General features: G+C 35.3%; 2 protein-coding genes and 2 pseudogenes across 2 annotated transcripts; 2 read left to right on the top strand and 2 right to left on the bottom strand.

Moving 5' to 3' along the window:
- Positions 1–7,950: 7,950 nt before the first annotated feature.
- On the bottom strand, positions 7,951–8,895 carry LOC119538001 (olfactory receptor 51V1-like). Its single transcript, XM_037840676.1, has one exon. The coding sequence runs from the start codon at positions 8,893–8,895 to the stop codon at positions 7,951–7,953; it is 945 nt and encodes a 314-aa protein (XP_037696604.1).
- Positions 8,896–37,827: 28,932 nt separating this feature from the next.
- LOC119537096 (olfactory receptor 51V1-like) lies at positions 37,828–38,772 on the top strand. The gene has a single exon (XM_037839697.1). The coding sequence runs from the start codon at positions 37,828–37,830 to the stop codon at positions 38,770–38,772; it is 945 nt and encodes a 314-aa protein (XP_037695625.1).
- A 14,058-nt stretch (positions 38,773–52,830) lies between these two features.
- LOC119537095 lies at positions 52,831–53,787 on the bottom strand (annotated as a pseudogene).
- A 9,622-nt stretch (positions 53,788–63,409) lies between these two features.
- Positions 63,410–64,018, top strand: LOC119538114 (annotated as a pseudogene).
- The last annotated feature ends 8,071 nt before the right edge of the window (positions 64,019–72,089 follow it).

The raw sequence follows: 72,089 nt of genomic DNA, 5'->3' as shown, positions 1-72,089 counted from the left end.
TAGCATCTTAAATACATCATTTCATTGTCTTGCTTTCATTGTTTCTGATGAACAGTAAGCAAAATATTCTTATCATTACCCCCATACATATAATTTATCTTTTCACTCCAGCTGCTTTTAAGGTTTTCTCATTATCTTTGGTTCTTGGCAATGCTGAGATAAGGCTTTCTGTAGATTCATTTTTCCTATAGGTCAACATTTTTAATCAAATTTAAGAATTTTTTTGAAATTACTTTTCAAATATTTGTTCTGTTCTATTTGTCTCTCTGCTCCTACTAAGAGTCAAATAATATTTTAAAATGGTTGATATTATTCAAGAGGTCACTTAATATCAAGATTTTGCTCAGATTGAGTTTTCAGTCTTTCTTCTTGTTTCTGTTTGCTAAGGCTGCCAGAATGCAATATACAAGAAATGGATTGGCTTTCACAATTGGGGTTTATTAGTTCACAAATTTACATTTTAAGACCATGAAAATATTCCAGTGAAGGCATCATAAGACAATACCTTCTCTGAAGAAAGGCCAGTGGCTTCTGGGGTTCCTCTGTCACATGAGAAGGCACATGGCTGGGGTCTACATGTCCTCTCCCAGGTTGAGCTTCTGGTTTCAGTGGCTTTCTCCAGAATATCTCTGGGCTTCTGTCTCTCTTAGCTTCTCTGAGCTCTCTCCAAAATGTCTCTGCCTTTCATCCTCTCATAGAGGACTCCAGCAAGGGGATTAAGACCCACCTTGAATGGGTGGGTCACATCTCCATGGAAACAACCTAAGCAAAAGTTCCCACCCACAATAGGTCTGCCCCAACAAGATTGGATTAAAAGAACATAGTCTTTTCTGGAGTACATAACACATCCAAACAAGCACACAGAGAAATTCTATTGTCTTGTTTCCACATTCATTGAATGCTTCTTGTTTAGTATCCACTATGATGTTAAATCTAGTATATGGGTTTTTCATTTTATATTTAAATTTTTCATTTCTGGTATTTTTGTTTAATACTTTAAAAATTTAGTTGTCATGACTCTGCTGAGATTCTCCATTTGTTCGCTGATTAAACTTTCTTTTTCTTTAAACCTTTGAGCATTTTATAATATATGTCTGCTAATTCCCACATTTCTGTTTGTTGCTTCCAACGTCTCAATTATTTTGGGAACTGTTTCTACTGACTCACTGTTTTTTGTTATTGATGTTGTTGGTTGTTGTGGTTAAGAGTCTCACTTCCCTACTTCTTTTCATATTTAGTATTTTGTACTTGTATGCCAGGAAGTATAGATGCTATAATTTTGAAAGTCTGGACTCTGTTCTCTTCTTTTAAACAGCACTGCCTTTTGTTCTGTAAGGTCATTACATTTACTTGACAGTTAGCTTGGATTTGAGGCTTACTTAATAGGGCTTTAGGGTTTCTTTACTGTAATACTCATAGATTTATTTCTAAGGAAAAGCCAGTGAACTGAATGCCCAGTTTTCAGTGAGATGTCTAAACTCAGGATTGTTGGAACTTTAGCAACTCTCAGCACTATATGACTTACAGAATCTCTGATCAGCTCAAATTCCCAGGTGCTGTACTCTCCAGGGCCTTGCAGTCTTGCCTCTCATTCCCAGCTTAGTATTTGGTTAAAGGATTAAGGATGCTCTGATTCATATATTTAGAGGGCTGTGGGTTGTCTGCAGCTAAAGCTAATATGGAAGACAATGTTTAAATGGTTTTTCTGATTTCTAGTAATACACCCAATTATTTGGCTTACCCACAGATGACACATAAGAGAGGTATGTCCAGTGGTACATCAGTGACTTCTGGAGCAGCTGGTTTATAATAATCACCCCACCACCAGACATTGGGGATGAACAGGGTGTTTGGACCCAGATCAAGCTCGTGCAGAGCATGGAACGGTGCAACTGCTAGACCAAAAAACATACCAGGCACAGAAACAGACATGGGTATATTGGGGCTTACAAACAGAAGTTTTCCAGTGATGGCTGGCCAAACATTAGTGCTCTGCAAAGGGAACAGAAATGCACAAGGCAATATATGGTTTCAGAAGAAAGACATTCCATACAATATGAGGACCTCGTGTCTCTAGTATAATCATTAAAGGGGCCTGAGACCCAATGTTTAAGACGAAGATATAATCAATGCCATTTTTTACATCCGTACTTATATTCTTCCCCCTCTGGAGAGATTTTTTACTCTCTTGACCTTTGTCCTTGGCTAAAGCAGGTCTGTTATGGGCTTTTAGGAGGGGCCTGGGCACTGGGCCACCACACAGGGCTCTATGTTTCTCTTTGGGAAGATGGTCTCTGATGGGAGTTCCACAGTGCTCACTGAAACTGAGATGCCAAGCAATTGTGCAGAGAGAAGATGAATTATCTTGCAAGGAATCCAAGAAGGACAGATGAGCCCTGAGTATGTTTACAGAATTACATACTCTAATTCTATGATTATCTGAGTGTGTAAGGTACAAGGAATGAGGGCATAGATTGCAAAATGTAAAGGTATATTTCAGTCACTCTATTCTCTTCTTCCTTCTCCATGCCCTTCATTTACTCTATTTTAATCCATTATTTTGTGTAGGCTCCCTTCACATGAACTTCTCCTCTCTTGGGCCTGTCTGTGTCTCTTCTCTTCTTATAAGAACACCAGTCATATAGGATTAAACACCCATCTGCCTCCAATCGGATCACATTTTATCTTAACTAATTCCATCTGCAATGACCTTATTTCCAAATAAGGTCACACCCTGAGGTACTAAGGCTTTCAACTTCAACATTTCTTATTGGGGGACAGAATTCAACCCACAACAGGACTATGTCTAAAACAATGATATCACACTCATCTTCAAGAATTAATAACACTACATGTAAATAAATAAATAATGCAGATATAGTGTTTACTATATGCCAGAAGCCATTCTAAGAATCTTACATGTACTCATTCATTTAATCCTTACAATAGCCTCATGAATTAGGCCTGATTGGTATCCAAACTTTAGAGAAATGAAAATTGATGCATTAGAGGTTAAGAACATGCCATGTGACATACAGGTAGCAAGTGGTTGTGCCAGATTTTAAACCCCAACAGTCTGTAGACAGGAGCTGCACTGTTAACCACTGTGCTATGCTGCTTTTATTGAGGTAAAATTGTCCCTCCTGGGAATAATGCACATGTTCTCTGTAATGAAAAATAAAGGTCTCTAGGCCCTGTTAGTGATTTCATTGCAAAATAAATGTAATAGTCTAACTTTATGCCCACAGCACTAACATCATTAAATAAATGATATAGTTGTGTTAGGTATCAAAAAGATTCAAATGTTTTACATCAATTATTGCTTTGACTGAAAGAAATTGCTCTTTGATTATCATTAAATCTGAGTTTGGCTTCAGGTAAATCACCATGTAATTCTACTGGATTATGTCATGAGCCACCTAGAAATATTATTTCTCTTGTCAGAAATCTTAACTATAGCCACCTTGTTCCACTTAGTTCATGTAGTTATAATTCAGGAAGAGAAAATTTGGATTAAAGTTTTCATCAAAAGGCATAGTAGCCAATCAGATCTAATTACTCTGTGACATTTACAGTGACAGAATTTATGATAATTTTGAAAGTTGGTTATTTCCCCAGGATTAATTCTGTCACCATTAGAAATTTCAATATCTTAAGGCTGAGAGAGAAAATTATGACAATCTCCACACAAATTGTTTGATGAACCACAAGCTTATTCCTTGAGACAAAGTTGAAAATGACCAGTTGAGAAGTGGAGCTTTAAAATTAATTCAGCCAAGATTTAGTAATTTTTATGTGTTTCTGCAACTCACTAACATCAAATACTGATTTCTTATTATTGTTATATTTTGCTGTCAAAGAAAAATAGAATGAATTCAGGAAAAAAGTGAATTTTAAACTTCAATTCAAAAATCTTGTTAACATTTTGAGAATTCCTGTAAGCAAGCTATAGTTAAATGTCCCTATGAGATACAGGTATTAAAATAAAGAGTTCGTCTCAAAATTCTGAGTTCTTGAGTTCTAGTCTTCATTCCTACCTTCACTGCTTTAATTTCTATTATAATCTGTAACTCCATATGCATCAGCATAATTAAAGATTAAAGTTTAAAACAGCAGAAGTAAAGCACATACAAAATTTATTCCAGAGCATTAATTAACTAATTTCTAATTTTAAAAATATTTCTGGATTTCTACCATATTTCAAAACTTGTGCTAGAAACAGTGAACAAATGGACAAACAGAAAATATTGAATATAATAATGAATATAAAAACATAAACACGAAAGTCTCATTAATCTGTACAACAATAGAATTATAGTTACCAAGAGCAGAATGTAGATGAGGAATCTAACATCAAGTTGAAGTGTGGATGGGTTAGGAGAAGTTTCCTGGAGATACTGATACTTAAGATGAGAACTAAAGCATTCTTCAATTATAGGATGTTCCCAGTATTCCTAGGCTATGTTGTGAAATTCATAAATATTAGCTAACAAACCCCAAAGGGGTATAATAGTATACATTTTAACATTTCCTATCTACTACTTCTTACTATTGGATACCATAGTTAAGTATTTGCTATTTTTCATTAAAATACCTAAAGACCATTCCTTTAGTTTAGTAAATATACATCAATTTTTATTGACTAGAGAAATTACAGTTATTTGGAGTTAATGTATTTTCAACCACTTCCCTATTGATTCAGAAATTATTTGCTCCTAGTTTTCATGTAACTGTTTCAAAGAATATATTTTGGCATACACATTGCATAGTTATTTGGGCAAACAAATAAGGGAAAATCTAAAGAAAGAATTTCATTATTAAAGTGTGTGATGATTTAACATTTGGAAAACATTGACATATTTACCTCCAAAAAGCCCTTGCTAATTAACGTCCAAAATAAAAGCAAACACACTCAGCAACACTGGATGGTGAAAACCTTATTTTATTTCTCCAGTTGGATAGAAAATATGAAATTCTATTTGACCCATTATTATTTAAGCTTGTAATTATTTCATTTTAAATGAGTTTGAATATCTTCTAATATGTATACATTGATAATTTGAATTTCTTTTCTAAGTACAGCCAATTTAAATAATTTCTTTTGTCTATTGGCTTATTTTGTTTCTTTCCATATTGATTTGTAAAAATGCTTGCCTAAGTAAATTAATTCTTGTCATGTCCTAAATTGCAAAGATTTTAATATTTTAATTCTTTTTTATCTTATGATAATGTGTGCATATGCTGTGTGTGTATGTGTGCGTGTGTGCGTGCGTGTGTGTAGTTAAACTATTGATCCTCGCTTTATGAACTCCAGTTTCCTGACCTTATTTGGAAAGTTTTCTTATCCAAATACCTTATTAAATAGCAGCTTTTCCTTAATTTTGCAGTTTCATTTTTCTTCACATACTATTGTTCTGGCTGGAATTTATTTTGGAATATCTGTATTTGTATTAAGAAATTAGGTATAGAACCAGCTTTATATTTCCCCATATGGCTATTGAATAATCCCTATTTTCCCAAGTGATATGAAATGCCACTAGATTTTCATTAAATTTGTTCACTAATTATTTCTATGTATCTAGTATTTTTTATGTACTCAATATTCTTGTATGTTGAGTTTTCTGTGTGTTTTTTGTTCATATACCTTATTTATAAAATAAATTTGCTTCATAAAATATTTAATCAATATTAGAGCTAGTCCAAAGTCTTGCTTTAATTTTTTAAATACTTGTTTCTCAGACTTTTTGTCTTCCATAAGAAGCTATCAATATTTAAGATTAAAATGTTATTTTTTTAAATCACAGCCAACCTATAGCCTTGTTTGAGGAGGAAGATATAGTTAAATAGGGGCAGAAATATGTTTATATTTCTTTAACTGTGTGTTGTCATACCATCCTAGCAGAGTGTTGATATATTAAATATATATTTATATGCATTTACAGTTATAATTTTAATAAATAATTCATAAAATATCTCAGGGTTTACATTTATAGTAACTTAAAAGTAAATATGACATCACCTTCTTCTACCACATATGAACATCTTGATTATTTTCTTATCTCATTTCCACTAATATTTAAAGAACAATATTAAATCATCCTGCTATAATGGATAGTCATGACTTTTTAACCTCCTTTAATAGAATTATGACAACCATCTATTGAAAAGTCAATTTTTTAAGCAACACAATCATTGTTGCTTTAAACTCCATCACTCTGATTATGAGTTGGAATGGAAAAAACGTTTCTCTGAGTAAAGTCTGGTTGGTGATTCTAACCCAGATTACAGAGTAAAGAGGCATATGTTATTAATTACATATTTTCACCCAGCTTCATTTACAATGCAGACTGTGGAAAAGACTTTCAGATTTGCAATCTGCTGGCTATTTTCCAGGTATTCAAAGTTGTAAACTCTCACATTTTTTTATATGCTTTTAAGTACATTTTAATGGTAAGTTGAAAAAGGACCAATGTGATGTATCACCTGGATGCCATATTACTCTTGAAGCCTGGAAGTTATTTTTATTGATCAGTCTACCACACAACTTATGATTTCTTCAATCCTTAAATTTCCAAAACCTAAGAAAGACATCAAAGAAATCTTATACCAAACCAACATTTGCCTGTGTACAGCTCTTTGCCACGTCTTCATCTAACTCTATTTTATACCAATTATGATTAAGATTGTAATTCAATGGCTATTCAGTTATGTATATTTATATTTTCTACTGGTCATCTTGTGTCCTATATACCCATGTATCCTAATCCATAATCACCTAGTTCAAACCAGCACTGCTTCTTGAGGAACAATTGGTATAAAAATTTAGTCACAAGCTTGATAATTCAGAAGCTCCAGTCTAGAACAGGAGAAATAACGGCGAATTAGAATATTTGGGGAAATCCTGTAAGAAGATGAAATGTGTGCCAAGCCTGTTCTCAGCAATTCATGGAAAGAGTTCCAAGAAGTCCTTCATATTAGCTGCATCTTAAAGCATAAAACATTTTTCCTCTAATTCATGATGAGGATGTTGAAGACCTTATGTGTGTGTAGAAATAAAAAAGGACAGCAATTTATTCTCCCTTTGAAAGTCTTCATGAATTTCAATTCCACATTTCTTGCAGCATTGACTACAATTTATTATTTGTTATTTTCCCTAATTGCTAGCCAGCTGACCTCACATTATTTAAGTAATACATTATTTAAATAATATGAAAGTTCCCTATAAAAAGTCTTGCCTAGTTGCTATTCACCAAATCCAGAAAGGAAAACAGAAGATCACATAAAACATAAATGGAGCACTTATTCTGGATAGCAAAAGGACATCAATTTCTCTAAGCTGGAATTTAGTGAGGTTGGTGGTCATTTGTATACATGTAAAAGCTGCTTATTTATAAATGTCATCTGACAGAGTTGTCTGTTGAGGGATTGATGAGTAGAGAAGAGTGGTGGTATTTTGGGATGGCCCATAAGTGGACTATTAACCACTCTGATAATACCCATTTGAGGTTAGAGAACAATTGTATCTTCTAGGTAGATCAAAGCAACATCACCAAGAGATGATTATTTTGTAACTTTACTGATAGACACAAAGTGTTTTTTTGGATGACTTCCATGTAGATATTTGTCATAAGACATATGTTTTTGAATAATTATAAATATTTTTCTATGCAGAGATGACAGAGGCATGTGGTGAATGACTCTACTATCAGAATTTTCAATATTATACTTGAATTAAAAAGCTTGTGTTTTAATAAGTATTAAGTATTAGTACTTAATTTTTAATTACATAATAAGTCTTAAATATAAATATTTTAACTAATAGAATGTCATATAACCTCTTAATGTTCAGTTGCCTTATTTTCAACTTCCTTAACAATGCATCCCTTCCCTTTTCCTGCCCACAGTTTTCTGCATCTAAACCACTTATTCCACATACTGTCCAAAATATTTTCAGTACCTCTTCATGGAGAACCACCTCTGAATCCTGCTACGGATCTGTTGGGTCTTCACACTGTAGATGATGGGGTTCATCAGGGGTGGGAAGATGATGTAGATGTTGCCCATGAGGACAAGAACCACAGGAGAGAGGTGCTTCCCAAAGCGGTGCACCATTGTGAGACCAATGATTGGGATATAGAAAACCAAGACTGCACAGATGTGGGAGACACAGGTCTGCAATGACTTGAGCTGCTCCTCTTGGGATGCAATAGCCAAGACTGAGTGGAGGATCAAGATATAGGAGCCAAGGATGAGTACTGAATCCAAAAACAGGGTGCAGATTACCAGGGCTAACGCATAGAAGCTGTTGAATCGAATGTCAGAGCAGGCCAGCCGGAGTAGGTCCTGATGCAGGCAGAAGGAGTGGGAGAGGATGTGGGGACGGCAATAATGGAAAAATTTTAGGCGAGTTATGGGAGCAATAATGAACATGAAACTCCTTCCTAAAATTCCCAGCCCAATTTTGATGATCCTGGCATTGGTTAGTATAGATGTATACCTCAGAGGATTGCAAATTGCTATAAACCGATCAAAAGCCATGGCAAGAAGGACCCCAGACTCTGTGAGGGACAGACCATGGATAAAGTAAGTCTGTGCAATACAGGCATCAAGACTGACTTCCCGGCTGAGCCCCCACAGGATCCCCAACACCGTGTGCACTGTGGACAGCCCCATGCACAGGTCACTGAGGGCCAGCATGGCTAGGAAGTAGAACATGGGCTCATGCAGGCTTGGCTCAGTCCGGATCACATGGAGGACCAGGCAGTTCCCTGACAGTACCATAGCATAGATGCAGGAGAAAGGGATGGAGAGCCAGGGATACTGCTGTTCCAGGCCAGGGAATCCTGTTAGGAAAAAGATTGAGGAATTTGTGTCATCAACAGGAAAAGCCAGCATGGATAACTTGAGGGGTTTTTACTAGGAGTTAGAAATTATGTCCATTCAGTAGACAATTTTCCTACAACCTGTTTCCTCTCACACAGTACTGATTTTAGCAAAGGTGGATTATCATGTAACACAGAGTCCTTTAGGATTGCAATGCCCCAATTCTTCCTATTCACATCCAGTATCCAAGAGCATCTGCACACCGAGAAACTTGTTCTATTTCTGCCTGGTAAAGTCCTGAGACTGCAGAAAGGAAAAATAGCTCTAAATAGATCTTGTCTTTTCTCAAGAAACTAGATATTATGATAGAATTTAATTCCCAGAATGTATATTAATCTTTTAGTGCCTTTGTGAAAAACAGTTACTCTAAATCTTCAGAGAATCTTTTCATACATCCCGTGATTCAATCCATCTCTTCTCCCAGCAATTCCTGATCAAGTCTCAACTCAGTGGTAGAAACCCAAAGATAAATTTTCTTCTTTGCTCCCAAGGAAGTTTTGTATCTTTTCAAGTCCCTGCATCAAGAAAGAGCAATGGAGTTGTGTTTTATTTCATCATTAAGGAGACTAATAACTACAAGTTGATTCCATATCCCCCAGGACATGCTGTTCATGTTTTTAAAATAATGATGAATATCATCACCTGACTGTAATCTGGAATCATCCAGGGACAGTGCATTTGTTTTATTTAACAACACTTATATAGTCATTTGATGTGCCAAGCACTGCTCTAGGCATTGAACAATATTAATTTAATCTCCACACCAACACTAAGCAATAGATGTTTTGTTTTATAGATGAGAACATTGAGTGTGAGAGGTTAAAGTCTTGCAGCTAGTACATGGTGGGGATTTGAACCCAGGTAATATGACTCCATTATCCTTGCTTTTATCAACTTGGCTCAGTCTTATGTTTTCATCTTTACTGGGACTCTCTCAGCTTACAGTGCTCCTCTCATATCAAGCTGAGGTAAATCTTAATTTGGTTTGTTGGCATTGATTGAGAAATGATATTTCCTTTTCCTGAGCCTCAAACACATTCTATCTCTCTACAATGACATAACATTGGTGGATATGGGGATGTGCTTAAAGAATCACTACAGACTAAAGAATATTATAAACAGGTGAAGCATTCACTTTCAACAGGGAGTTATCCCCAGTTTTGCTTTGTATATGCCTTATTCCACTTAATCAGAAATGGAATCTTTCTGACAATGATGGGGACAAGTAGAATTGTAATTTCTTCTTGATTTTTGTCTGAACTTATATCAACCCCCAAAGATGTCCATACCCAAAGGTGCTGAATATATCTTTGTTTGGAAAAAATTGCCATTGCACATACGCACACTTCAAATATAATTATAATCTACCACTTATCTTACACTAATAACAGCCCTAAATAAATATTGACAATTAAATTTACTTATGTTACCACTCCCATCTGCAGTGAAGGGTTATTAAATTTTTTCAAAATATCTGACTTCATATTCTGCTCTCTATAAATTGTAGTATTCATACTGGACAGTGTTCTAGTTGTAATATAGCAACATGGATAAGAATAGTAATCTGAATAAAATAACATTTATATTTTACTAAATTATAAATTTGATACCCTGCTAATTTTGGTTTATACAAAAATGAATGGCATGTCACCCCAATATTTGATGACTTCAGGATACAGATTAGTAAACAGCATAAATCAACCCAAATATGAATTTATATTAAATATGAATAAGTAACACTGACAATTTATTTGACCAATTAGTAGTATTCCTAGTAATAACACAGTAGATATATAATGGATAAACAAAGTGGAGTCCATGCACAAAATGGGATGTTACATGACAATGGGAGTTAAATAACTGCAACTATATGGTAGAATAAATTTTGATTTCACAAAAATAATGTTTAGCAACAGAAGTCAGACAAAAAGTAATATATTGTGTGCTCATATTAAATAAGTTAAAGAAAAGAAAAAAATATAGTGTGTTAAAGTTCTAGATAGTATTTTTCTTTGGAAGGGTAGTAGTATCTGGAGGAGGCCCCAGAGGGTCTTCTGGATTTTGGTAATCTGAGGTTTCCTAATCTGGGTGTTATTTCATGGGTGTGTTCACCTTGAAAATTCATTGAGTTGTATGCCTATTACCTCTGCACTTTTTTCTTTGTAAGTTAAATGTTAATTTAAAAAATTAATAAAGTTACTTGGCATGCATTTACAGAAGTACCTTGTAAAGTTAGCAAAACTTCTACTTTTCCAATAGCAGCCCCAAATACTGCAGTAACTCAGTTCAATTCAATTCTAACTCAGACTACCCAGAGATAGGCCAGACACCATAGGTTAAGGGCAATCTTATAGATTGTCCTTCAGACACCCATCATAAATTGGGACCCAGGCCACCCATAGTTCTGGCAAACTGTCTACAATTTGGGGGTTTCCACCACACACTTGGTTTGATAATTCATTAGAATGACTCACAAAACTCACTGAAAGCCCTATACTTACAATTATAATTTTATCATAGTAAATGGATACAAATAAGAAACAAGCAAAAGAAAAGACTCATAGGCGAGGTCCAGGAAGATCTCAAATGCAAGCCTCCACATCCTCTCCATGTGAAGTCAGAACGCATCACCCTCCCTTCAGAGAGATATATCTTTTTGATCATAGAAGCTCTCTTGGGTTTAGAGTATACTGAATTTATATAGGGTTCCATTATGTAGGTGTGATTGATAGAATCAACGTCCATGTGGTTGACTCAGTCTGCAGCTCCCTCCCTTCCCAGTGATGGGGAGGTGTGCAGAGATGATGGTTTCAAAATCCCAACCCCTTAATCACATGGTTGGTCTTTGTGGTGTGGCCACTCCCAGTTTATTGCTCAGTTTTGAACACACCTGCAATCTTAAATATGTTTTTTGCAGACTTCTAGAGGAATATTTTATAAAAAGTGTGATTTCAGCCCAGAGAAACACTGTAGAAGTCAATGAAAGTGGTATTTCACTCAGTTTACAAAATTGAGCAACATAAAAAAAAAAAAAAGACTGCAGGTGTGACTGGCCCTACCCCATCCCCATTAGCTTATGAACATTAACCCAAGACTGCAGGTGTGGTCCTGTGCTCACCATGAATAACAAAAAACAATCCTATCTGGGGAAAGGCCAAAGATTTAGAGATTGCTTCCCCAGGAACAAAGACCAGCCAAGTTTTTCAGTATACTACAACCTTGAATTAAGTAGATTGTGACAAACTATCCTTCTGAAATGAATAAAGAAAATGTACTGTTAAGAAATTCTCAAATATTTTGATAACATATAGCAAGGCAGAGATAATCAGACCAAAAACTAAGTGGTGGAAGGGACCAGAAAGATAAAGGAAATTTAAAGCTAGTTTTTATTTTGAGGGCATTTGGGGAAACAGGTAAATTCACATTTTAAGGTCTGGCAATGATATAAAACAGAAGACAATATACAGGACCATTCTAAAGAAGGAGCCATCCACAACACAAACGTTCTCTCTCAACATGCTGTTCTCACACTCTGTGTGAAGGTGAACAAGAAACAAAACCTGTTTCTCTCTTTCAGAGGAATAAAAGTAACATTTCCTGTATTGTCCATAAGAAATTAACAAATCTCTTTGAGATACTCCCTTTATTTTACTTCAAACACTTCCATACATTAATTTGTAAGGAATTTGAGAATTGCAAAGATAAAATTCATAAAACAAACAGGAAAAGTTGCAGCAACTCTTGATAACCAGTAGAAACTGCAGTCAACAGAAGTAGATTTTTCATATGCCCAACAATATTTACATACATATAAACAATGTTTACATATTAAGCATGAAATACATATTTTAAAATATATCTTAATGTTAAATACCAGAAAACATGTGACAGACACAGTTCTGCATATGCTCAATTATTCCTTTCCATAACCCTATCAGTAAGAGCTGTTATTACCTCATTTTATATAGAGGAAAAATGTCATACATGAAGATTAACTTACAAATATTGCTCCTATAATAAATGGAAAAGCTGGTATCTGAACTTCAGCATTGTGGCTCCAGAGCCCTAGCTCTTAACAGGGATGAAATATGAACAGGAAACAAAAAATAAATAAATGATAAACACCTAAGTTTTGTTTGAAAATCCATACAGAACTTCTATGAATAAAAAAATACATAAATTGAAATGAAAATAAAATTAATAACTTCAACATTTAGACAAGGCTAATGTAAAAAAGTTAGGAAGCAAGCAGAGTGATCTAAATTAATCTGTAGTCAATACAGAAAAACAAAAGGGAAAAAAGTTGCAGATGCATTGAAGATAACAGTGAAAAGTTCTAACACAGTTAACTAAAGTTCCTTAAGAAGAGGATACATTTGATTTTCATCCATTTTTTTCATGATGGGCCCAAGTTTGTTTTACATTGTGTTTATCCTTACTGGATTTCCAGGATTTCCTAGATGTGTGACTTGATTGCCTTCAATTTTAGAAAGAAATTGGACAGTATCTTCTCAAATAGAGTTTCAGCTCACTCTTCTTCTGTTCCTCTTCCAGAAATTAAATTGCATGCATTTTAAGCTTGTTCCCTTTGTCCTACATATTTCTTATGCTCTTGTATGGATTTCTCACTCTTCAATTTGGATATTTTCTGTTGTCTTTTATCCAGTTCTGTTGCCCTATCTTTATTTTAGATATTGTACATGTCAGTTCTTGAATTTTCATTTTAATATGTTCATATATTCAAATTCTAGGGCAAATTTCCCATCTTTTCATTCTATTTTATCATTCTGGATTAATTTAGAAAAACAGAACCATAACATGTGTTTGGCCATGAACCTATACAATAGGTTCTGCTGAATTTCAATGGGCACTTAAGACCAAAAATAGTCAGGACACTCCATATAACAAAATAGTAACAGTATATTGGGGAGCTTACAGATGAGGAAATTGGTCCTGGGCAGCTACAGGACATTCAGAGTAGCTCTGTGCTGCCCAGCAGGTTGTAGGGGGTTATATAGGGAGAGACCAAGGAAGGCATTGAGTCAACACAGGATGTGCAAGATTATAAACATGTCTCTTTGAAGCTACTGATATATAGCAGGAGTGATTCTAGTAAAGACCATTCCTGTTCTCAAGAATTTGCACATAGGCTTTAAGATACACTAATGGAGGTGGGTGTTGCCTTATCTAGGAATTCATGGCTTCTCTTGCTTATAGCCTCACACTCAACTACTCAACCACCCACTCTTACATTCTACATGCCCCTGTTTTGCAAATATCCCTGAATGCCAATTGAGGGGCACATCTGCAGACAGAATCCATAAGCACAATATAAGACACATGTACAAATGCCTATGCCTGCTAATGTCTAGAGGAAAAATAGTAAAACAGATCCCTAAAATCCCACTCTGTTAATGTAAAAGGCAGTATTGTCCAAGGCATTCCATTTCTGGTGAAAGTTGGCAACTGTCCACACACACAGCAGCCAGTCTGGTTACAGGTTGCAGCCACTTCAGGTGCCCATTTCAGGAATTCATTTCCTTCTGCTGTAAAGATTAGAAACATTAAATTAGGGAGAAAACACAAGATATTTAGTAGGAACTAACCTGGGGCATTCATGACCATTCAGTAACATGCAAATTACAGGCCCATCTCCTGACAAGGCAGCTCCCAACATTGGTTCTTTTCAAGGAGGCATACCAAACCTTAGCTCCCAAGGGTTCTATGGCATTCAGTAGCATGTTCTATAAAAGAGCCTGTGTATTAAGCCATAATAGAAGTGTGACTTCTGTTGTGAATTCTATAGAGGAGGCTGTCTGTAAACAGAGCAACAGGAACCTTCCACAAATATAATAGGAGTCAGAGTTATTGCTAATTCCTTTCCCTGTCCCCAAGGAATGAGAATAACCATCCACTTTGGGTGGTATGTTCCAGCATAAGCCCCACAAAATTTAGTGGGTGTCTTTGGAAATGGCATGTGGCAATATTAGTACAAGCTCGTATTATAATTGGAGGGACACCTTGTTTGATGTAACTTCTATTCTTATTGCTGATGAAGTGGAATCAGGGTCCTGAAACCTTTGCATGCTGTGGTTTGTCCAGTTGTTGGTGCAGTATTTATTAGCCTAATTGCTTCCTGTAAACAAGGTTCCAACCCATGTAGTGAGTGGTTTGGAGATAACTGTTGTAGCCATTGTTTGTAAAATACCATTATTTCTTTGTATCAGGCCAGCAGTCTGGGCATTGTATGGCAGATGAAAATGCCAGGCAATTTCTCTTTCTTGCACTCCTGGACTTGGTGACCTGTAAAATGGGTGCCTTGGTCACTGTAAATGTGTTCTGGGGACCCCTACATACAGGAATGTTTCTCAAGCCTCTATTGCTGATGCTTCATTCATTCATCAACACCCCAAATCCAGCAGAAAGCCTGAAGTAGTATCTAAATAGATTAGTGCATCCTTCTGTCCATCTGACAGAGGGAGGGGTCCTATATACCCTATTTGCCAGCATTGCCTGGCCTGCATTCCCCACAATATCTGCCCCATATTTTGGGGTCGGGGGTGCCTCTGTACAATGCATGGTGGACAGTACTTGCTGACTGTAAGCATATCACTAAATTTCAAAGGGAGATGTAAACTTTTACATACTTCCTTTAAGTCTTAGGACCTGTATGTCCCAATTTATGATGTAGTTTTTCAGCTTGGTCATGATTTTCATCAATCCATCTAATTTTAGTTAAGGTGGTTATTAGGGAATTTACAGACTGGGAAGCTGGTCCTGGGTGGCTACAGGATGTTCAGAGTAGTGTTCCAGGTCACACAGCAGGTTACAGAGGATTATATAGGGCAAGAACAAGGAAGGCACAGAGCCAAGTCAGGATTTGCAATATCATAAATATGTCTTTTTGAAGTTACTGATGTGTGGCAGGAGTGGTTCTAGTTCAGATAGTTATCCTGGTAAGGAATGTGCAAATGGGCTTTAAGATGTATTTACGAGAGGTGGGTGTCGTGTTATCTAGAAATTTATGGCTTCCCTACTTTATGGCCTCATAATATGTTGCAAAAATAAAGAGATTTTATATAGGAATCTCAGCTTAAATCAATGTTGAGGAGCTGAAGGAATTGAAGTCTGAAAAGCTACAGATAGAGAGCATCAGAGAAATAGTCAAGCATTGGAATATGTGAATAATCCAGAGTTCAGAAAGTATTCTGAGAAGCTAATCTGTCTGGCCACCATGACCACAAAATAAAATGTCACATAAAAATATGAAAATCTGCCACATCTAGACTCAGTGGTACAAATTGTGAGTTCATAGAGATATCTGAGAGGATGGAGCTCTTAAAGAAATCTGTGAATTTGCCACACCTGATCTCCATGATTTCCTGTCTGAATTTTGTTCAAATTACTCTAATTGGAAAACCTTAAAATGGAACCAAATAGTTCAGGGAAATTTGAGAAATGTGGCTTCTGTTACCATTGATAAGAAGAGCATTTTTCCTCTAAATATATAACCTCAGGTGTAAATAGGAAAAAAAAATCAGAAAAACCCAAATTAAGGACATTCTACAAAACAGTCAAGCAGTAGAGTTCAAAAGTGTGAAGGTAAATAAAGATGAAGAAAGACAAATAATATGCCACAGATTAGAGAAGATGAAGGAAACAAATGTGGCATTTGGATGGATCTTCACTCAGAAAAAGGGAATTAGTGGAAAAATTAGGTAGATCCAAGTCAAGTCTGGAGTTTTGTTAAAATAACTGTACTGATATTAATTTTGACAAATGTACCATGACAACGTAATGCTTTAAGATTAGATGTAGCTGAGCAAAAACCTTTAACAAACACAGTACCATCTTCAAAACATTTCTGTCAATCTAAAATTCATTTAAAATAAAATGCTTAAAAAATGTTTTAAAAATGCCTAAATTGTAAGGAAGGGGGAAAAACACAACAATTCAACTCAGACCACTCACACATTTAGCTGTATTAATTTCTGAGTGAAATTACCAACTACATTATACACATTTCATGGAAATATTCACTGTAAAACTGAAAAATATCAATCCTCTCATTAAATGTGTTACAAAATGTCTCATGTGTCCTTTACTCATCCCTCTTCCAGAATACTACATCTCCTCCTTGGTATTCTTAAATACTGATATATCAAGTTAACCACTATTAACATATTATCTGCAAAATAGTAGATGGAAGAAAAGACAGAAAAAATGGTTGGTGAACATATTCAAATATACAAATATGTATGAATCAACAATTAGCAACAAGTTCCAGGTTCAGCTACAACATGCAGAGGCATGAAAGTCATCACTCCTACTATTACATCAAGAAAGAGCTGATCAAACTGAAAATCAATGACTTTTCTTGGACCAGGGAAATGAAGTTGCAGTGAAAAATCACAAATCCAAAATCTTGAGAGACAGGCACATTCAGAGAGAAATAGCAGCTATATGTTTTCATGGAGCAGAAACTTCTAGAGCCATAAACAGGGAGGAACATTTTTTAAATGGTAATTTTGCTATATTCACCCTTTTTGTCTCAACTAAGGGTAAAGCAACAACAGCATTAAAACAATCAACAAACTTCAAGGCTTCAAGAACATAGATTGGGAATAATGCAAAGAGAATAAGAGACTACAGGGAAATAGTGACCTGACTTCAAAACATGTGAAAATATAACAGCCCTGAGACAAATGCTACTAAAATAAAGAAACATAGTTGGAATTATAGATAGCTTCCCATCCCTCACATCTTACCACCCCAACAACATTCTAACATTTTAACAGTATATCATATCTGTAATTGCTATAAACTACAAATTCTCATTAGGAGGAGCACTTAAGGAAGACCAAACACAGAATGTAAGCCTCTGATACCTACAGGTATGTTAAACATTAAATGCAGCCCAACTCTACCATATTAACATAAATCTTCACACTACAACTGTATTTACTTTGGTTCCTATTAGCTGACACAAGGTTCATTTTTAACTAAAAAAAAAAAATTACAGGGCATGCCAATAGGCAATTAAAACTCAGTTTGACAATTAATTATCAGCACCAGATTAAGATATGATACAAATGTTGGAATTACCAGACAGGGAATTTAATATAACTATGATTAATATGGTAAGGGGGTATAAACAAAAAGTATACCACATGCAAGAAGAGATGGATGTTATAAGCAAAGAGATGTAAACTATAAGAAAGAATTAAAATGAAATGATACAAACTCAAGGCACTGTTACAGAAATGAAAAATGCCTTTTATGGGTCATAGTAGTCTTGACAAAGCCAAGGAAAGGATTAGTGACCTTAAGGTTAAGTCAGCAAAAACTCCTCAACCTGAAATTCAGAGACAAAGAAGAATCAAAATAAAAGGATAAAACATGATTGAACTATGCTACAATATCAAAAACACCAGAAGGGAAGTGAGAAAGGAGTAGAATAAATATTTGAAATAATAATGGATGAAACTTTCCAAAATTAATGACAGACATGAAACTACACATCCAGGAATGCCAGAGATACCAAGAAAAAATAAATAAATAAAGATTTATTTAATATCCAACCTTCAGAAAACCAAATAAAAAGAGATAATCTTAAAAAATGCAAGAAAAAAAATTCCTATGGAAGAACAAGGTTAAGAATTATAGCCTATATCTCAACAGAAAGAACAAAACTAGAAGAGAGTGAAGTACAATATTTAGTGTTGAAAGAAAAAGCTCTCATATGTTCAGAAGACAGAGCAATAGATGATGGATGATAGATAGGGAGGGAGGGAGGGAGGGAAAGAAATAGCAATGTGACAGCGTGTTAAAGTTGGTGGATTGAGCTATCGGGGGAGGGGGGTCATGGTATGATGGAATTCTTTGTATGGGGTTAGCATTGTTTTTGCAACTGTTCCTATAACTTTGAATTTATTTCAAAATAAAAAAACAAACAAAACAAAACAAAAAAAAACATATGTTGTACCTTCTTGACCAAAATGAGATGCAAGATGAAATGAAGTGAACCTTCAGTGGCTGATAGATTCCAAATGGAGTCAACAGATCACTCTTGTAGACATTCTTATGCACCATATAGCTAACCCTCTTTGGGCTTTAATGTATTGAATAGCTAGAAGTAAATACCTGAAACTGTCAAACTACAACCCAGTAGCCTTGGCTCTTGAAGATGAATGTGTAACAATGTTGTTTACAAGGGGTGATAGTGATTGGGAAAACCTTGTGGATCACACTCGCTTTTAGGACAAAACCTAAATGAAAAATAGGGTGGAATAGGGGAGATGACTTGGGTGTTCTTTTTTACTTTTATTATTTATTCTTATTCTGATTCTTTCTGGTATAAGGAAAATGTTCAAAGATAGATTAGGGTGGAGGATCTAATATGGCAGCACAGAGAGGAGTGGAAGCTATCTAGTACCCCTGGAACAACTAATAAACAACCAGGAACAACCAGTAAATAATCCAGGACAATTGCAGGGGGACAAACATGACTGTCCACTCATCATACAACAACCTGAATTGGGAGGTATGCCCAAGTTTGCAGCATAAAATCTGTAAGTAAGAATTGCAGATCTAAGCAGGGAACCCCCTCCCCCCACAGCCTGAGCTGCAAAGCCTCATGTTGCCAGAGAAAAGCTCTGTCCCAGCAAGCAAATATAGCTCAGCTGGGCTCCAAATGGGGTTTTAATTAACAAGCATGGCTGTGTGCTGTGATCTATGAATCCTCAACAAGCAGACAGAGGCTTTGGGTGCTGACTGAACTTGAAGAGCCAGAGGGTGACTTTCCATCCCTGTTTTGGCTCAGTGGAGGATGCCTCAGCCATTTTCAGTTCCCAGTGCTCTGACTCAGACAAGAGTGGAGATAACACAGGCAGAGTCTATTCAAATGCTAATGACCTCTCCCTAGGGGGGTTATCTTCCCTAAGAGGAAAGGGGTGGGGCCCAGCTCTACTACGCACCTTCCATTCAGAACCAGACCCCAGAGCCAGGAGGAAAACAGCCATGGGCTATACCTCCTTACACCAGTCTGGAGTTACAGGCTGACAGGCCCCACCTGCTGGGCAGAAAACACAGTGACAAGAAGCATCACAGGGTGTACCAATTTTCTAAGACATACCCTCAGGGAAACTGGATACTGAATATTTCTTCCTTCTGGGACCTGAGCCTGTTCTGGTCTGGGAAAAGCTGATTGGGATAACCAAGGAAACCATGTCTAGACAACAGAAAATTATAACCTACAGTAAGAAAAATGAAGTTATGGCCAGTCAAAGGAACAAACTTATACTTCAGCTGAGATACAGGAATTGAAACAACTAATAATAAGTCAATTCAAAAAGTTTAGGAAAGATATGGTGAACGAGATGAACTGTATAATGAAAACAGTGGGTATACGTAAGATAGAAATTGATAGTTTGAAAAACCGACTGGCAGAAACTATGGAAGTGAAAGGCACAACACAAGAGATGAAAGACACAATGGAAACATACAACAGCAGATCCCAAGAGGCAGAAGGAAACACTCGGGAACTGGAGAACAAGGCCCCTGAAAGCCTACACACAAAAGAACAGATAGAGGAAAGAATGAAAAAATATGAGCAACATCTCTGGGAACTTAGGGACAAAATGAAAAGCAAGAATGTATGTGTCATTAGTGTCCCAGAAGGAGAAGAGGAAAGGAAAAGGGGCAGAAGCAATAGTAGAGGAAATAATTAATGAAAATATCCCATCTCTTATGAAAGACATAAAATTACAGATCCAAGAACCACGGCATACCACAAACAGAATAGATCTGAATAGGCCTATGCCAAGACACTTAATAATCAGATTAGCAAACATCAAAGATAAAGAGGTAATCCTGAAAGCAGCAAAAGAAAAGTGATCCATCACATACAAAGGAAGTTTGATAAGACTGTGTGAGGATTTCTCAATAGAAACCATGGAGGCAAGAAGGAAGTAGGATGATATATTTAAGATACTGAAAGAGAAAAACCACCAGCCAAGAATCCTGTAACAGGCAAAACTTTCCTTCAAATATGAGGGAGAGCTTAAAATATTCTCTGACTAACAGACAATGACAGAGTTTGTGAACAAGCTACCTGCTGTACAGGAAACACTAAAGGAAGCACTACAGACAGAAAGGAAAAGACAGGAGTGAGAGATTTGGAAAACAATTTTGGAAGATGATGCAGCAATGTAAGTACTCTGAACAAAAATGGCTGTGAGTATGGTTGAAAAAGGAAGGTTTGGACCATGGGGGACACCAGAACAAAAGATGAACAATAAAGATTGGGACTGTGTAACTCAGGGAAACCTAGGGTGCTCAATGATTGTAATAAAAGATACAAATATGTTTTTACATGAGGTAGATCAAATGAACATCAACATTGCAAGGTGTTAAAAATAGGGTGGGATTGGGGGGAAAATACAATCAATGCAAACTAGAGATTATAATTAACAGAAACATTGTATTATGCTTCCTTCAATTTAATAAAGGCAATATATCAAAGCTAAATGCAGATGTGGGGGATGGGGAATAGGGGAAGGGTATGGGACTCCTGGCATTGGTGATATTGTCTGACTCTTTACTCTACTTTAGGTTAATGCTATTTTTCCTTTATTTGCTTTGTAGCTGTTAAGTTTTGTGGTTTTTGTTTTTGTTTTTCTTTTTGTTTTTTTCTCACTCTCTCTTCTTTTTCTTTTGTCTCTCTCTTCTTTGACTCTTCCAACTTCTTTGTGGAAGAAATGTAAATGTCCTTATATAGATAGTAGTGATGGTGCTGAATACATAAATACATGACTATATAGGGAACCAATGATGTTTACTTAGGACAGAATATATGCTGTGTGAATAAAACCATCTTAAAAGAAATGGGTTGATGAAGAAAACTTGAGGGCATTATATTGAGTGAAATAAGACAGACACATAAAGGCAAATATTGCAGGGTCTCACTGATATGAACTAATTATAATATGTAAACTCATAGACATGAAATATAAGTTATCAGGATATAGAATGAGGCTAAAGAATGGGGAGCGGTTGCTTATTATCAGCAAAATGTTCAACTACGGTGAACTTAAATGTTTGGAAATGGACAGGGGTGATGGTAGCATGTTGTGAGAATAACTAGCAGTGCTTAAAGTTGTGTGAAGGTGGTGGAAAGGGTAAGCTCAGAGTCACACATGTCACCAGAAGGAAAGTTTGAGGTTAAAAGATGGGAATGTATACAACAGTGAATCTTGAGGTAGACAATGTCCATGATTAACTATACAAATATTAGAAATCTCTCTCACAAACTAGAACAAATGTATGACACTATAACTAGAAGTTAATAATAGAGAGGCACATAGGAAAAAATATATACCTATTGCAAACTATATACTACAGTTAGTAGTATTTTAATATTCTTTCATCAACAGTAACAAATGTCCTATACCAAAACTATGAATCAATAATGGAGGGGGGCATGGTTAGGGGTATGGGAGGATTTGAGCTTCCTTTTTTTGTCTTTCTTTTCTGGAGTAATGAAAATGTTCTAAAAATTGAAAAAAGTTAATTATGGTTTTAGATGTACAGTTGTATGATGGTACAATGGGCAATTGATTGTACACTTTGGATTTTGGATAGTTGTATAGTATGTGAACAATCACAATAAAAATATATATAAAAAATAGATTGGGGTGATGGCTGCATAACTATATGATGGTGCTGTGAACAGCTGATTGTACACCATGGATGATTGTGTGGTATGTGAATATATCTCAATAAAACTGAATTTAATTTTTAAAAAAGTGAAAGCATTATTTTACATTAAAATAAATTGGTGTAAAAAAAATGTATGTTGGAAACTCTAAGACAACCACTCTTTTCAAGCATATTTGATAGGCTAAGAGAGAAGAAAAAATGGAAACATATAAAATTTTGAAAATTAGAGACGGCAGAAAAAGAGAGGGTAGGAAAAAAACAACTACTAATAGAGTGAATAAAAATCATTTACAATGATGGTAGTTATTAATCTGAATATTTAAACAATCATTTAAATTTGAATTGTCTAAATACATACTTCAAATAAAAAACAGAGTGTCAGATTGGTCAAAATAAAAATAAGATCCAACAGTGTCAAATTACATGAGGCAAAACGTGATAGAACTGAAAAGAGAAATAGATAAACCTACTATTATATTTGGATTATTCAATATCTGTTAGTAACTGATCATCAAAAAAGCAGAATTTCAATAAAGATATAGTTTACCTGAAGAGCCCTATCATTCAACTTGATCCAACTATTTATAAAATACTCATGGAAAACATCAGATAACATTTTTCTCAGGCACACATGGATCACTCACTGAGGTACAATATATTCTGGGTGATAAAACACATCTAAGCACAAAGAACAGAAAACACATAAAGTGTGCTCTCAGACAACAGTGATACAGCATAACAAAACTTGTGGGATATGGCGAAAAGAGTGCTTAAAAGGATAAATATCAGTAACAAACAATTGGAGCTTCAAATTTAATAAAACAATACTATTTTCACAGGCACAAAAAATGAAGTTGTTATGTGTAAAATCCAACAAAATATGTACAAATGTGTATGTGGAAAACTACACTAGACTAACAAAAGAAATTAAAGAAGATCTAAATAAGTGGAGAGGTAGTCTGTGTCCTGGAAGACTCAATACTGTGTATATATTAATTTTTCACAACTTGATCTGTAGATTTGCTGAAATCCCGATCAAAATCCAAACATGCTAGTGTGTAGTTATTTAAAAACTAACTCTACAATTTATATGAAAATCCAAGAGATATACAAGTGTCAAAATACTGAAGGAGGAGAAGAGATACAATGAACTATTAAAACTCAACAATAAGAAAAGCCTATAAAAAAATGGGTAAAACTATCTGAACTGACTCTCCACCAAATGCAATGTACAGAAGGTAAATAAACATGAAAAGATGGTTAACATCATTTGTCATTAGGAACATGCAATTTATAAAAACGAGATGGCTTTTTACACACTATTTTAGAATGGCTAAAATCCAAAAAAAAAACTGACAATAGCAAATGGTGTTGAGGTATCTGGGTGAAAGGAACTCTCATTCATTGCTGGTGGAAATGAAAAATAGTACAACCATTTTGAAAAACAGTTTGGCATTTCTTCCAAAGATAAACATTGTTTTGCCATACAATACAGCAATCACAGTCTTAACATGCAATCTACAACCTTACTTCTTTGTATTTACCCAGCTGATTTGAAAACTTACATCCACACAAAAAACCACAAGTGAATAATATAACAGCTTTATTCACAATTGTCAAAAACTGGGGGCATGGGTGGGTGATAACATAACCTTCAATAGGGGAACAGATGATAAACACTCTGTGGTAAATCCATACAGTGGAATACTAGTCAGAAAAAAAAAAAAAAGGAATAAGCTCCCATGCCATGCAGAGAGAGACATAGATGAATCTCAAATGCATCTTGCCAAGTGAAAAACAATCTGAAAAGGCTACATACAGTATGATTTTATTTATATGACATTTCTATAGATACAGGATACAGTGAATGGATCAGTGGTTGACAGTGTCTTGGAGTGGGGGAGGGTTGAACCTAAGAGAAGCATAGAGATTTTACTTAGGGCAGTGAAGCAATTCTGTGTGATATGTAATGATGGGTATGTGATTCTATGCATTTGTTAAAAACCCAGAAGATTTATAGCTGAAAGATTAAACCTTAATATAGGCAAATTAAAAAAAATCATTTAGGAAGAGGAGGGATCCTAGAATGGAATACAAACTGGGGCAAAAGAATAAAAGTTTAATACAAATATATAAAACCATCCCATTGAAGGGGTGGGGGAAAAAAGTGTTGAATTTGATAATTTTGGAAATGAGTGAACCTCCACAGTCCATTTAGCTATGATCAGCTATCAGAACAGCAACAGCTCTTTTTCCTGCTCTCACTTCAGTGACTTCACTGCTGTGAGCAACTAGTGGATTATCAATCCCAAACTGCCTCTGTTATAGTTACTTTCACTACCAATAGATAAAGATTAATTGGTTCTGATTCTACAACATTAAGCATTTGGGAAAAAATAGAAACTCTGTGTTGAGTGTTTGAAGTTTTTTAGCTTTGCCTCATGGGTCTCTCTTTTTCTCTCACAAGTTAAGCACTATGTCACAATTGCCAGGGAATAGAAGAGTCGAGGTGAAAGAGAAAAAAATCATGGGATGTTTTCCTATGCAGATCACTATGAAAGTCCTTCTCACTTATATCCTGTGAAAGAGGAAATTTTTCTTGCTCCTCATTTTTCTGAATTGCATCCAGTCAATACCTTGGTTTTATATGGGAAATGTGCTCCAATTTCCTCAACATCTTGCCTCTATTTACTAAGTGGGTGGTTAACACCTGTCTCTAGATTGCCAAGACCAACCAGCAATTCTAGGCAGAGTAAACTCAAGGTCAATTCTGGCACTTAACCCCATGGTTTTCAATCCTGGCTCCTGTCAAGTAAAAAAAAAAACAGTATAATTCTATACAGTATTTCTAAATATTTATAATAAGAAGAATTACAGTTTCTTATGTCCTAAATATTGAAGAAAACCACATCCCTCCATGGTCTCCCTAAACTATAGTCTCTCAAAACATTGAAGATGATCAGATTAGATGATATGGATATTCCTGATAATCTAACCCTTGATGTTATCTAAGAATGAGGGACTATGCAATGAGGAAATAAAGATGCATAAAAGTGTCTGGGACCATATAAATGTCATTATAGCTAATAAAATAGGTAGAGCTTTAACTGTGTGTCTTAGAAACATTTCCAAACATCTATCTTTAGACTAGTGCTATTCAATAGAAGTATAATGCAAGCCACTTATGTAATTTTAAATACTCTAGTAAGTACATTAAAAAAGTAAAAGTAAATGGGTGAAATTAGTTTTAATCATATATTTTAATCCAATATATCTAAAATATTTTCTTGCCAACATTCAATCAATATAAAAATCATTAAAAGATATATTTCAACTATTTTTTTTCATTCTAGGTCTTTGACCCAATGTACATTTTATACTTGCATCTCATCTCCATTTGTATTCACCATATTTTAAGTGCTTAATAGCCACCTTTGGTTGTTAAGTTGAAAACATACTCTGAAAACCAAGGTGCAGCATAAGTATATTGAGCAAAGTAGCACACATGGCAACAGAGCTAAAAGAAAGTTACTGCTCAAAGAAAAGGGCTGGGGAAACAGTTTATATATCTGTTCAGAACAAAGAAAGGGTATGTGGGGACAGGGAGGGGACGCAAGGAGGACATGATGTATATGAGTTGTCTGGGGCAGGGTGTCTTTGGGTACCATAAATCTGCAAAAGCTGCTTGGAAGAATGTTTGTGTAGGAATGGGCTTATCTGGTGAAAGAAGCAGGCATGCTAGTGTCAGCATACTTGTTTATCAGTTTCTCCTTTCTCATGGAGGCAGGAGTTTAAGTAGCATTACCAAGGATTGGTGGTGTGTCAGCCTGCCTCAGTTGGTTTCTTCTTTGTATTTTACTGAGTAAAAATGGATGTTTACACAAATTAGGATGATTAGTAAAGCTATTGACCATTCTAACATCACAGGTTCTTGTCTACCCTGTTAATATAGTGCAGATCTAAAGCTCAGTTTTCTAGTCTCCAAAATGGAAATACAAATTTCTTGAGTGCTTTTGTTGAGTCTTTCATTGTTGTAAATATTTCATTTATATAATTTTTATTGTCAGGAAAACATTTGAAATAGATATTAGAAAATTGAGGCAAATGAAAGTTAAGTATCTTTCCCAGGCATATAGTACTCACAAGTATTGGAAAAGGGTTCCCAATTCAAAAAAACTGGGTTTATAAGCATATTTTTTTATCTCCATGCTCTTTGCCTATCAAAATATAAGACATGATCATAAAAGAATTTTAACAATTAAATTAGAGAACACAAATACTTTAATTCTGAAAATTAAATCAAATAATGCCAAAATTCTTAGCAGAATAAATGTGAAAACAAAAATGCCAAGCAATATGATTGCTATGGAAAATAGAGGCTCTGATTTCTAGCAGCTTATAAGGATTATAAGCCTTGTGCAAAACTATATGACTTATACACATGAATTATTTTGAATGCTTATGCCATGGTCTTCAAAAGGGTGGGGGGCAACTGATAGTTAAAATGAAAGGAAATAAAATGAAGTTTTATGTTAAAAAAGTGTAATTAATACTACTGAGTTGTACACCTGAACGTGGTTAAAATCAGAAACTTTAAGATGTATATATGTTACTACAACTAAAAGTTTTTTTTAAAAAAAACTTATAACTTGCTTTATACAGAATATATTCACTTGCTTTCAAAAAGAAAGTAAAGATCACATGAGTAAGCAAAATACCGAAGAGTGCTCCTGACATTCATTGGGAATTACCAAAAATTAAAGGTGAAATCAAGTTGCCAATCTCAACACTGGTGGAAATGCATTTAAAGTGTTGTGATCCTGATGCAGTTCAAGGAAAGGAACAAAAGAAAGCTATCATCTATAAAGCTAATGAAATGCTAATGTCTTAGGAGCAGTCCTAATAAAACTTTTCAGCAGCAAAAGAAGTCTGTGAAAGGTAAGACCCCCTTGGCCCTGAGATACTGCTGTGGCCTCTGCAATGTGCATATTGCAGGGGAAAGGACATTGAAAATGGGGATATTCCAGCTTGATGCAAAGGGAAACAAGGGACTCCAGCAATCTGGTGTCTGTAGCTTACAGGAGAATAAGACACTGAACTGTAGTAATGGGGCCCAGGGGCACTTTCCACCCATCAGGAAACCATCCCAATCACCCACAAAGAACCTGGGGTCTCATTCCAAGTGGGTAAAAACTTAGTAAATTTTCTGGTAAACATGAGATTAATTGCACTGAAATCAGTCCTTGTTATGGACATGTCTGAGTTTGCTAATGACTTCTCACAGCATCAGCAATGCCATATGAAAAGGGTCAACTGACTTACAAATTTCTTTGCAAGCTTTCCCCCCTCCCCCCGTGAGAGTACAGGTTTTTCCCAATTTGACAAGGGAGAGGTGGGGTAAAGGCCTGAGCTCAAGATTTTTATCTACTCCCACTAAGGGAAAGGTTTTAGAGGAGAAAGGGCCGGACTGAGAAGTTAAGAGAGAATAGGTGTCTCCCATATTAATTTAAAAAATTAATGGTCTTACTTGCCACATCAAGAGACATCCAGGGCTCAATGTTCTCAATGTTCTTTGGTGAGATCCAGGGAGCCATTTGTCCCAGGCCCCTTTAGTACTGGTCAGGGGTGGCCAACAGGGCTTTTGGAGAGGCCTCACTCCCCCTTGGTGGCTCAGTGCACTCTCGGGCCCAGTATTCTGGCTTTCCATTCTCAGGGCTCCTTTCTTCCTTGGGGGCACTCTGGTTTCTAGTGCCCTGTCTTCTTGCATTGATGACAGATTCCTGGTTTCTTTTCCCCCTGAATGACCCTGAGATGGCTGATTGCTGCTTCCAGCTAAAGCTCTGAGCCTTGCCTTATCCAGTCCCATCTTGCTCTCTCATCCTCTGCAGTCTGGTCCCAATTATTAAAGACAGAAGGGATAGTATTTATAAAGGTCATTCATCGGTGTTTGAGGTCCTGAGATTGACTGTCTTATAAAGTAGGTTTTTAACATGACTTATTTTTACCTTCTATTAGGCAAGTTAATTACATATGGTTATTCACCTTCAGGTTTCATTGTTCCCTTTGATAATTCTAGACAAGGTCTGGGCTAGGGACAGCTTCAGTCCCAGTCCTATACCATGTGGGCTTTTCTCCTTGCAGTTTATCTGCATGTACTTGAGCTTCTGCTCAGATCCTCCACTTTTTCTCAGGGTGCTGCAGGAGGAAAGAATAATTGAATGTTTCCCCATGTAAACTCATAAGACTAGATTTTGAACTCCTTCATAAATTTGGAGTGGTTTTCAGAAAAATTTTCCAATTGTCTTTTACACTGTGCTAGGTGTGTCATAGAAGAAGGGGCATGGTTCCTTTTAGTTCCCATATTCCCATTTGCTATAAGTCTGGTGGGCTCAGAGTCTAGGTTTAGGGGATTTTTATTCCTGAACCTTTTTGATGCTTTAAGCTGTGGAGGTTTGACTACATGAGATAAAAGGATTTATTTCTTATTTTACCTTTAAGATAACATACTTTACAAGCTCCCTTCATGGTCCTGTCCTGATAGAGGATTATAAAAGTTGGATATATGGAATTTCAGACTATTTCCTTCCTTTTTTTTTTTCAAAGAAGAAGATTTAATTGGTGTATGGTGTTGGAGCAATGTGGGGATGTTTGTTACAGAGGGTGAGAAGTCATGTTGAGATAGATTATGAAGGTGCTTTCGCTTTCTCACTGGGTGGGGGCAGCATTTGCAGAGAAGTTGGTTGCATGCTCAAAGAAGCAGCCAAGCCAGTTACAAGGGTTTAAGACAAAGACGTAACTAAGTTTGGGAGAGCATAGATGCAGGAACAGGGTCTGTGACATGGGGGTGATGCAGGAAGGAGAGGAGAATTATAGGATGGGGCTTTGTAGGTAACCTCAAGAGTGATAACATGTGGCAGCCAGGAAGCATGTGAACTAGATTAACATTTGATGGGAGGAGGTCTGGGGTATATTTACATATTGCTCTTTTGTGAGACCAAGAGTTTTTCAGTTCCTGCTTACTTCCCAGTTCACATTTTAAAGTTAAATTTTAAGGTTATTTTGCTATTATCTCTTTACTGGCTTACAAAGATGATAGGTTAAGCATTAGCTGCCTAGGTCATGCAGACTGTAATGCACTAAGAAAGAAATGCCTGTTTTGCTCAGGCCAGAGGCTGCCAAAATTTACCCCCACACAACAGTTTGCATTGACCATAGGAAAGACTTTGCATTTATAATTTACAGCAACAATATATTAAACAACAGAGTACAAGTAACTAGTACATATGGACAGCAATTCTATTAAGTTGCACTATAGCCAAGTTAGAGTGTTACTGTTTATAATAAACAACAGAGTACAAGTAACTAGTACATATGGACAGCAATTCTATTAAGTGGCACTATAGCCAAGTTAGAGTATTACTGTTTAAACAAAGGATTATCATAGATGATTAATACTTTTATGTGATTTTGCATATGATTAAGAGAGTGGGTTTCATTTTGTGAATTATTAGGCAAATGCACACAAAGCACAAGTACTGCCTTGGGCAGCAGTTAGAATATTTAAATGTCATTCTGTTTTGTAAAACTGCTTCATAAGTTGTGAGGCTTTATTGTTAAGCAGGCATTTTTAAAATAAATGACTTTCCTTTTCCTTTCAATAAAAACATCTCTCATACCCTTTACATTTACGTTATTAAAACAATTTTGGAAAATGTTCTTAAGCAAGCATTTTATAATATACTATTACCATTAAAATTAAACTTGTTAGAATAATGCTAAATACATAAAACACTTTAGTTAATACATTATTGAAACAGAAATACATAATTTTTAATAAGAATTTCCAAGATAGGAGTGAGACATTTTGGGACTATTAAGAAGGAATGAGAAAAAGGTATACTATGGAGGGCTTAAGGCAGTAGAGGGGTTTCTGTCTACTCCCCTAACAGAAACTGAGAAGCAGGTCAGTGTCCTGGAGAATTTACTTATAGAGGAGTAAGTGGCTTTTGCGTTTAAAAGGCATGAAAATTTTACCTGTGACTGAGAGCATTACCCGTGGTTCCACCAGTGTGATGGTGATGACTGCAGCCTTTTTGGTACCTGGGCATTTTCAGTTGTCCATGGTGAGCCCCAGCAGATTGGGGAGCCCACTGTGGATCAGATTGGCTTTGGGAGTTTGGCTCTCTGGCTGGGAGGGGCCTAAGAGCAGTCAAACTCAGTGGCTTCTCTGTTTGCAAAGTAGATGGGGCTTGAGGGTTTTTTTTTTTTAAGGCCTTTGCTAGTAATTAACACACCTGCTTTTTAGAGTTACCCTTGGCTTTTGTTTTCTCTCACTCTTGCTGAGAGCACTTTAGGTTTTTATTATTAAAAATCTTGAAGGTTAGGTTATCAGAGTTTGGGAGCCAGATTTTAATTTTTGGAGTTTGCAGCATATATCAGAAGTGACTTGAGAAATAAAGTGCATATTTAGGAGTAGAGTAGCCTCCAGTGTGTCAAGAAAGAGATTAGCATAGCGCAGGAGGGCATTTCTGAAACAGGAGAGAAAGAAAGGGCAGAGGTTTTTAGAGTATGAGTTTTCTGAGATGGGAGAGTAAAAGCGGTATTTTTTTTTTTCCTAGAGTATGAGTTTAGGCACTGTTTAGTTTGGGAAAGGTCAGAAAGAAAGAAGGTGTAAGAAAGGAATAAGTTTCATTTTCACATAGAGACAGCATGGAATAAGGGAAATGGAGGCAAAACCAGTTTAAACAAGCCCCAGACAAAGAGAAGAGAGAATCTGCCTGATGTAAAGAGATATGAGGTAGTATCAGAGGCGGGAACTCACAGCAAAAAAAAAATAAAAATTTGGGGGGGGGATTGGCTAATCAGTTCAAAATCTCAATAATGAGCTAGTTGGCTCTCTGGGATTGGCTGTACAAATTAAAATCTCAAAAGAAGAATTAGTTAGTGTTCTCGGATAGGCTGTAACCTCTGTAGTACCCAGTCAATGGGGAAACAGGGGAGGGACTTGCGAATTAGGAGTAGGAGATTTAAAGATCGCCATTCTCTTCCTCTGGTGTGCCAGCCTTCCGCGTGTTTGGCTGGATGCCCCATCTTGCAAGATCGTAAATAAATTCTTTTCTCCTCCAGAACCGAGAGAGCGTCTATTCCCTTACAGGTACCGCTTTATTTCCGACAAAGGGAACATGGATGTAGCTGGGCCCCTCTGGTCCAGTCACTTCTCACAAGGAATGCATAGGCTGAGGTTAAGAGAGAGAAGTGGGTTCTTTATGGGGAAGAAAAAAAGGAGGGTGAAGACTCTGAGGTGGAATCTAGAGATGGGAGGGCTTTTTATTGGCTGTGGTATAACAGCAGTCTCAGCTTGGCTAGGAGGGGCTGTGTAAGGAGGAAGAGGAGGGAAATTGCAGTGGCTGTGGCTATGGCCCTGGCAGGCATGAGTGCAGCAGCAGCAGCGGTGGGTGGCCTGGAGCCCCAGCAGGGCTGAACAGGCTCCGAGTGCAGTGAAGGCTGGGGGAGGAAGTCAGGAGGGGAGATCGAGGATAACTGAGGAGAAAGTTATGGAAGGATTGAAGAAGGAGTTGGGAATAGGAGGAGAAGGATTTGATGAGTGGAACAAGTTTGGCAGAGAGAGAGGCAGAGAGAAAGAGAGAGAGAGAGAGAGAGAGAGAGAGAGGGAGAGAGAGAGAGAGAGAGAGAGAGGGGAGGGGCACCTGCTGCAGGTTGAAAAAGGCCTGGACATGTGGGACTTCACTCAACTTGCCAAGATGCTGACAGTAATTGTCAAGGTTAAAAGAATTTGGATGTCAAGGGTTCTATTTTCTGGCCTGGTGGATATTGTGGCCAGGTGGAATTACAATAGAAAATGAGCTTCTTAGGTTTTAGATCTATCCTGGGGCCAAGTTCTTTGAGGTTCATAGGGTAAGGAGAAATCCAGCTCTCAAGCTTAGGAACCATCAAGAGGGCATCCCCCTTTGAGGGTTCCCAACTCCAGTGCAGTGATGGAGGAGCAGATAGTGGCATCCCACCGTCCTACTCACCCCAGGGTCCAGGACGTGGCAGTAGCAAGTCCCACCTAGCACTAGGATTCCATTGAATGTTGTCCAGGACAAAAGAGAAAGAGAGTGCCAGAAAGAGAGAGAAGGCACTTTCTCCTCACCCTAAGGTGATTTGCCAGTGGTGGGTGTTGAAGTCAGGCAAGTGGGTTGTGACCTATCTGATGGAGATTTTGTCTCTTTTCTCAGTCCCAGTTTTGGCACCAATATTGTTAGGTTTTTCAATTGAGAAGAGAAGTGATGAAAACTCAAAAGGAGTTTTATTGTCTGGCTGTGTGCAGGTGGGCTGAAGCCTAAGAAAATGGCGACAGCCCCGAGCCAAGGGTACAGTAGGGCTTATAAAGGATGGTTGGTGGGAAGTTCTTTGTTCAGGGAAGGGGAGGCTGGCAGGTCTAGGTTGGCAGTTTCTCTAGTTTGGGGAAAGGGAGTAGCTGGCAAGTTTCCATTGCCAGTTTGAAAGCAGGGACTTGGGAGCAGGAGAGTTTAAAATTTTAACTGTCAGGATTCCTAAGGGTGGGGGCAGTGGCTTATTGCAGATCTTCAGGGTTCCTAGGGTGGGGTGAGGGGTGGTAGCACTATCACAAAATTCCTAAGGGTGGGGGTGGGGTGAGTGCCCAGAGCCTGAACCTAACAACAAATCCAATGGTAGAAAATATACAACCACAGTACCTAATCCACATAGTCCCATCAATATTTCTAATGCATTTACTTAGTTTAACTATAAAGAATGCCATTTATTTCTTCCCAATAAAGATTTACAAAACCTTTTTGCATTTGAATGAGAAGAACTTGACATAGAAATAAAAGAGCAGTACAATCAGATTTTGTGAAAAAAATGCAGGTCTTGTCCAGAAATCTTCAGGGAGTAAAGTTCCACAAGAGACTTTTTGCAGGCCAGACCCTTTGGGAAGTGGCCATGCCAAAACAATCCAAAAAGAAACTCAGGATTCATTGGTATAGTGGGCTATTACCAACTGCCAATACCAAATGTTGGATTGGTAGCTGTGTTAGGGTTCTCTAGGGAAACAGAATCAATAAGAGATATCTAAATATAAGATTTTATAAAAGTGTCTCATGCAACTATGGGGATGCATGGGTCCTTATTCCATAGAACAGGCAGTAAACTGGCAACTCCAATGAAGGTGTTTGATGAACTCCTCAGGAAACACTTCACTGGCTCGCCAAAGAAGAAGCAAAGGTCCTCTATCTGTCTCGCCTAAAAGTGTTCAACTGATTGAACCAAATCCAGCTTATTGAATTCTCCCACTGTGGAAAACACAGCCTTTGTTGATGCAATCAGTCACAGCTGCAACCAGCTGACCCATGAGCCAATAAACCAGCCTTCTGGTCTACCAACCAGCCACAAATGTCCTTGCAGTGACAGCCAGGACAGTGCTTGCCCAACAAGACACCTGGACACCATCACCTGGCCAAGCTGACTCATGAACCTAACCATCACAATAGTCAAACCTCTATATCTGGCCATAAAGGGAAATAAAAAAGAACATTTAAAATGGACACCAGAATGTACAACTGCCTTGCAAATTTTAAGGACAAATTGATATAAGCTCCAATCTTGGGCTCCCTGATGCCATCAAAGAATTTGACTTGTTTGTCCATGAAAGGCAGAGCATGACCTTCAAGGTATTTGCATAAGCCTTTTGGAGAAATATACAACCAGTGGCTTATATCAAAACCATTTGACACTGTAGACTGAGGATGGCCCACACACTGAGGACAGTGGCAACCACTTGTGAACACTTATAAAAAGCAAAAAGCTTACTTTGAGCTCCCCTCTTGTCTTTACTGTATGGAAGAAAAAGGGGGACAGTGGCTTACAATGGAGAAGCTAAGTCACTATCCGGCAGTGCTGCTGAACAATCTTGAGTGTCATCCTACAGAAAGCAAAATATTCAGTAGCAAATACTGCCTCTCTCATGAGGAACATCAGCATAAAGGGTGGGACTAATTGCCCTCATAAGGACCTTCCAGCTAAGAACAAAGCAGAGCCTCCTGCCTGCACAAACTAGCATATGCTTATGCTGATTTGCATGCTCACAAAACAATCTGAAAAGAGCATGGCCAAATAATTGCAGCCAGCAAAGACATAAAGCATATAAATCTAATTTTTAAATTTTTAAATCAGTAATGCATCCCAAGAAATTAGTTGTCCACTGCAGAGGACATCTATCCATTAATAATACAAGGTCAAAATGGTGAAGAAATCTAGCAGATAGATTTGCAGTCAAGCCAAAAGTCCTAGGAATCTCCAAATATTTGTTAGTTTGTGGACACTTTTACTAAACAGTTCAAAGCTTTTTTCCTTGTTAGACTAAAAGCACAAGTTGTAAAATGATCACCTCAAAAATTCCTAAATTTGGACTTCTGCTTTCTGTTCAAAGCAATAGACCAGCTTTCATAGCAAAAATTGTTACAGGTGTTTCAAGACTCTTCAGCATCAATTGGTGCCTGCATTCTGCTTACAATTCACAGCCTACAGGATAAAACAGAATGCATGAATTAAACTTTAAAAACAGCCTCACCAAAATCTGCTTGAGAAATTGGACGAAGCTCTACCTATTGAGGGTAAAAGTAGCACCCTGAAGCAGGCTGAGCTTGAGCCCTTTAAAGTAACATTTAGAAGGCCATTTCTAAAGGTTAAATAAGCAAGTAACATGCATCCCAGCTCAGAATTAAATAGAAAGCAATAAGTAAAGTTTTTAAATAGTAGTTTAGCTAAAATTAATAATTTTGCTTCTAATGCCTTAAATTCCCTGCAGATGTACTCCCTTAAACCATTACCAGCCTAAAAACCAAGTCTGGATCTGAACCTGAAAGAACCAGCATCCCCAGGTTCAACTAAATCCTAAAAGGGCTAGACCTTATTTAGTATTACTTGTTACTCATTTTTTTCTGAAGTTGCAGGAAAGAAAGCCCTTGAATTCACCATACCAGAGTCAAACTGCAAGGGTTCCTGGTGAAGACAGCTTTTGTTAAATTTGCTGTGGTAACAGTGAATCCTCCAGAAATAGGGTCCTGGTTATGGACACTTTTTCAAACTGTGCTTATAATCTTCCTAATTGTTATGACTACTCTTGTCCTAGTCAAATGCCTCTTATCTCTATGTACTCAAATAATAACTCAAATGTGTACAAAACCCTTTTCATCTTCCAAAACTCTGGCTAAGAATGATCCATGGTGACTTAAATGTAGAGGGTATAAGAAATGTCTGTATTAGAAGGAAAAAGAAAGTAGTTTTGTCCTAAATGACTGGTTATTTCAGAATGTGGGACAAAAACCTGAAAGGATGCAGAAAGTTGCAGAAATTTTGCAGAAATGGGAATTTATTCCTGTGGTCAAGGTTGGAAAATGGTAAAAACTAGTGATATCACTACTTAATGGTGAAACTTCACAACTTAAAAAAGTGGTTTTGTAAAACAAAATAGCATTAACTATTCCAGTCACCACCCAAGGCAGTACTTGTGCTCTAATTAATGTTCATTGCTGTATGTATGTGCCTAATAATTCACAAAATGTAGCCCTTTACATCTTCCAGAACTTTGGCTAAGAATAATCCATTCTCCACCAAAAGAAATCAGCACTATCTACAAGTTATGAATCAGAGATTTCACCAGATGACCCCTTAATTACTTCACCCCATTTGCCAACAGGGAGCAGCCAGAACTACTGATGCCCTGATTCCCAAGATTGGGAATGAATATTATTTTAAGGGGGAAATCATAACTAACTTTTAAAATATAATCTTAAACAGTAAACAAGCAGGAAATTGTGAAGTAACCTTAAAATATGAGCTTTAAAACTGAAAACAGACTGTAACAGAAGCTCTTTTTCTCACAAAGGAGCAATATGTAAATGTAAAGTCTGCAAACATATGTAAATGTAAAGTTTGCACCTTTTGCAGGTGTCACCAAACTCCTGAAGAATATAGGAAAATGGGAAATAACTAAGTTGATTAACTCCTTTTGTCTCTAATGAGTTTAGCCAATTAAAGATTCACTTGGAGATTGCCTTTTGTCCATCATTCTTGTTGCATGTTAATTGAATGATTATCTCTCTTTGTCTCTGAACCTGGGTATAAAACCTAATTGGAGAAACACTTCAGTGAGGCAGATTTGAGAAAGTTTCCCTGCTTTCCACTGGTGTAAATAATTAAACGTTCTTTTCCTTATCAGTAGGGTTCAGTGTGACTTCTATTTGCCAGCCTAGCAACTGACCTGTATTTCGGAAGAGCCCCTTCTTCAGTACCAGAGGTTTTTGGATCTTTCTGTCCAGTGCTCATTTCTCATGTATCCCTTGATGAAGAAATTATTTCTGTAGACTCGTACCTGGTAAAATATCCCAAACCTGGTGGAATAGAAGAGTCAGCTCTGCAGATACTTCCCATGGGTATCGCCTCATTCTCCATAAGCCCCAGTGGCCTCAGAGGTTGCATCACTCTGTTTCAGCATCTCCAAGGACCCAGGATTTATTCCAGTGGCTACAATTTTTCTTGCATTTGCATATATCTTACACTTCCTAGAGACTTAATGCTACTGCCTCAAAAGAAAGAAGAGCAGGATTCATTTTCAAGATTAGCAAGATCATCTCTGCTATGAATGAAGTTGTCTTAAGTCCCTGAAGCATAGATGCCTGAATGGTCAGCGTGGCTGGGAAATGATTTCTACAAATGATGAATCAGTATCTGATGAAATAACCAGAGATTATTCTCACGTCTCACAGAGGTAATTTATTTTAGCAGGCTTTTGATTTGAACAGCCCAAATGCATTTTTTCTTGCTTCACTTGCTCAAACTTCATTATTACAACTCCACAAGCCAAGAACAAGTACTCTTTGCTATCTATAAAGCAAAATATTGAAAAAGGAAATGATGGTGGTGTTGTAGATATGGACACTGATTTTTATGATGGGGCCAGGGGTCTAATCACAAGGAGGTTTCATATGAAAGCATAAAGTGATTTAGTTTGTTTTAGGGCAAATAAGCTTCTGAAAAAATATAAACACTGGTCTTATATCTAATGAGAATTTATGCTAATCTAATGGTTCTTGCAGTAGCTGTATTGCTTCAAACTTTTCAATAAGGCTGGAGAAGATACATAGAAACCTTAATCAATTCATACACACAATTTCTTTGAGAGATTTCTATCTTTATGGATTGATGTCAGTTCTGTCTGATTCCAAAATCAAAAACTCTACCTTTTTTCTCACTGGTTTCCCTGGACTTGAACAACAGTATCCCTGGCTCTCCATCCCTTTCTCCTGTATCTATGCTATGGTACTGTCAGGGAACTGCCTGGTCCTCCATGTGATCTGGACTGAGCCAAGCCTGCATGAGCCCATGTTCTACTTTCCGGCCATGCTGGCCCTTACTGATCTGTGCATGGGGCTGTCCCCAGTACACACGGTGTTGGGGATCCTGTGGGGACTCAGTCAGGAAATTAGCCTGGGTGCCTGCATTGCCCAAACCTTCTTCATTCATGGTCTGTCAGTCATGGAGTCTAGAGTCCTTCTTGCTATGGCCTTCAATCACTTTACTGCAATATGCAATCCTCTGAGATATACATCCATCCTCACCAATACCAGAATCATCAGAATTGGTGTGGTTATTTTAGGGAGGAGTTTCCTGTTCATTCTTGCTCCCATTGTCCTACTGAAGTTCTTCCATTATTGCCATTCCCACATCCTCTCCCACTCTTTCTGCCTGCATCAGGACCTACTCCGGCTGGCCTGCTCTGACATTCGATTCAACAGCTTCTATACCTTAGCCCTTGTAATCTGTACCCTGTTTTTGGATTCAGTACTCATTCTCACCTCCTATATCTTGATCCTCCACTCAGTCTTGGCTATTGCATCCCAGGAGGAGCAGCTCAAGTCGTTGCAGACCTGTGTCTCCCACATCTGTGTAGTCTTGGTTTTCTACATCCCAATCATCGGTCTGACTATGGTGCACCGCTTTGGGAAAAACCTCTCTCCTGTAGTACATGTCCTCATGGGCAACATCTATATACTTTTCCCACCCTTGATGAACCCAATTATCTATAGTGTCAAGACCCAGCAAATCCGTAGCAGGATCCAGAGATGGTTCACTCTGAAAAGGAACTGAGTATTAGAGGATAACGTATGTTAGGAGGTGGGAGGTAGTAGTTCCAATTTATATCAGTAATTTAGTCTCCAATGCCAGTGGACTAGGCAAAAAAATGTTATTTATAGTCACTTTCTAATTTAGTCTCCAATGCCAGTGGACTAGGCAGAAAAAATGTTACTTAAAAATTAAGGATAATTTTAACTAAAATGAATTATGTATAACAGTGTGCCAATGAGCACTTGCTTAGGAAATTACTAAATTTCTAGTATAATGCATGTTTTCTGAATCCTAGTTCAGAGTGTGATTATATATTTGCATGTAAATTTCTTGTATGTTCATTTATTATGCATATGAAAAGCAATATATGCAAATTTTTTCATGTGTGATAAATTGACTGTTGAAATCATTCATATCTCTTTTACTTATAATTGAGTAAAGTACCCCCAAAGTCCCCTCTGTTGCCTCTAATGGAATTCATGATGTTGGTTGATTGGACTAATGTTCTCAATACAAAAGACTTGGTGACTAACACTGAATCAGCTATCACCTCTCTGCATTTACACGCAAAACACACGTGTACCCTGTAGTGAATACAAAAAAAGTTTAGTATGCTCATAATACCTGCCAATTGACTTTAATCTTGGTGTCCACATATATGGGATCATAAAGAAAGCTTGCTCAATCTCTTCATTTTATAAAAGAGAATGATGAGGTACAGAGTTGTTAAGTTAAACATTAATAGCAAAGCTGGGGATAGAATTGTGATTTTTAAAACTTTAACACATATTTTATTTCTAAGTTTCATCAATGCCATGTATAAAATTAGGAAATTGAATTCAATGATCAAGTCTAAGTGTAAATTTCTTTGGTCCTGGCTTTTTCAAAAACTATTGCCCTTCCCCTTATTTAAAAAATAAATGTAAAACCCATGGTATCAGTCTCAAGACTTATTTTTGTACATTGTTACTTAACCATTGCTCTGTAGAAGCCATACCTGGGGCAGCAAAGCTGTCAGCAGAGCCTTAACTGCAGTTAACCTAATTAGGAAGGAGGAAGCAAAGTTTCTGCACTTTTACATTCATGTATTCAAAGTCTCATCAACAACATTCTAAAGAATACAAAAATATTTTATTAATAAATCAATTTATTCAGTTATTTTTAATTTATTTATTAGTTCAGAAATTAATATTTGGTTTCTTTCATTTTAGTTTGTCTTTTAGTGACTATATCCTCAAAATACTTCTGAAAACATATTTTTTATTATATTTTTTTCTCAAAAAACTCAAAGTGAGTCAATGTTTATGACTCTGAACTTTCAAAACTGCCACCATTCATCCCCCATACATAGCTCCACAGCTTAATCTGCCTAAAGAGCTCTGCTCTTGTCTGATTACCTTCCCTGGAATGATTTATTCTCAGCTACTTAATTTTGTATTCCAGAATGCCCATCTCTCCCACCAGTCCTACCTCTCTTCCTGTAGCCCATTTCCTGAATATCATACTTGGAAATTGTTACTAATTGATCTGCTCTAGTGGCAGCAGAGTAGCATACAATGTATTCCTTTCCCTTGTTAGGGCAATTCAAGTTCATAGGGTAATTTGAGAAATGGGAGTGGGAAGGAAACTTTACATTCAATAATGGCATAGATTATGATGATAATAGAAATTATCATTATCATATATATTGAGTTTTACATTAAAATATTTTTATATATAATAAAATTAAGATTCTGAAACCACAATAGCTAAGGATTGTAGTACTATCCCATTTTATGCAAAAGTAGAGTTGGTCACAGGAATTTAAATTTTATATAAGCTGAGTTTTTTCTCCAAAAGTATTTCTAAGAAAAGAAGAAGTCTTCCTATAATCACACCTTTATAAAGAGTCATATTAGGATGAGTCCCTGTAATTTCTTTACTGTACAAAACTGACTGGAAGACACATTAAACTGAAATGAGACCAAGACAGTAATTGCAAACAATAGAAAGTTTAAATAAAACTTTTTCATGAAGTTTCAGAGTAAAAAATCTGTGATTTCATATTAATTTTTTAATTAATTTGTAACTATATTGATGCTATAATTAGACACTAGCAATTTCTTAATGTATTGTGTGTAGACACATACATACACATATATACATCACATATATTATATCATGTATATATATATTCAGGGTGATTTTATTTGTTTTTCAAGCTTTAGGATGTGGAAGATGCCTTATATTAAGACAAGTAATGTAATTGCCCTGAGTTGAGAAAAGAGTAAACTAAGATTTCTGTCTGTAAAGATGTTTTAATTTGCTTTCTTCTTAGTTCGTCATGACGGAAATCTGGATGAGATGACAGAACACCAGGTGTTTAACCTAGTGCAATAAGAGAAAACCTAATTTCCTACTATTATAACCTATAACCTGCAATTCTATATCACACAGTTATAACCATTAGCAAATCTAGAAACTGTCCTGACTTACCTGTGCCATTATAAATGTTCACGATTGCAAATGATCACATGCTGTGGTATAATTCAAATTCTTATCAGTAAGATAGTGTGTTCAATAAATTTATAAGACTAAGAATGCTCTGCTAAACAGAAATTTGATAGGGAATACCTCTGGTTCTCCTCACACTCCTTCTTCAAGCAAATACAATGGTACAGCAATTAGAAGAAATAAGCCTGTCACCAACTGGCTATTTTTATATGACACTATTAAGATGCATGTGATTTGCTTGCTCAAATATCCCATCTTGGTGTACAGCTTAATAGTCTCTGCATAGATCTTCTTTATTAAACTCTGGACAGTCTGCAATGTGTGTGTGTACATGTGTGTGTGTTTATGTGAGAGACAGAGAGTGTGTGTGTATAATTATTTTTACTTAAGATTGAGAAAGTGATGTGTATGTGGGTTATACTATTTTTTATAACCATTTATGTGTACATTGAGATGTTGAAAAATTAATTAGAATTACAAATAGTATCATAGTTCTAAATAAACAGAAACATTTTTAATTATTTTAAATAATTTATTGAAGTGATATTCACATAACATAAACGTAACCATTCTAAAGTGAACAATTCAGTGGTGTTTAGTATATACATAACACTGTGCAACCACAATCTCTATAAAAATTCTCTCACTCCAAAATGCAATCTCTTACACATTAAACAGTTTCCCCTATTCCCCTCTCCACATATCCCTTGGCAACCAGCAATCTGCATGCCATCTCCATGGACTTATCTATTCAGGAAATTTCATATAAATGGAATCATGCAATATGCAGTATTTTGTGTCGGCTTATTTCATTTATCATGTTTTTGAGGTTCATACATCTTGTAGCACAGATAATCACTTCATTTCTTTTGATGACTGAATAATATTCTATTCCATGTATGTACTACAATTACTGTATCCATTCATTGATGAAAGTTTAGGATATTAAAACTTCTGGTTATTGCAAATGGTGCTCCTATGTAAATGCACATATGAGAATTATTTTACATTTCTACCAGCAATGTACAAGACCGCCCATTTTCCCATATCCAGGCCAACGTTTGTCATGTTACCCCCACTTTTGTTTGTATTGTAGCCTTCCCAAGGGTGTGATGTGGCACCTTATTGTGACTTTTTATTTAATTGTTCAGAAATTACAGGGTTCCTATATATACCATCTCCTCCCACGCACCACACTTTTCCCCATTATTAACATTTGGTATATTTGTTATAATTGGTGAATTGATATTTATACATTATTATTAAGTACATAATTTACATTAGGATTTATTCATTGTTTTGTACAGTTCTATGGGTTTTGACAAATGTAGAATGTCTGGCTCCTTTCATTTAGCGATGTGTAGTTAAGATTCCTCCATGTCTCCTCATGGCTTGACAGAGAATTTCTTTTTATTGCAGAATTATATTCCATTATATGAAAGTACCATTTGTTGGTTTATCAGTTCACCTGCTGAAGGACACCTTGTTCTGGGCCCCTTGCAATTCCATTTGAATTTGAAGATTGGATTTTCCATTGCTTCAAGGAAGGCCACTGGAATTTTGAGAGGGATTGCATTAAATCTATAGATCACTTGGGTAGTATTGACATTCTAACAATACTAAATCATCCAATCCATAATCACATGATGACTTTCCATTTATTTAAGTCTTGTTCAATTTATTTCAGCAGTGTTTTGTAGTTTTCAGTGTACAAATCTTTCACCTCCTTGGTTAAATTTATTCCTAGGTTTTTAATCTCTTGGATGCAACTGATTTGGGGGGTGTTGATCCTGTACCCTATAATTTTGAAAAATTTCAAAAATTTTTAGTTACTTCAAGAGATTGTGGATTTGGGAGATATTCTAAATATAGGATCTTGTCGTTTGTAAATGGAGATAATTTTACTTCTTCGTTTTCAATCTGGATGCCTTTTATTTCTTTTTCTTGCCTAAACAGCTCTGGCAAGACCATCCAGTATAATATTGAATAGTGGTGGGGAAGGTAGGAATCCTTGTCATATTCCTGCTTGTAGGGGGAAAGTTTTCAGTTTTTCACCATTGCATATAATATTAGCTATGGGTTTTTCATAAATTTCTTTTATCATTTTGAGGGAGTTCACTTCTATTTCTAGTTTTATGGGAGTTTTTTTTTTTTTCCTATGAAAATGTGGGTTGGATTTCATAAAATGGTTTTTGTGCATCAAGTGAGAGAATCGTGTCATTTCCCTTCAATTCTGTTAATTGATTGATGTTCCTATGTTGAACCACCCTTGCATTCTTGTGATAAATCCCATCTGTCTAAATGCTCTTGGATTTTGTTTGCTACTATGTTATTGAGGATTTTTGCATCTGCTTTCATAAGAAATATTGCCCTATAAATTTCATTTCTTGTGATCCTTTTGTTATCTTTGGCATCAGGGTAATGCTGGCCTCATAGAATGAATTAGGAAGTATTCTCTCCCCTTCTGTGTTTTGGAAGAGTTTTAGAAAGACTGGTGTTAATACTCTAAATGTTTGGTAGACTAACCAGTGAAGTCACCAGTTCCTGCACTTTTCTTTGTTGGGAGGATTTTTTATTATTGATTCATCTCTTTACTTGTTATAAGTCTACTAATATTTTCTATTACTTCTTAAGTAAGTTTTGGTACTTTGTGAGTTTCAAGGAAATTGTCCATTTCATCTAGGTTATCTAATCATTGACATATGATTATTCTTAGAATTGTCTTATAATCCTTTTTATTCCTGTAAGTTCAGTAGTAATATTTCAACTTTCATTTCAGATTTTAGTTATTTGTGTCTTTTCTCTGTTTTTCTTTATCTCTCTAGCTAAAGGTTTGTCAACTACACTGATCTTTTCAAAGGACCAAACATTTGGTCTAGTTCAGTCTCTCTATTGTTTTTCTAATCTCTTTTTCATTTATCTCCACACTTATTTTTTATTATTTCTTTCCTCCTGCTAGCTTTGGATTTAGTTTGCTCATCTTTTCCTAGTTCCTTAAACTGTAATGTTAGATTATTTATTTGAGATTTGTTTTCCTTTTTGATATTGGAGTTCATTGCTACATTTCTAATGACTGACTTCACTGTATCCTGTAAAATTTATTATGTGTGTTTTAATTTTCATTATTATCTAGGTATTCTCTAATTCCCCTTTGACTTTTTAGGTGACCCATTGATTGCTTAAAAGTGGATTGTTTAATTTTCACATATGCGTTAATTTTTCAGTTTTCCTTGACTTAGGATTTCTAGCTTCATTCCACTGTAGCCAGGGAAGATTTTTTTTCTTTTTTTGCTTTTTATTTCAATTTTTAAAAATTTATTGAGACAAGTTTTGTGGCCTAAATATAGTCTATCTTGGAGATGTTCCCTAAGCACTTGAGAGGAATGCACTTTGTTGTTATTGGGTGGAAAATTCTAGATCTGTTTGGTCTAGTTGGTTAATAATTGGTTTATAGTGTTATTCAAGTCATGTATTTCCTTACTGGTCTTCAACTAGATGTTCTATGCATTATTGAATGTGGACTATGGAAGTCTCCAATTATTATTGTGTAACTGTTTATTTCTCCTTTCAATTTTGCCAGTGTTTGCTTCCTGTATTTTGGAAATCTGTTATTACGTACATAACTGTTATATCTTCTTGATGGATTGATCCTTTTGTTAATATATAGTGTATTTCTTTGTGTCTTGTAATACGATAGTATTTTTACTTGAAGTATACTTTGTGTGATATTAACCTAGTGACTCCAGCTTGCTCTTGATTACTATATGCATGAAATATATTTTATACTTTCCTTAGCTTTCAATCTATTTGTGTCTTTGAAGCTAAAATGAGTTTCTCATACTTGATATAGTTGGATAGTTTTTTTTTTAAATACTACCTGTCAATCTCTGCCTTTTGATTGGCAAATTTAATCAACTTACATTCAAAGTAATTGCTGTTAATGAAGGACTTAATTCTCCCATTTTTCTATTTGTTTTCTCTGTATTCTTTTTCTGTCATTTCCTCCACTACTGCCTTATTTTGGGTTTAGTTGATTTATTTTTGTAGTGTTCCATTTTGATTCCTGTTTTTCTTGTTTGTATATTTTTAAGACATTTTTCTAGTGGTTACCATGGGAATTAAAATTAACATCCTAAACTTGCAGTAATATTATTTTATCTGATAACAAATAGGTTCAAACATACACAAAATCTCTTCTTCTTTTCAGTTCTGCCCTCTTATGTTTTTGTTGTCACAAATTGTGTTTTTATGCACTGTGTACCCAATAATATAGATTGATATTCATTTTTATGCATTTGTCTTTGAAAGCAGGTGGGAAAGATAAAGTGGAGTTACAAACCAAAAATACAATAATACTGATTTTTATATTGCCTATGTAATTACATTTACTGGAGATCTTTATTTACTCATTCCATGTTGAGTTGATGTTTAGCTCCTTTCATTTCACCTGAAGGACACCCTGTAGCATTTCTTATAGGTCAGAGCTGCTGGTAAAATACTCCTCCAGTGTTTTTTTAATCTTGGAATGTCTTAATTTCTCCTTCATATATGAAGGATAGTTTTGCCAGATATAGACTTCCACAGTTTCTGATGAGAAATTGGTTGTTTATCTTATTGAGGATTCCTTCTACATGAGAAGTCACTTCTCTTTTGCAGCTTTCAAGATTCTCTCTTTGTCATTGGCTTTCAACAATATGAGTAGAGTGTATCTTGGTATGGATCTTTTGGGTTTATCCTTGGAATTTGTTGACTTCTTGGACCATATCTTTTCTCAAATTGGTAGATACTTTGGGTATTATTTCTTCATGTTTATCTCTAACTCTTTCTCTCTCTCATTTCCTTCTGGGAGTCCCACAATATTCATGTTGGTCTGTTCAATTTAAAGACTATCCTTTAAGCTCTGTTCACTTTTCTTCATCCTTTTTTGTTTATGCTCCTAAGACTCAATAATTTCAATTGTCATATGTTCACTTCCACTGATTCTTTCTTCTGCCTGCACAAATCTTCTGTTAAACCTTTCAGAGATTTTTTTCTTTTTGGTAATCATTCTAATTATTTTACTTTTCAGCACCAGAAATTCCACCTTGCTCCCTTTTATAATTTCTTCTTCTTTATTGATATTCTCATTTTGTTCATATATTATCTTCTTGGTTACTTTTAGTTCTATGCCACTCCCCTCCTTTTTAAAATTTCTCATTGACTGTATTTAAGACAGTTAATTTAAAATCTTTGTCTTATAAGTCCAATGACTGGGCTTCCTCAGAGACAGTTTCCTTCAAGTTTTTTTCCTTTGAATGGGTCATATTTTTCCATTTCTTTGTAAGCTTTGTGAGTTTTTGTTGAAAACTGGACATTTCAGTATTATAATGTGGTAAGCTTACAAATCTGACTTTCCCTTCCCCATGGTTTGTTTTGCTTAATGGTTGAAGACTGCACTTGTCCATTTGCTAGAGTTTTGACAGAGATTTTCTTGTATGTCAAGAGCTAAGAAAAAAACAAACATAAATAAAAAACCTCTCCCAGTTTTGCAAATTGGCTCTTTAAGAAGTATTCCTTCTATTCTTAGCCAGGCCATTTACTACTCTGTTTAGAGTTCAGTTCCTGATTGCTCTGAACCACTTTTATGTTGCCTTTTACTTGATTTAGCATTTGCTTGTTTGCTGCAAACATTTGAAGACTATCCAGAGTTTTAACAAAGTTGGTCCTGACAGTTTCTGCTTGTTTTTCAATCTTTCTGTGCAGGAACCATGATTTGGAGCTGCCTACTTTGCCATTTTATTTGAACTCAAGAACCAATGTTTGTAGGAAGCTAACTGCAATTATGAGAAAGATAAATATGACATTCTGATGGGCATACTTATACATTATATAAGTAGAAATCAATTTGATATGTCCATTTGAACCTGAGAGGAATGAGGTTTGGAGTCATTATACAGGTGATGATGAAAATAGTTGAGATTTGCAAAGAAGGTTTTAAGGGAGGAAAGCCTTGGGCTAGGAACAGGGTTAATAAAAACATTGGGAATCACTAGTGATTAATGATCAAATCATTTCCCTAACTATGGTTATGAAAATGGAACTGTTTCTCTTTTTATCATTTTTTAAGGTATACCCTTAAGTATCAAAATGTTTTGCCTTTGGTAGAAATTTAAGAAACCTCTGAATAATATTTACAAGATCAATTTTCCTTTTAATCATCTAATCTTTTTATTTCACTCAAATTTTCTTCTTTCTCAATTCAAATCATGAAACAACATATCAATGGCAAAATTTGATGACTTTTGTAAGTGAGATACAGTTTTTCTAGGATTTTAATTTAGAAGTTTTTTAGTTTCCTCAACTGCTTAAGCAAATACCATGATATGACATGGGTTGGGTTAATCAATAAGAATTTATTCACTCATGGTTTGAGGCTGGGAAAAAGTCCTAATCAAGGAATCATCAAGGCTATGCCTTCTTCCTGTTGAATATGGTGTTCTGGGGCTGATTGCTGGCAATCTTTAGTCCTTAGTTTGTCACATGGCACATATGTATATGGGGATAGCTCTTGAGCTCTCCATTCTCTTCCGGGATCCATTGATATTCAGCTTCCTGCTTCCTGTGACTTTCTCTCTCTCTGAATTTCATTCTGCTCATAAAGGACTACAGTAATAGGATTAAGACCCATCCTGATGGGGATTGGCCCACACCAAAATGTCCTACTTATAAGAGATTAACATCCACAGGAAAGGATTAGAGTTAAGAACATATGTTTCTGATATCAGACAGCTTCAAACCACCACAGATGTTTAATGTGGGATCTAACAGGAGTAGAATTGATTCTAATAGTTAGGAGAAAATGTAAAGAAATTCTTTGCTATCCTCTCAATTTCATTGGGAAGCTAATCAGACAGAAGTACAAGACAGAGGATTAAACATGTAAAAAATGAGTTTGGCCTTATGAATTTCTTTGTTTATTATTCTGGACTCTAATCAAGGTAAATGGAATCTGTATGGATTTAAAAATAGATTTAGATGGGGGAAATTCCAAATCATAATTTATTTGGTCACAAAGCTTTTCACATATTTCACCTCTTTTAGGAACATCCAACTGCATTAATCTTATGCTGTGTTTTTGTGGAAGGGAAGCAGAAAGGAAGGAAGTAATTTCTATTTCAAGAGAAGTAATTGAAGACTTGGGGAGATGAAGTGAATGATCTAAAATAGGAGAATTTAAAAGATGATGCCAGCATAAACTTACATCTTTTATTATAATTCAGTGTCTTTGTATTACATTGTACTGCATAAGTTTGAGGGGAATAAAATAGAATTGAATCAAAGGAAGGGGTACATCTCAAAAAAATGTTGCAAAAGGGAGATTAAATTTGTTTGAAGATGAGTTTCTTGGTGAAAATTTTCCCCAAGAGGTCTAACATGATTTATATCAAATACTTTTGTACAATGCAAAACTATCTATGAACCTCACAAGGGCTAAGTAATAACTCAGTCAGTATTTAATTCATATTAATTGCTTTATCTAATTTGTCTTCAGGGGAAATTACAGGAAAATGAACTATCTATAAACAACCAATTTAGTTTAGTCTCATAATTAGTAACTGCAATAGCAAATGCCAAAAAATAGGTAGAATATTTTTGCTTCAAGCTATCAAAATATTCTATGAACCTGTAATATTAAAGTGAAGGGTGGCAAAAGAAAAGTCTGAAAATAAAGACAGAAATAAACACAAATGTTTATGGTAACAGATTAAATGATAAAACCAGGATATTATAGAAAGAGACTAAACTGATTAATAAAAGCTCTATCTATGCAGAGAAAAATAATTTACATAGTTCAGTTGTTGAATAAAAACAAAATCTTATGTGAATTAAAGATAATGTAAAAAAACCATGTGGTTTTGTGCCAACTATTGACTAACAATTTTATTTTTCTTAAGTTTGATAATACAGAATAGGGAAATAGTTACTTGAGTTTTGTTTATGGAAGTTTAGACAAGTGAAAATGCCTTAGATAAACCTTGATAATGCCTATGAAATTTACAGGAGAGACCTTTTACCCCTAATTCCATTTCTATTAATATATCAAGCAAAAATGCTTGCATAGCTATATATGGAGAGAGGAATGTTTATTGAATCATTAACAGGTAAAAAAAGAATAATGAACAAATTAATCATGATATTGTTATAATATGCAATATAATAAAAAAAATTAAAAGGAGGTACCAAAAGTTTTAATTTACAATGCTCTCTGTATAATAACATTAGGTGAAAAATTACTGCAGAAAAATGTTCATGATATGATCCCATTTTATTTAAAATACCTCTACCTGTATTCAGGTGTATAAAATGTATGCATATCATGTCATTTAATAGTGGTTAATTTTGATGAGATAATAGGAAGACAGAGAAAGAAAGTGTGGATTTTTGAGTTTTTACTATAAAACTTGTATCAATTCACATACAAATATATTTATACAAAGGAGAAGTTTCTATAGATTGTTCATAGGATGTGGAGTAATTTTGCTTAACTTGTTAATTGTTCTTTCATATATATAGGCATCAGAAATAATTTCATATTATGATATGGCCCATTATGATGAATAATATGTTGACCCATATTAAGTTTGTGATTGACTATGTCTTCTAAGCATAACACAGTGCATGAAATTTTAAAAAGGAGAATAAAAATGTTTTGTGTACCAAATCTGAACTAAAATAAAGTCAAGTAACTTAGGAAGGGGTAGTTGGGAACAAAGTTTTACCCATGAGCAAGTAATAATGCCAGATTAAATAAAAAGTTAAAAATAACTTTAAAGGCATTGGAGACCTTCTGAAGCATTAAAAGTTTGGAGAGAAGTTCAGGGGACAGAGGAAGCTGACTTTTGGAAGCCACATTTATCTAATGAAACTTTTTTCATTTCTAAGAAGAAGAAAAGAAACTGAGAATCCAATGTTTTCTAGATAGAGCACCATTGCTGAGTGTCAGAAGAATGACAAGAGATTTTGGCAATGTGGCAAGGCATGAGAGAAGAAAGTAAGCCACTTGAGGGTCTGAGATCTGGGTGTGAGAAAGGATTAGAGATCTCAGGATGACACATTTCTTGTTTTACCCTCAAAACATTTTCTAAATTCTGATGCTACATATAACTGAAGGCCAAAACTCAGAGCAGAGGATATTTAAGAAATGAAGGGAATTTATGGAAGTCTTGCCTTCCTTGGCACGTAAGGATTAAAACCCAGGGGGTGGAACCTTTTTGGACACACCTTGATTTCAGTTGAAAGTTTGTAGGCTCAGACCTAGATGTCAGTCCACCCACCTCCATATAAATGGTAAAATAAACTGGAGCCAAGCCAAGTCCTGGATTAGATTAAATCGATAAGCCCCTGTACAGGTTTATCAGAGAGGAAAGGGTAAACTTTCACTGAAAGAAACAGTATCATGTAGCATTCACAAAATTTCAATGTCTGAAAAATGTATTCAAAAACAGGGAAAGAATTAAAGAATTAATAGAAACAGACCCCCAGTTATTTTATTTGTTAGAATTAGCTGTCAAGGATTTCCAAATGATGAAGTTAATGTGGTCAAGAAAATAGAGGAATAGATGGATAAAATAAATGAAGGGATAATAAATTTCATCAGAGAATTTGAATATACCAAAAATAAATAAGGAGGGAGTTAGAGAGAGATAGTATCAAAAAGATATTCTAAAACCATAAAAATCAAAAGCTAAACCTAATAATTCAGAAAACTAGAATTATAGAGCAAAAGGCAAGAGTGTGACCTAGAAGATTTGTTAATAAAAATTAACACAACTGAAATTCTCAAGCAAGATACATTACTAGAGATTAAGAGAAATATTTCACAATGATAAAAAGGTCAATGCACCATGAAGGTAAATTCATTTTAAATCTATATGCATCCAACAAAATTTCTTAAAAAATACATAAAGCAAAAATCAACAGAATTAAAAGGAGACAGACAAATCCTAATTCATAGTAGGGTATTTCAGCATACTTCTATAAAAAGTTGATTAAAAAACACAGGGACAGACATTGGAAGCTATAATGATAAAAACCTACACAACTGACAAATGACTATATTCACACAAATATATGGTTAGAAAAATAGATATAGATATACACAGCACTGCATTCAACAACTACGGAATTCACATTGGTTTGGATGGCACATGGGTATTTACAAAAAGTGTCACAGAATATGTCATAAGAAAAGTTTACATTTATATATTTAAATGCACTGATATTAATAAACAATGCAAAAATGTAGACAATTTTTCTACATAAAGACAACAGGAATGATGATTTTCATAATGAAAACAATAATAGTGATGAGGACAATGACATTGTCTTATCTGTATTGAGTTCTTACCAGCTACCAAGCCTCATTTGAAGGGGGCTTACTTAAATTTAATCATAATACACTATAAAAACCACATCTTTACCTCTCAATGAGGCATATGTCATTTTTTCTGTATTTTACACTTTAGGCTGCTTAATTTGTGACAATAAATTGCTTTCCCACCTTAAATAGTTTGGAAATGTTTTGTGCCTAGTTCTGTGTCACTTCAGAGAACATGCATGTAACCAATATTCTCCATGGCTCTTTTTAAATACCAAAATTAAATCTTTTTCTATCAAATATCCTTGGTAACCACTGGAGTACTTGCCCTCAGTTATGATGGGCATGTAAAATGAGGGTTCTCTGAAACATATTACCATTAGTATATAGGCTCTTTAATGCAGAATAAAATTAACAATTGCTTTATTTAAAAAGGGGTTGGGGGTGGGGAGAACAAGTATAGTGATGACCAAGCCTGCAGAAATTGTTAAGTCAAGCATTATTCTTCCATGAATCAAGCAACTTATTGAGAAGAACTTTAAAATACTATGGTCTATAATAACACATGCCCTTACAGTCATAAGAATGACTTGGTATCAGAACATTCCTCAAATTGCTCTACATACAAATGATGAAAGGAGATGATCACTTAGGAAACAATCCCAAATAAGCATAAAATTTAAGGTCTCAGTCTCAGTTTTGGTGGAACAAATATTTTACATGACATGAAAATCACCAGTTTGAATAGAGCGTGAATTATATGATTGGGAAGCGCATCATGAAGGAGATACTTCAGAAAAAAATTTTGATGGGACAAAGTAAGCAGGAAAGGAGATTTTATACTAATTGGAGAGAGACTGTGGAGAGACTCAAATATTAGATCAAGGAGACTGATCTTGGTGCTCAGAGTAGAGAGGGATCAAAGTTTCATGCTCCACTCTGATCTGACGAAGGGTCACTAGTCCCGTACTCATGTGATGAGAAGAGTAATGTGTTCTGACATAATCCTACAACCAGGGATTTAGTCTTTCAGCATCAAATATGCTCTTCTCTTTCTCTGAAATTCTTCTGACTGCCTTCAGACCACAGGTCAATAAACCATGGAATTCTTTAACACCTTATTTATATATTAATTAATTTATTCAAAAAGCATGATGACAACAGTCATCGCATACAAAGCACAAAGGGTCAAAGATGAGACATTAAACTCATAAAAGGAAATATTTTAATTAAAAGTCAAGTCTGGCCTTGGAACAGAAGACTTTTACTGCCTGATTTTGAATCTGCTTTGTCTTCACCCCATAGACAATGGGGTTGAGGAAAGGTGGGACCAGCAGGTAAAGATTGGACAAGGTGATGTGTATATATGATGGGATATGGGATTCAGATCTGTGACTAAAAAAGGAGAAAAAAGCCAGGAGATAGAATTGGAAGAAGACACATATGTGGGGAATACAGGTATTAAATGCCTTAAGGTGAGCTTCTTTCTGGAGCAGGTGGAAGACAGTGATAAATATTTGGATGTAGGAGAGGGTGATGACAATGAAGTCAAACCCACTGACAATGAAAGCTCCAAATAGTCCATAGACCTTACTTACATAAACATCTTCAGCCGCAAGCTTCACAAGGGCCATGTGTTCACAGTAAGTGTGTGATATTAACTTGGTTCGGTAAAGTTTCAGACGACACTTTATGAGCAATAGGCAAGGGATTACCAGAACGGCAGGCCGCAGTGTCACACTGACTCCAATATGAGTGACTAGTTGGCATGTGAATATGGTAGCATGCCTCAGGGGATAACAGATGGCCACAAAGCAGTCCAGAGCCATGGCCAGCAGAACTCCTTACACAATACCCTGGAATGTATGGATGAGCCACATCTGAAAGAGGCAAGTGTCAAAATAAATCTCTGGCAAGTAGAACCAAAAAACTCCAAGCATCTTGGGCACAATGCTGGTGCTAAGTGCAATGTCTGTGGCTGCAAGCATGGCCAGGAAGATGTACATGGGCTCATGGAGGCTGCACTCAGATTTGATGATGATCAAAATTAGGGAATTCCCAATCAAAGCAATGATGTACATAGCACAGAATGGAATCCCCATCCAACACTGCACAGATTCTAAACCAGGAATTCCAATCAATGACAAGACTGAAGGCATCAACACTATGCCATTAGTAATAGACATAGCAATCCAGGTCTTCTTTCCCAGGGGGCAGGGTTTGTCAATCTATGATTTTCTGCACTCATAAATCCTATTCTCACATAGTGACAAATTTCTTGAATAACAGAATCAGAAGAATCAACTCCATCAGCTTGTTCTCAATGTTTTAAATGAATGAGACACCCCTGATATGGAGACCCTTGGAAAGGTTCACCATATGCATTTTGGAAAATTATCTAACCACCCTCATTCATATCCATTATGTGAAGGCTGGATATTTGGACAGCTTCGCTGTGTCAAGGGCAAAGGGATTGGCATCCTTAGTAGTGTTCTTCCTCCCACATTCCACCTTCTCTTTCCTCTTCCAACCTTTTTAAAAAAATCAGAGTTTAAAAAAATTGGAGGTGATATTTCAGACAGAGGAAAACCAGGATCCCCAGTGACTTCAGCCTCACCTCTCTCCCTATATTCTCTATCCTCTATGGACTCCATACACTTGAGATGAGCAGGGATGAATATATCTGCATTGTATGTTAATACTTCTTTTATAAAATATCAGTTGATTGAAGGCCTCTTTTGAGGGCTCTGACTCCACCACTAAAATAACCTCTTCTCGCCTTGTTCTTCCTTTTGACCAAGTAGTTTTCAAATATGAGATTGATGCAGGATGCTAACTCCACCCAGATAGGTGACATTAGTTGCATAGTTATGGTATATTACCAAGGTAGATTTATCAGGGGGCCAAATCCATCATAGATTCTTCAGGTAAATTTGCATCTATAAGCCCTCCATATAGGCTCTTTCCCACGTATATGATTTGTAGTGAAAGAATGAAAATATTATTTAATAAAATTAAAGGGATTCAAGTATACTTGATATAGGGGAGGAGATGGCTTGAGTTCTTTCTCAATGAAACAATGAGGAACATGCTGTAAGGGCGAGAGTTAAGGTTCCATGAGTGACTGTGGACCCCAGGCTTCCATGGAGAAGCAGCTTTGGGAAATATAATCATTATATAGATACCAGTGTTACTTACTTTTGAAAGGAAGTAGAAAGTTCGAATTTTACATATTCTGGGATAGCTGACACAAGAAAAATATGTGGGAGTGGAAATCTGCTGAGAAATGTCTCAGTGATTCCATGGAAAAAAACTGACAAAAACATAGATACATTCGGATGTAAGTGATGTAGGATACAGCACAGACAGAAAGAGACGACTCCAAAAGAGAACAAAATTCTCATTCCAGTATAAAGGCTGTTGCTCAGGACACTAAACACTGTCCTCTGTATAAAAACAAAGAACTATAGTTTTCTTGTAGGCCTCAGAAGAATATCTATCAGTGACTATTTATTTAAAAGTGAGAGCAGGTATGTTGTCTAGGTGATGTTTAATCCTAGTCTAAATAAAGTTTATATATAAAATTTGTAAGTGCTGCTGTTCTAAGCATTCCGAAACATTTCTCCACACATCAAGTCATCTTCTCCAAATCTCATTCTGTATTCTTCTCTGGATCCCTTAGATCCTAATTCCTACTCACAAATTTTTAAGTGGGAAAGTTTTGGAGGTTTTTCAAGCAAATCACCCTCCTTAAGCAGAATTCTTCAGTGTGACTTCTTGTCAGCTGACCATGTATTTTGATGCCTTTCCAGTACCTATTTTTCTAACTACAAATAATTCTCACTCTTAGAAATACCTCTTCATAGTTACCCAAAGTTTTCCCCATAACATCTCTCCCCCTCTGTATTATACATCTACAGATATAAAGGCACAAAGATCATATCTTTCATGATCCTTCTCTCCTTCAAGTAAAACTCTGACAGCTCACCTGACACCTCTTCCACAGTGGCATGCTGTTAACTGTCCTTAACCTCTGTCTTCCCCTGGCAGAATCTCCAATTAATCATCACTGTTCTGGGATTGCAGTCCTAGAACTTCAAGTTCAAACCCTGTCTATCAAAAATATATTGATGCCATTTACTTATATGATTTTTTTTTTATTCTGGAGTCTATTGTCATTGATTATACATATTTTTATTTCAGAAAATGCCATGCAGCTCCACTTGTCCTTGCTACACATTCTTAAATCACTTACTCAATATCCAGAAACAGCAGTAGGAAGTGACTGGTTCAGGCAAACGGTGTTCATTGCTGGCCCAGCGGTGAGAGATTTTTGTTTTCTAACATAATTTTCCCTGCTGATCAGTTTCATCAGCCTCTGGCAAGTCCTCAGAAATATAGAAATATTGTTTATTCCCAAGGGCCAAGAAGGATGGTTAGACCAGAGAAGTAGCCACTTTTTCTTAGAGCTATCTTCTCACCGAATCCCCGTGGGCCATGACTTATCTAGTGACTTGGCCAGGAGATAGCCATATCTTAAATATATTTAAAGTATAGTTAATTGAAAAACTTTATATTAACCTTGGCTGTTACTTGCTCATTGTATAAAATTAATCAATGCAATAAGAGAGAAACTGAAGTACTCATAATCCTACCACCTTAATCAAATATTAATCTTTTTGTGCACTGTTAATATTTTTAAATGTTTAATTAAAAATATAGTTACATTAGAGTTAGATTTCACTTAGTATTTTATTGTAATTATTTACAGTTTATTAAAATATTTAAAATATCTTTATTAATTATATAATATTTGTCATGAGAAATACCCTAATTAATTTAAATATGTAAAGGTTAGACATTCTGTTCTTTCAGTTTGTTTTTTAAAATAATCTTACAGTGATATCATTTATGCATGACTGTACTCTTGAGTGTAAGAACTGGGACTCTATCTTCATAGTCATTGTGTTTATGATCATTCCCTATCCCAAATTTCAGTCACAGTTCTCCAAATATAGAATAATCTTAATAAATAGTGTTTAAAGAAAGCAGAACACATTTTAGAATATTTTTATTATCAATAGGAAACTATTGCACATACTATGTTAAACTAACAGATTTATCAGGGATATGTTCACATATCTTTTTCTAAAATATATAATAAATGATACATAAAAATGGAAGGATGTAAAATACCTAAAAAATCCATGTCACCCACCCTATTGTTTATGGAGAGAACCATCATCAATACAGTTGAAGTACACTGTGTACCCCACACCAATAGTATGCCCCACCCTTTCTCCCAATGTAATCAGTATCCTGTTCCTGGAGATTATTACTTCCAATTACTTCCTATTACTTTTACTACATATATTGATCTTTGTAGCTCACTTCCATTCATTAGGGTTCCAACAATGTTTTGGCACAAAGAGGTACATCTAATCTCTTGATCTTTCCCTGTTTTCACTGTCCTTCACTTCTTCATAGTCTCATATCCCATCTTACTTTGATGAACTGCTCTATACTCAGAGAACTTAATTGAGATATAACCCACCACCCTCACAAGGTGAGATAACTTCCAGGGTGAACCTAAACTGATTGATTCCTTTCTGAAACAAAATATCATCTTCAGCAAAGAGGCAATGTTGTATCAGTGGAGAAATACATACTTTTCTAACAAATGCCACAGAAACAATTGAATATGTATAAGCAAAAAAGGAATAATAATATCAATCCATTTCTCACATGAATTACAAAGAGTTACTTATAATTAATCATAGACCTAAATTTAAATTCTAAAACTATAAAACATCTAGAACAAAACATGAGAGAAAATCTTTATAATCTTGGATTGAGCCAGTACTTCTTCAACATAACATCAAAGCATAATACATAAAAGATAAAAATGATAAACTTGACTTCATGAAAATTAAAAATTCTGATTCTCAAAAGGAAGAGTTAAGAAACTAAAATAAAACCCAGAGGCTGGGAGAAAATAATTTTGCAAACCATATTTCTGATAAAGGATTTGTATATAGAAGGCTTACGGAATTCTCTAAAGTCAGTAATAATAAAACAATCCTTCCAATAATAAAACTGGCAAGAGAATTAAACAAATACCTGAAGAAAAAACATTTCCAGAAGGTAACTGAAGACAAGAAAAGATAGTCACCATTATTAGTCATTAGAGAAATGGAAATAAAAACTACCATGAGATTACATACCTATTAGAGTGGATGCAGTTTTTAAAAGACTGATCATCATACTCAATGGAGGAAGTAGAACACTTGTATGCTGCTGCTGAGGCTAAAAACAAAATGGTACATCCATTTATAAAAATACTTTGTTAGTTTGTAAAATTAAATATATGCATATCATTTCTACTCTTAGGTATTTAGCCAAGGGAAATGAAAGCATGTATTGATACAAAGATTGTTACAAAAGTTTTCATAGCAGCTATATTTGTAAGAGTCAACAACTGAAAATGCCCCCAATTTCCAACAACAGTTGAAGTGATAAAAAAATTATAGTTCAATAATTTAATTCAGTATGACCGAACAACACAGAGGAATTAATTATTGACACCTATGAAAAACAGAAAAATTGCAAAATAATTATGCTGAATGAGCAAAGCCAAACTAAAACCAACCAACCAACCAACCAAACAAAATGATGTTTGAATCTAATTGTATGGAGTCCTAGAAATTTGAAACCAATCTATGGTGTCAGAAGCATCAGTCATTTTCTGCAGCTATTGGATGGGCGACAAGAGGGATTGCAGTGTATAAGGACACTTCTGGGTTGATGGGCACATTCACTATCTGGATTGCGGTAAAGGTATCATGAATGTATGCATATGTCACAACATTTCAAACTAGATATATGTCAAAATATAGGAAAAGATATGCCATCAGAAAAATACACAAAGCATATACTATCCAACTGATAAGTGAAATGGCTCTATTAAAATCAAGTATTATAGTCTGCAAGAAAAAATGAGCAGATAAAAAGATACTGAGAGAATTAAAAGGAAAAATAACAAAAATGAATTCCACAATCATTGTCCCCTCTCTCAGCAATCAATAGAAAAATAGGCAAAAATTGTGACATAGAAAGTCTGGTTTGCACTATCTACTACCAAATCTATTTAACATTTATAGACCAGTATTGCCCATAACTTCATAATACTCATTGTTTTCAAATGCATATGTTATGCTCACCAAAATAGACCATATCTTGAGAAATTAAGTCTCAATAATCTAAAAGAAGTGAAGTCATACAGAGGATATTCTCTGAACACAGCAGAATTAAATTAGAAATCCAAAGAAATAGGATATTTAGGAATCCAATTAATATCTGGAAAATGCACAACACATCTGTAAACATTTCATAGGTTAATATTAAATCACACAGGAATTTATAAAATGTTTTGAGATGAGTAATTAAGAAAATAGAGCATATTGAATGTGTGGATGCAGTAAAAACAGTGGTTGGAGAGAATATTACAGCTTGGTTTTTTTTTTTTTTACATTAGAGAAAAAGTTCTAAAATCAATGAAACAAGCTACCAGCTTGAGAAGCTAGATAAAAAAAGAGTTAAATAAATACAATATATATATTATCAAATACTTAATATAAGAAAAACAATAAACAAAATAGGAAACAAACAGAAAATACACAAAATTTACAAGGCCAGCAGTCTGTTGAACAGTATAAAAAAATTGACTAATCCCTGACATAATTAATCAAGAAAAAGGGGAGAATAAAAATTACCCATACGAACAATGAAAATAGTGTATCATAACAGATTATAAAGACATTAGAATGCTAATATTGAACACTATGAACAATTTTATGCCAACAAATTTGAAGCTTGCATAAACTGTATAACCTACTCTCAGATGTTTACATAGATAGACAATAAATGGTAGTAAATCATAGATACTTAGACTCATATAATAAATGTTGCAAAATTCCAAAAGTTAGTATTTCTGGGTATTTGGGGAAGGGGTATATTGCAATTCTATGTATTATTTTTGTATTATTTTTGCAACATTCCTATAATTTTGAAGTTTTTTCAAAAGAAAAAATGTGTACATATTTCTTGAAAAATATATGTCCCCATAATTGACCTAACTAGGCTCAGAAAATCTGAATAGCCTGATTTATGTTGGAAAGATAGAATTTGCCAAAAAACCTTCCAAAATTTAAACCCCAGTTTCCAGAAATTTCTCTGGTAAAGGCTATTAAATAATAAAAGGAAGAATGATACCATTATACACAAACTCTTTCAGAAATTAGAACAGCAGAGAAAATTGACCAGTTCATTTTGTGAGACCAGTTCTAATAACAAATCCTGACAATGATATTACAAGAAAAATAAATTATAGATGCAAAATTATTGACAAAATATTAGCAAATACAATACATATATATATTAAGAATCATATATCATAACCAAGTAAGTTTTATCATAGGAATTCAAAGTTATTTTAACATTTGTAAGTCAATCACTGTGAAGATGTCAACCAAATAAAAAAAAATTAGAAAAAGAAGGTCAAAATAACCCAAAGCAAGCAGAAGAAAAATAATAGTAAAGATCAAAGTGAAAATAAATAATGTAAAGAATAGAAAAATAACCAATAAAATCAACAAAATCATGTGTTGGCTCTCTGGAAAGATCAACAAAATTAATGAATCTTTATCTAGACTGACAAAGAAAAAAAGAAGGTTCAAATTATAATATTCTACATAGTACTGGAAGTTGTAGCCAGAATAAATAGACAATAAAAAGAATAGAAGACATTCAATTTGGAAAGGAAGAAATAAAGCTTTCATTTGCAGATGACAGGATCCTATATAAAGAAAATCCTGAAAAATCCATAACAAAAGCTAGTAGAGCTAATAAATGCAATGTGATGTTATAGAAGGTGAATACTCAAAAATTAATAGTGTCTCTATACACTAGTAATGAACAGTCTGAAGATGAAATCAAGAAAAAAATTCCAAAATATCTAGGAATAAATTTCACCAGGGATATAAAGGGCATATACACAGAAAACTATAAAATATGCCTAAAAGAAGTCAAAGAAGACCAAAATTAACAGAAGTACATTCCATGTTCATGGATTGGAAGACTAAACATTGTTAAGACGACAATTCTACCCAAAGTGATTTACAGATTCAATGCAATTCCAACCAAAATAACAACTGTTTTTTTTTTTTTTTTTTGGCAGAAATGGAAAAGCGTATCGTCAAATTTATATTGAGAGGCACTGAATAGACAAAACCATCTTGAAAAAAGAATGAAGTTGGAGGACTTACACTTCCCAACTTTAACACTTATTGCAAAGCCACTGTACTCAAATCAGCATGGAACTGGCACAAAGACAAAGACATAAATATAAGAAACAGACTATAAAACTCCTAGAAGAAAAAATAGGGAAGCATCTTTAGGAAATTGGGTTAGGCAATGGTTTGTTAGACTTTACATCCAAAGCATGAGCAACAAAAGAAAAAATAGATAAATGGGCCCTCATTAAAATTGAAAATGTTGTGCACGAAAGGAATTTATCATGAAAGTAAAAAACAACCTACAGATGGGAGAAAATATTTGGAAACCACATCAGAAAAAATTTTAATATGAAGAAAATATAAAGAAATCCTACAATGTAACAACAAAAAGATGACTTGATTTTTTAAAAAATGGGCAAAAGACTTGAAAAGACATTTCTCCAAAGAAGATATATAAATGGTCAATAAGCACATGAAAAGATGCTGAACATCATTAACCATTAGGGAAATGCAAATCAAAGCCACCATGAGATACCATTTCATAACCATAGAATGGCTACTACTAAACAACACGTAAAATAATAAGTTTTGGAAGGGATGTGGAGAAGAAATAGGAACACTTGTTCAATGATGGTGGGAGTGCAAAATGGTGCAGTCACTATGGATGACAGTTCGGTAGTTCCATATGACCCGCTGATCCCACTTGTAGAATTATACCCAAAAGAATTGAAAACACAGACTCGAAGAGATATTTGCATACTTGTGTTCATAGGAGCATTATTCACAATTGCTAAAAGTTGGAAGCAACCCAAGTGTTCATCCACCAATGAATAGAGAAACAAAATATGGTATATATATATACAATGGAATATTATTCAGCTGTAAAAAGGAATGAAGTTCTGATGTGTGCAACAACATGGATAAATCTTGAAGACATCAAATTGAATGAAATAAGCCAGTCACAAAAGGCCATACTGATATGAAATAATTAGAATAAGCAAATTCATGAAGAAAATCCAAAAAGAACTATAACAAGGAAAGAGATTAATTAATAATCAAAATAATTCCCCCAAAACAAAGCCTAGAATTGAATGACTTTATTGTATAATTCCAGAAAAGGTTTAAATAATAATGAACACCAATTTTTCACAAACACTTCCAAAAATTATAAGAGGATAAAACACTATCCAAATTATCCCTTCAGGCCCCAGTGTTACTCTGATTCCAGTCAAATAAAGATATCACAAAAAAACTACAAAACTATCTCTTATCAATATAGATGCAAGAGTCCTTACCAAAATACTAGCCAATTGAAAATAGCATCAAATAAAATAATTACATATCATGACCAGTAGGGTTTATCTCAGTAATAAATGGTTAGTTCAACATACAAATTTAATCAATAAGCTGCATCATATTATTAGAGGAAAGGAACAGAAAAAACAAAAACATGATCATCTCAATATTTGTGGAAGCATTTGGTAAAATCCAAGATCTTTTTATGACAAAAATACTCATCAAAAAGGGATATAAGTAAACATTCTCAACTTGATATTGATATATGAATTGCCTATAGTTAATTTACTTAATCATGAAATAGAGAGAGCCTTTTCCTAAGAGCAAGAACTGGCCAAGGATGTTTACTCTTGCCACTTACATTCAACATTATTTCTGCTACATTCTAGCCAGAGCAAAATATTATTGAAATAAATTAAAGAGACACTAATTAAATTAAAGACATCCTATATGCTATATGCATGGATTCAGTACTTAATAAAGTGATCTACAGATGCAAATCTGTGACGGAATTTTTGGAGCAATTGAAAAGTTGATCCTAAAATCAGAGAAATGCAATGGACCCAAAAATAGCCAAAGCACTCTTGAAAAAGAATACAATTGATGGACCCATGCTTAATGATATCAAATTTTCTAAAAAGCTATAATATTTAAGACCATGTGGAAATGGCACATATATTTATTTCTATGACATATAGGTGAGAGTCTCAAAATAATCCCACACATCTATCATTGATTTTAGACATGGGTGCTAAGACTATTCAATGAGGAAACGAACAGCCTTCTTAACAAAGAGTTCTGGTTCAACTTGATATCCTCATGCAAAATAATAAATTTGGACCACTGTGTCTCATAAACACTAACTCAAAATGGATCAAACTCCTAACTGTAAGAGCAAAAACTATTAAACTCTGGGAAGAAAATGTAGGTATGTTATCTGTGTAACCTTGAATTTAAATATATTCCTTAGATTTGACACTTAAAGCAAAAGTAGCCAAAGAAAAAATATATAAATTAGACTGGATTGAAACTAATAACTTTTGTGTATCAAAGTATATTATCAAGAAAGTAAAAAGAGGTTGGGGTCCAGCCTCCCCCAGGAGCCCACAGTTGTCTGCTGCATGACCAGAGCCCACGTTCCTGCAGAGAGTGCCAGACAGATTGAAGCCATGGCCATTTTTTTCTGTTGTTACTAGGGGATCCACTATCCTTGCCAAATATGCTTAGTATGGAGGAAACTTCCTGTAGGTGGCAGAGCAGATTCTGGCTAAGATACCTTCTGAAAATAACAAACTAATGTACTCACATGGCAATTATTTGCTTCATTACACCTGCCAAGACAGGAGTGTGTATCATTGTATCAGACAATGATTTTCCATGTTCTTGAGCACTTAATTTTTTGAGTGAGATAAAGAAGAGTTTTCAGACTACATATGGTTCAAGAGCACAGTCAGCACCTCCATATGCCATGAATAGTGAGTTCTCAAGTGTCGGCTCCACAGCTGAAGCAACACTCCAAGAATAAGGGCCTAGACAAAGTGATGGAGACTCAAGCCCATCAGTGGATGAACTGAAAGGAATCATGGTCAGAAACACAGATTTGGTAGCTCAGTGGGGAGAAATATTGGAATTATTGATAGACAAAACAGAAAATGTCATGGATTCATCTGTCACCTTCAAAATGACCAGCAGAAATCTGATCTGAGCCCTGTGTATGAAGAATCTCAAGCTTACTTTCATCATCATTGTCACACTGATTGTGTTCATCTATATCATTGTGTCACCTCTCTGTGGTGGATTTACATGGCCAAGCCGTGTGAAGAAATAAGAAAGAAAAAGTTATCATTAACTAAGGATAAGAGAGAATAAGGAATTAAAAAAGCAATATATGTGATTCAAATCTTTTGCTACTGACAGATAGTATCTGATGGTCTCTTCAATCCTCTTCTCACTTTTTAAAAAAAATCTTGTTCTCTACCTCCAGATTTATTTTTGTCCCAGTGCACTTCAGATTGAACCATTCATTGCAGCAGTAGCCTTAAAAAAGGTGTTTGTTTCTTTGGTTTAACTAGTGTCTACTTAGAGAAACATTTTTGTTCTAATTGTACAAAGCTGTCTTCAGGGTAGAAACAACCAGTTTTATGAACTGTATAATAAATCTTAGGAGGGACTTTGTATATGAACACAAAAGTATTCAAGAGACAGTGTTGCTTGTATCTCATACTCTTGTCTTTTGTTATTGAAGAATTTTAGGTGCTTCAAAACAATTTAAATGGAAAACAGTTGTTATTTTGAAAATTGTTATTGAGTTGTTAGTACTGCTTGTTTTTAGGAGCACAGATAGATTAAGTTTTATTAAGTTTTATATAAACATTTTATTTCTATCAGATGGGGAGCATTTTGCTAATCCATGAGAAGCATACACAATTATCCCTGTTCTCCTAGCATTCACTTTCAGGAATAAAGTTGAGTGTGCTGATCATTCACACCACCATGAATTGCTTGATATCCTGTTTCCACATTGCAGTTGATTTGAGAAGATAATGATTTAATATTGTTGAAGGTTGTGTTTTTTAAATATATTCCTTTTTCTTCTGTGTATATTTAGGGCATTTGTATTGTTAATAGAATAGGTAGTGGAGGGGGCTGGGAGGCAAATTTCTCTGGCTCACCAGAGAAAATGAAGAGAATTCACATCTGATAGTCTAGCATTTCAGTTGTATGAAGACAGGTATTGTGGGAAATTTTTTCCATTCTAGGAAAAGCCCAAACTGAATAGTCAATAGTCACATCCAAGGTTTGGGTTTGACTGCTGTTGAATAATAGTATGAGCATCTTTGTAGGCTTATAAATTTTTTAGTCTGCCTAGTTTTGAAGAATTCTTTTGTGAAATTTTAAAGATAGTAGACAGATGGTGTATAGAAACAATATAAAATGGTTTAACATTCATTTAACCGAAGGGTAACAAAACTGGAATATAATGATACTGCTTAGGCTACTCTGCCATGTATTATCTAGTATGTATTTTTGGTGTGTATATGAAAGGAAGATATCTGCTGCCCTAGATGTAATTGCATTTATTTATCAATATGTACTTTTAAATAGAAATCATATTTGACTATTTCCAAACCAAAGAACAAATTAGTCTATACCAATTAGCCACCTGTTTAGCCTAGTCATGTATCTTGAATATATATGTACCACATAAGGCTCATAGGTCCTGTTTTTCCATTTTAAACTCCTTGATTCATGCTACTGGATTCACTTTTTAAAAATATATCTCAGACCCACTCTTTTCCTGTTGATCATGCATAGCACAAACATTTTTCCAGTCCTCTTTATCAACACAAATGCCTTTTCACTGCATCAGCATTTCAAAACTATTGGAAAATTACCTTTATTCTAGTAAAACATTTGGCAATTCTGAATAATTATTTCCAAATGTTTTTAATCCAAAGAAAAAAGGCTTAAAGCTATTTCCCTTTCTTATACACACCTGAATAAAATTAATTTGCATGTTTTAGAGATAAATTACTTAATTGTACCTTGGTCTATTTATGTATAAGAATGTGTCTTTTAAAAATTAAATTCAGTTTTATTGAGATATATTCATATACCATACAATCATCTATGGTGTATAATCACCTGTTCACAGTGCCATCATATAGTTATGCATTCATCACCACAATCCATCTTTGACCACTTTCCTTACACCAACAAAAATCAGAGTAAGAAATAAAGTAAAAAAAGAACACCCGAATCATGCCCCTCATCCCACCCCATTTTTCATCAGTCTTTGACCCATTCTTCTACTCATCCATCCAGACACTGGATGAAGGGAGTGTGATCCACAAGGCTTTCACAATCACGCTATCACCCCTTGTAAGCTACACTGTTATACAATCGTCTTCAAGAGTCAAGGCTACTGGGTTGGAATTTGGTAGTTTCAAGTATTTACTTCTAGCTATTCCAGTACATTAAAACCTAAAATGTATTATGTATATAGCGCATAAGAGTGTCCACCAGAGTGACCTCTCGACTCCATTTGAAATCTCTTAGCCGCTGACTTCACTTCATTTCATTTCACATTTCCCTTTTGGTCAAGAAGATGTTCTATGATGCCGGGTCCAGATTCATCCCTGGGAGTCATATCCTGCATTGGAAGGGAGATTTACACCCTGGGGAGTCAGGTCCCACATGGGGAGGGCAGCAAGATCACCCACCAAGGTGGCTTAACTAGAGAGAGAGAGCCACATCTGAGCAACAAAGAGGCATTCAGGGGGAGACTCTTAGGCACAATTATAAGCAGATTTAGTCTCTCCTTTGCAGTAACAAGCTTCACAAAGCCAAGCCCCAAGAAAGAGGGCTCGGCATACCAAGCCATCAGTCCTCAGTGTTGTGAGAACATCAGCAACAATCCAGGTGAGGAAGTCCAACACTTCTGCATTTTCCCCCAGCTCCTCAGGGGGACCTGCATATATATTTTTATTCTCAGCCCAAATTACTTTGGGATGTGTTGCTATTTCACTCTAACCTATACAAACCCACCACATCTCACTTCCTATTCAAAGTTCATTGCAATTGTGGTGTTTGAACAAACTGACTGTAGAAGTTATATTGTTTGGAAAACATAGATCCTACACCAAATAAATATCTCTTCCCTTGGTCTCACATGGAAGTTGAAGTTTTAATACACACTCAGTTTCAACCTTTACCCTTTGGCCTGATTTGCCCCAATCTTAACCAGAACTGCTTCATTCAGATTTCTAACTGAAGTCTGGGCTCTTTTTCAACTTTTTTCTTTTTTTTTAACAGTTGCTGTATGCATTAATACTGGCGTTCATATATACCAAGCTCTAGCTCTGAACCTTAGGTGCCACACAGACACCCAATGTTCCAGAGATTGATCAGGCCATACACAAAGGGATCAGCATCTCAGAGTTTGGAGATGGCCATTACAATTCAGGAATAGATTTGACTGCCCTAAGAGCTTACATTATAGAGACCATTGCATTAATCATTTCCCTGTTAAACTGTGTTCTAAGATTGAATTCTGAGTTTACACATTGTAGTTAATTCCGTATTGGTGAGGGATTACAGTGTTTGCCTTTTTTTCTGGCATACTTCACTCAAAATGTTGTCTACAGGATCCATTCACCTCGTTGTGTGTCTCACAGCTCCACTCCTTCTCATAGTTGCTCGATGTTCCACTGTATGCATACACCACAGTTCACCATTCTGTTCCTCAGTCATTGTACCCTTAGACCACCTCCACCCATTGCAAATCTTGAATACTGCCTCCATACACACCCATGTGCAAATGTTCAGTCATGTCTCTGCTCTCAGTTCTTCCAAGTACACACCTGATAATGAGGTTGTAGGACCTTATGGTCCCACATACTTAGCTTATTGTGCAACCACCACACTTACCTCCAGAAAGGCTATGCCATTCTGCCTCCTTGTCAACAGTAGATAGGTACATCCCTTTATCCATGTCCACTCTGGAACTTTTACCTATATTTATATTTTTTCTTACAATTTTATAGAGATATATTCACATACCATACAATTATCCACAGTGAACAGTAAGTTTTTCATGGTATCATCATATAGTTGTACGTTTATCACCACAGTCAGCACTTGAATATATTGATTACTATGAAAAAGTTTTTTCTGGTGAATAATAAGAAAGATAAAAAGAAAACTAAAATGTCACACAATACAATATAATAGTGATATGAAACAACCCCAGTACCAAGAATTCCATAACCCTCCCTTATATCCCCCTCATATACATTTAAATTTGGTTTATTGCCTTTGTTACAGACAATGGAAGCATATTACAATGTTACTGCCAACCACAGGCTCCAGTTTATTCTGATTATGTTTTTTTCCCATATACCATCCCCTTTTCAACACTCTGCATGGTTGACATTCATTTGTTCTCCCACATGTAAAAACATTTTTATATTTGTACATTTAACAACAGTCATTGGCCATTCCAGTTCTTGCCAAGTTATACAGTCCCAGTCTCCATCATCCGTCTTTACCTCTGGTGTCATACATTCCCCTATCCCACCTCTTTCAGCTTTAATCACAGACATCTTTGTTTGATGTACTTACAATATTGTTCTACCTTCACACTGTATTATGCTGTCTATTTCTGGATCTATACAATAAATCTTGCTGAACATTCTGTCATCTTTCAGCATCAAATGCCTCATCTCTACCCTCTTTCTATCTCCTGGTAGCCTGTGTCATTAGCTTTTCACTCTCAAATAAGAATGCTTTTTAAAGCACATGTCTTGCTTTAAATAATGAACAAACTGAAGAAACTAATAAAACTTAAGAGTATTAACAAAAATAAAGTAAAATGGTAACCAGATCATGGAAGAAAATAGTTCCAAATCATATATCTGTTAAGGATCTAACATCCAGAATATATAAAGAACACTTGGTACTCAACAATAAAAAGATAAATATATTAATATTGAATGCACAAATATTTGAATACACATGTCTCTAAAGTAGATATACCAATGGTTAATATGAACAAGAAAAGATGTTCAACATTCTTAGCCATTAGAGAAATGCTAACAAGAACACAGTGAGATGCCACTTCATAACCACTAGGATGGCTATAATCCAAAAATGGAAAATAGCAAGTGTTGGTTTGGATGCATAGAAATTGAACCCTCCTATATTGCTGGTGGAAATGGAAATAGGGCAGCTGCTGTGGAAAACAATTTGGTGATTCCTTAAAAAGTTAAACATAGAATTGTCATATGATTCAGCAATGCTGCTACTAGGTATATACCCAAAATAATTTAAAGCATTATCAAACAAAAACTTACACACAAGTGTTTATACCAGCACTAATCACAATAGCCAAAACGTGGAATCAACCAAATGTTTGTCAACTGATGAATGGATAAACAAAATGTGGTATATCCATGCAAAGAACTATTATTCAGCTTAAAAGGAATGAAGTACTGATACATACTAAAACATTAATCAACTTTGAAAACATTATGCTTTGTGAAAGTAGTCAAAAAAGATCACATATTTTATGATTTCCTTTTTATGAAATTTCCCAAATAGGTGAATCCATAAAGACATAAAGCAAATTAGTGGTTGTCAGGGGCAAAAGGGTGGGTCCTGGGGAATAGACTACTTAATGATATGGGGGTTACTTTTGTGTGATGAAAATATTTTGGACCAAGACAGAGATGACTTTTGCACAACATTGTGAATGTAGCAAATACCATTAAACAGTATAAAATCATTAAATTTTATTATCTGAGTTTTACAATAATATAAATAAGAAGTTAGAAAGTTTTAATATAGAAAAAATGTCCCTCTCATAACATTTTCTGTAAAACTGCTGCAGAAACATGTTCATGATATTATCTTATTTTTATTTAAAATAACTCTATTTAGTCAGGTATATAACATGTCTGAATATCACACCATTTAATAGTGGTTAACTTTAATGAGAGTTTGGGAAAGGGAGGACAGGAAAAGAAACATTTTGCATTGTTTGAGGTTTTTTAACAATAAAATGTACTGCTTCAATTTGCATACAGATATACTTATTGAAAGGAGAAAATTCTATAGATTTTTTCATGGGATGTGGCATAATTTTTATTAATTTAATTGTTTTTTTATAGAGAGACATAAAGATAATCTCATATGTAAAGTTCATATACGAACTTTGTCATTGGCAAAATTTTCTAAGCATAACAAAAATGCATTAAAAAGAAAAAATGACACTAATAAAAATGTCTTTTGTAAAAATTGAAATTAAAATTCAGTTAGTAGGGTTATGAATGAGTAGTTAATGTAAAAATGCTAGGTAAATTTTTTTTCAAGTTAAAAATAAGCTAACATGCCTTAAAGACTTTCTAAAGCAAAAGATTGTCAGAAAGAAGGATTTTAGAGGACTTTCTGAAGCTACTGTTGCCTGGATGCATTTGCCCTTCTGGGTATACAGCCAGAGAGTGAGAATGAAAGATTTTCCTGCTAGAGAGCCACTGCTGAGGGTCAGAAGAGAGTTTTGGGAAGCCAGTCAGAGTGTTAGAGAAGAAAGTAGGGAACTTGAGGGTCAAGATCCAGGTGAAGAAAGAAGAGCAGAGACTCAAGCCTGATACTATCGTAGTTTTCCCTTTATGACATTTGCTAAATTTTGAAGTTGCATGGAAAGGGAGGCCAAAAAGCTAAGTGGAGAACATTTGAAAAAAAGGGGGGAGATTTTGGCAGTCTTGAATCACTGGGTACACAAGGATTAGACTCCAGGAGGTGGGAGCTGTGTGAACAGACCCAGCTCTCAGGTGACAGCCCCAGTGGGCTAAGCTATTTAGACAGGATACTCACACCCCAATAAAATGGTAAAATAGGCCCCAATCCAGACAAACCCTTGATTAAATCATACTGATAAGACCCTGCATGGGGCTTATCACAAAGGAAAATGTGAACTATCCTTGGAAGAAGACAACTCATCTGTTCTTGATTTTTTTAAACACAAAGTCTGACATTCAATCAGAAATTGCTAGACATGATAAGAAACAGAAATAAGACATCAAAAGCTAGAGGAAAATTAAATATTAATAGAAACAGAGCCAGTTGTTTTACACATTGGAATTAACTTTCAAAGGTTTTCAAATAATCATATATAATTGATTCAAGAGTAAAAAATGGGCAAAAATAATGAAGAGATGAGAATTTCATCAAAGTATTGGAATTTGCCAAATTTTAAAATATATATATATAGAAAATTAGATGGACTAAACTATAAAATTTAAGTGATAAGCCTAATAATGCAGAAGAGCAGAATTGTGGATCAGTGAATTAGAAGACAAGTTAGTGGAAAATAAGAAACTGAAACTCTAAGGCAAAATTCATTACTGGAGATTAAGGGAAATGTTTCACAATGATAAAAGAGTCAATCCACTAGGAAAATATATTCATATCTAATCTTTATGCATCTAATAACATGACTAAAAATGCCAAGGTAAAAAAGTAACATAACTGAAAGTAGAAACAGACAAATCTTCAATTATAATAACACATTTTAACACACTTCCATCAAAAGTTTATAAAACAAGTAGATAAAGCATCAATAAGGCTATAATGATAAAAACTCAAAATTAACAAATGTAACTATATTCACACAAATATATGATATGAAAATAAATACAGATGTAGACAGCACTGCACTCAGCCCTACAGAATTCATTCACATTCTTTTCAAATGAACATTGTATTTTTACAAAAAGTGATCACCAACTGGATCATAAGAAATACTTAAATTTTAATTTTTTAAAATATACTTTAGACTTATATTAAACTTAAAAAGTAGAGACATAACATTTATACTCAAAAACTACAGGAATAGCTACAGCCAAGAGGAACACTTTGAAGAATCTACAGGAGCTGAGAGAGGAGCTGTAGATGAGAGACAGCTTGAAGACAGCTGTTGAAAGCAGACTTCTGTTCCAGAGAAACTAAAAGAGGAAAAATGCCCCAAGAGCAACTGAGAGTGACATTTTGGAGAGAAGCTGCAGCCTAGAGAGGAATGTCCTGGGAGAAAGCCATTCTGAAACCAGAACACCAGAGCAGATGCCAGCCACGTGCCTTCCGAGCTAACACAGATTTTCAGATGTGATCTGCCATCCTCCAGTGAACATACCCTGTATTGATGTCTTACCTTGGACACTTTATGGCCTTAAGACTATAACTTTGTAACCAAATAAATTCCCCTTTATAAAATCCAAAACAAAACAAAACAAAGAAAAACAACTACAAGAATGATGATTTTTATAAGGAAAACAACATCACATATCATACATTGACAGCATCATCATGAAAACAACAATAATGCTGCTGATGATAACTGCTTG

Source organism: Choloepus didactylus, chromosome 6 (genome assembly GCF_015220235.1).
Source record: "Choloepus didactylus isolate mChoDid1 chromosome 6, mChoDid1.pri, whole genome shotgun sequence".
Lineage (NCBI taxonomy): Eukaryota > Metazoa > Chordata > Mammalia > Pilosa > Megalonychidae > Choloepus > Choloepus didactylus.
The sequence above is the reverse complement of the archived record's forward strand: the minus strand, read 5'-3'. Positions and strand labels throughout refer to the sequence as shown.

Excerpts from the sequence above, each read along its gene's own strand:
- LOC119538001 (XM_037840676.1), bottom strand. The coding sequence starts at position 8,895 with ATGCTGGCTTTTCCTGTTGATGACACAAATTCCTCAATCTTTTTCCTA.
- LOC119537096 (XM_037839697.1), top strand. The coding sequence starts at position 37,828 with ATGTCAGTTCTGTCTGATTCCAAAATCAAAAACTCTACCTTTTTTCTC.